This window comes from Emys orbicularis, chromosome 18, assembly GCF_028017835.1.
Source record: "Emys orbicularis isolate rEmyOrb1 chromosome 18, rEmyOrb1.hap1, whole genome shotgun sequence".
NCBI classification, from domain to species: domain Eukaryota; kingdom Metazoa; phylum Chordata; order Testudines; family Emydidae; genus Emys; species Emys orbicularis.
In genome coordinates, this window is record NC_088700.1 from 20,208,877 (window position 1) to 20,273,751 (window position 64,875).

General features: G+C 46.9%; 1 protein-coding gene and 1 pseudogene across 1 annotated transcript; both read left to right on the top strand.

Moving 5' to 3' along the window:
* Positions 1-2,604: 2,604 nt before the first annotated feature.
* On the top strand, positions 2,605-24,983 carry LOC135891153 (ficolin-1-like; annotated as a pseudogene).
* An 8,900-nt stretch (positions 24,984-33,883) lies between these two features.
* Positions 33,884-45,563, top strand: LOC135891186 (ficolin-1-like). The gene is made up of 11 exons (XM_065418673.1): positions 33,884-33,968; positions 34,278-34,334; positions 36,951-37,004; positions 37,695-37,730; positions 38,415-38,495; positions 39,955-39,990; positions 41,329-41,361; positions 41,954-42,081; positions 42,691-42,820; positions 43,608-43,742; positions 45,316-45,563. Exons 1-11 carry the CDS (start codon positions 33,884-33,886, stop codon positions 45,561-45,563), a joined length of 1,023 nt encoding a protein of 340 aa, XP_065274745.1.
* The last annotated feature ends 19,312 nt before the right edge of the window (positions 45,564-64,875 follow it).

A 64,875-nucleotide genomic window follows, 5' to 3' on the forward strand; every position in this document is an offset into this window, starting at 1 on the left:
CACAAACTCCTTTTTATAGGGCCACGACGAAAAGCTTCATTTTTGTTTGTTTATAGTGCGTTTATGGCACTACTAGCTGTAATACCTGAATGTCTTTTCTTGCACTCTGGGTTCACATGCAAATTGCTGGAAGATGACAAGCCTTCTACTGGCTCTGATAAATAAGAAAACAATGAATTGTAGAAACATAGGATTAGAAAGGACCTCAGTAGGTCATCTACTCCAATCCCTTGCACTGAGGCAGTACTAAGTATTATCTAGATCATCCTGACAGGTGTTTGTCTAACCCACTCTTAAAAATCCCCAGTGATGGGGATTCCACAACCTCCCTAGAATATTTGTGCCAGTACTTAATTACCCTTACAGTTAGGAAGTTTTTCCTAATGTCTAAACTAAATATCCCTTGGTGCAATTTAAGACCATTCCTTCTTATTCTGTCCTCACTGGATAAAGAGAACAATTTATCACCCTCCTCTTTATAACAACCTGTTATGTACTTCAAGTCTGTTATCATGTCGCCGCTCTGTCTTCTCTTCTCCAGACCAAACAAATCCATTTTTTTCAATCTTTCCTCATAGGTCAAGTTTTCCACAACTTTAATTATTTTTGTTGCTCTTCTATTGCCTTTCTCCAGTGTGTCCCCATCTATCCTGAACTCTGGTGTCCAGAGCTGGACACAATAGTCCAATAAAAGTAGCTACGTGGACCTGCTCCTCCTTTTAGTGAAGTCAATGGGAGCAGGATTAGACCCACTTCAGCTGTGGCCATAAATTTCTAACGAGATTTTTTTTCTCATTCCTTCCTTCTGTCTGTATTCAGATCATTTAGCAGGTTAATTTGGGTCAGCACATTTTCTACAGTCAGAAAAAGACAATAACTTATGTTCACATGAAACTATGGTAGTGACCCACTGCTAGTTCTCTAAATAAGGAGTGCCACTTCTCTCTTTTTCCTTGTCCTCAATTCACACTTCCATCCCTGCTGCAGAGGGAACTGCAGGAAATGCAACCTTCGCATTCTGTCACAGGTTAAATTTTTACCCTTGGACAAGTTGGAGATTTGTTGCTGTGAGAAAATTGGGGAGTTTACTTTAGGTTTTAAATGAAAGTTGGATCTGTCATTGACATGTCGTTCAATGGAAAGTGAGACTTCTTTTTAATGGTTGCACTTCTTCCCAGGATGGACAGAGTTTGTACTGGGAGGGCTCCTTTCATCTCTACCCAAGTGTAGAACAACTTTAATTATCCCTTTTTCATGAAATTAAAATACTACTTTGGGCTCTAGCTATATAATTTATGATTCGAAGATCCCAAGGCCAGAAGGGACGATTGTGGTTATCTAGTCTGACCTCCTGTACAACACAGGTCATGATCTGGATTTCAACTTCCAAACTTTAGGTGGTGTTTAAATTTAGGATTACAGTTCAGTCCAATATAAAAGTAGGCGCAATTTGCAAAATTCAGAAGGTTAGAATTAGTGTCCTTCTAATTTGAATGGACTGTCATTCTATTACTGTCAAGCCTCACATCCATGTTGTATTTATTGTGCTCTCAGATGGTCTTGCTGCAATTCTCCTTATTCATAAAATATCTCCCAAAAGTTTTGCTGGACACATACTTGACAATTTATGGTTCCATGGCACCTCAAGGGCTGCAAGTGATGAATAGACTTTCTGTAACAGCCCATTCCCATCAAGTTTGCCGCTGTCCTCGCTGCATTACAAATGGACATGTAGCTGATGTGGTAGCTGATTCCAGACAACCAATTTTAACCAAAACACTATGATCCGATTCATCCCTACTGTGATTCTGCTGACTTCCACTGGAGATTCTTAACCTGTCAGTTGTGTGGACTGAACTATCACTGAAGTCAGTGGGAATTGCGTGCATTCAGGTGATGAGGGCTCTGATTATATCATTAATTGTCAATTCTTTGCCTTAGCCACAAGACCACCCTTCAGCCCTCTCTCTGTGATACTGTTACACTGACAAACCTGTTTTGTCAGGGATCTTGTTTCAAAATTTATATATTAATTGGTGTATTTAATTATCTAACATCAGATTAGAGAACATTAAAAATATAGTTTCCTGTGAAGATCTGGCATCCGTTTTTAAAGATTTGCTAAATACCTGGTCATTCAGGTCTGAGGAAATTTGGTCCAAAAGATTCTATCTGCAGCAACTTCCCTCTGAAGTCTGATGCCCTGATGGAAGATGATAATGTATCAAGAGGTTAAGAATAGTTTTACCTTCAAGAGATTTGTATAAAATTTTGATTTTTTTGAATGTCCCGGGCGGTTTTAAATCCCACTTTTTTGGATCTGGGCATTTTGCATCATGCTGAGGGATACTGACCCCACCAATACTCCTCCACCATGAGAGTCTCTGCTTCAAAGAAAAATCATTGAAACGAGCTACAGAAGGAAACCCAGGGCTAATGAACAAGGGAGTGACTAAAAATATTACACCAGGCCCTAAGGAGGAGCTAAAGTAGAGAAACCATAGAACAATCTCAGCAGAAACAGCAGTAAAGTGGAGGATGGGTGGGAGGAGTTGAGAATTTAAGAGGTGGAGTTTGTTTTTGTTTAGCCTATAAAAGGCACCAATGGATCAGATGCTAATTGGAGAAGAGGCTAAGTGGAGCTGCTGTTGCAGAGACCAGCACCAGCCATGGGGAGAGCTGCACAGCAAACCCTCACTGCTTTACTCTGCATAGCAGCAGCAGTTTGCATGGATGAGGACAGCTGTCCAGGTGAGTCGGAAACAAACCCAGTAACAGCTTTTCTTAACAGACTCATTACCAAGCCATACTCTGCAGAACTAGCGGAACTGATCAGATTCATCTGTGGTGAATTGGTCGCTGCCTTCCTTAAAATTATTTGGTTATTACTGACAGTGAGTTGTTGACTTATAGCTTCCATCCTGTCCTACCTGATGTTGAACTCTTCTCTGGTACAGATCCATGGACAACGGGACTGCCAGTTACCAAACGACAATCCTGACACTATCATATTTTAGAGCTGGGACTTCTCTTTTTTTACAAGAATTTTTTGTCTAATTAGTACTCCAATACATTTAGCATATTGCTGCTGTGTGTGTATTACCGGATATCCATTCTCTGGGACCATCACAAAATGACATTCATTCGGTGCCTAAATGCTGTGCTGCTGTTCAGAGCGCTGGCATGAATGTAGAGTTGAGAGTGACACTCTGCAATGTTGATTAAAATTCACACTGACACTTTCACATCTACATTTCTAAATTTTGTTCAAGGTTCATATTTTCCTAATTAGTATGGAAAGAAACTTCATCTTTGACTTACCAGATGGTACCTCAGGCATTGCAGAACCAATGAGATTTTGGATCTCTCCTGGCTTCCTATTCAAAAACAAGAAACCAGCATTAATGAATGCTTGTTTATAAAGCACAAGTATGTGCAGGCCTCTAATTGGACGTCACTAATATAAATAATACCAAATATTTGCAGAAGGCAACATAACTACAATATTGTCCTAAAACATCCAGCACCTTCCTAGCTGCCTCATCTCAAACTTAAAACCAAAAAGTGTAACTTTAAAAAATGCAGGTTCTTTTATTCTCAACTAAATGACAACTTCAAATTTTATTTGCTTAAACTATTGGTTAACTGTCCTTGTACTCCCAGCCAACAGATGAGATCTGTAGGTTCCCATTTGCTGAAGTTTTCCCTCCCACACTGGAATCTGCAGAATATTCCACATCCTGAGACTCTGTCACATGTTACTTATTGTTTCATCTCTTTTCTCAGAGGTCAAGATTGTGGGTCTCAATGGTTCCGACAAACTCGCTGTTCTCCAAGGATGCCCTGGAATGGCTGGAGCCGCAGGTCCCAAGGGAGAACCCGGAGCTGTAGGAATGAAAGGTATGTTCCCAGGGGCTAAGTGAGAATCTGATATGGCTGGTGATGTCTAAAACATCTCTGTCCCAATGCAGATCTTTTAGCCTGTGGTGAGGGACTTAAGCTTCATTATGTCCCTGCTCTGAATGAAATAATATCCTTTTCCTTTTCTCTGTCCGGATGGAACATCAGACACTTGCATGGAGGTGTGTAGGGAAACATCAGTCGTGTATTTACCAGGTTACAGATACTAATAGACTATATGATTATATACAGAGATGATTTAAAATGGAAATGTAGTTGATTATTCAAACAAATCCTTTCAATACCAGCCAAAAAGGTGTTTGGCTGATGTATTGTTTGGGATGTTCACAGGGCTGCCAATTTTCATTGGACATATTCCTGGACATTTCATCACATGACATAATCTTTAATTTCTGGAAACTCCAGGACATTCCTGTTGGGTTGGCAACCCTAGATATCATGTTCATAGAATTTATCCATTAGCATCACTCAGATGAGAAACAGCAGAGTTATAATATGATGCATTAACAGCTGGTATGTTGGACAGTTTACATTATTTCCATTGTACACTAAATATGCTGTTTGATTTAGGGGATTTATTTGTTATTCAGTTTGCATAAAACAATTGGGAGAGTCAGGACAAAAATCTTGTTGTTTTCTAAGCAAACACCAACGTTTGGGTTTCTTGTGGTGTTCTGTTTAATAAGTTGAGGTGTCCAAGGACACAAGAGTTTAGTGTGTTTGCAGCAGGGCTAACACAGAGTCAGACACCAGAACATGGGCTCTGATCCTTAGCTGGTGTAAATGGGCTTTGAAGTAAATGGAGCCGCACGAGAGCTGGTCAGAAAATGGGCTTTTGTCATGGACAGTTTTGAGTTGCAAAAAATCGAAACCCAAAATATTTTCATCTGAAAATGCCACCATGTTGCCTTGTGGGAGTTGCAGTACAGTTGCCTCATGCTCCCATTCTCTGGCGGCTAGGCTCCCTTGTCGGACTACGTCTCCCATGATGCACCATGGTAACTCCTCGGTGCATTAAGGGCATTCACCATGACAAGGTAGTCTGGCTAGGGAGCCCCTCGCTGCTCCAGTCATCACCAGGGTTTGGACTGACAAAGCCTCCCAACTTGATTGGGGTAATACATAGCATCAGCTGCATCTTCTCTGTATTTCCCCTCATGTTTGATTGTTCAGGATCTGCCCTACTTTTACTTACACATATGCACACGCGCACACACACTCTTGGATCTGCTGAAGGCCATCGATTTGCAAGCCAGCTGACAGCTAGGACAAAACCTGAGCCAGTGGCCTTCTGGTTGGCTGGTTGCATGACATCCTCACCAAGCCGCTGGCTTGATCCTGTATGTCTTGTGGAGACAAAGAGCAGTTGAAGCTCAATCTCCTAGAACTGGAAGGGAATCCAGTCCAGCCCCCTGCCTTCACTAGCAGGACCAAGTACTGATTTTGCCCCAGACCCCTAAGTGGTCCCCCTTAAGGATTGAACTCACAACCCTGGATTTAGCAAATCAATGCTCAAACCACTGAGCTATCCCTCCCAACCCTGTGCTATTCCTCCCATCTGTCTGAAGATAGTGATCAACCACATTAGCTGAACCCTTAAAACTTGTGTGTTTTCTGATTTAACCCTCATTTTCCCATTTGAATTGCAGGGGGAAAGGAGGAATTGACTTCCCAGCCCCCTTCCCTCCTAACTTTACCCTTAAAATACATCCCCACGAGCATCTTTAAAATGTTAATTCAGAGCCTTTTATGTTTTGTAGGGGACAGAGGTGCTATGGGGATCCCTGGAAAGACAGGACCAGCTGGGGAGAAAGGTAACGGAATGAAGAGAGTTGTTATTTATGTCCATTCACTGCATGATTTAAATCACAACGAAAGATCTTTAAATGATTTGCATCTCCTCTGCTTGGTGTATGTGCCATAATGGGTATTGACCAAGGAGAAAATCCTCCTTTCAGGTAGGTCTACACTGCAGATGAAGGTGGGTGAATCGGGGCGACTGCTCCAGGCCCCGTGCTTTGGGGGGCCCCGTGCTTCGACATCACGGTGTCAGATGGGGTGAGGACAGCAGCCGTCTGCCTTGAGCAGTAAGCAGAGCAGGAGGCAGCGTGGTGTGTCTGGCCCCGACTCCCCCCAGCGGCTCATACCATTTGGCATAGCTGGGGAGGGGGGCTCGGCAGGCCCGAGTCAGGGGTTTCTCGCTGGTGCGCAGACAGCTGGGCTCCCCTGTAGCACCTGCAAACAGATGGCGTGGCCCTCGCCTCCTCCCTGGGCTCTTGGGCCCCTGCTGGGCCTGGAGCAGTGCTGGCAGGAGAGTGCCACGAACGCAGCTCTCCCACCCTGTGTGCCCTCCCTTGCCCTGCCATTATTTGAATGGGGAGGCCGGGGAGTGTGGGGGGTCCCAGGCTGGGCAGGAGGCAGCACCAGCACCCAGCAGACAGGCACACCCGACCACCAGTGGGTGCACCTTGCTCCAGGTAAGCCTCCTCGGCCCCCTGCCCCATGGGGGGCCCATACACGCTGATTTGTCCCGGGCACCGCACCCCCCAAGGGTCGGCCCTGGCTGGGGAACGGGGGAAGCTTGGCTGCCGGTGGGTGCTGCTGAGCAGCACCTGCACATTTCTCTCTGTGGGTGCTCCTGCCCCGGAGTCGGCGCCTATGGACTAGTGGCCCCAGTACAAACCCACTGGACACTCTGGGTACATACTTGGGTTACTGGCTGTGCCAGGGTCCATGCTGCCATGTCTCCACTGCTGTTATTACCCCCACTAGCTAGATGAAAGCTAATCCAGGTCCACCTACCTGTGCTACAATCACACCTTCATTTGTAATGTGGATGTACCCGCTGCTACACAGGTTTAAAACCTCACTGAACTCAGTAGGGTTAAACTGAAGAAAGGGGAAAGAAGAAAATGTGGCCAAAAATATTGGTCACTAGGGAACCTCATTTCTGTGCATGTACCACCACTGCAAAGAGTATGGGCCTGATTCAGAGGTGAGTCTAAGTGCATCTCAGGTAGTCTGTCTTTACCTTATCATCGTAACGTATACCTTCTTCCAGCTACCTTGGCCTGTCTGTTTCACTATATTACTCTCATTCACACACTCTTCCTGAAGGTGCAATTACTACTCCTGTGGGAATTCTGCAACAGAAAATTAAAAATTCTGGGCACAATGTTTTAAAATTCTGCATATTTTATATGTCAAAATAACACAATATTTCAATTATTTTTGCTCACTTATTTCAAAATACCTGTCAGCAAGTACGTCTGTAACAATACAGACAACAAAAAAGATTCAGGAAACGTTTTTTGACAAATAGTTTCCTTATTAGGCATATTAATACAGAACTCCGAGTAATAATTATTCATTTAAACTACAATATAGAACCGTATTTCCCGCACCCCTCAAAAGCTTGGGGGAGTCAGGGGTAACAGAGGAGCAGAGGGAAGTACATTGCTGGGAAGGAGCCTGGGTGTGAACTTGTAGAGTTGTTGGGTATGGGTGGGAAAAGTATGGAACAGGTTTTTGGGGGGGGGCGGTTATGGATTGTTAGGGCGCTTCCCCCATGCAGACCCTGGCTGACCCCTAGCCTCTCCCAATCAGTCAGGCACATCTGCCCCCTGTCCCCATTTGTTCCTGCACCCCCATGTGTCCCTCCATCCCCTGTCCACGTGTCCCTCTATCCCCATTCTCACACCCATTCCCCCGTCCCTATGTGTCCCTGTACCCCGTGTCCCAGTCCCTATGTGTCTGTTTCCCCACTCAGCCACCCTGTGTCTCTGTGCCCGCAGTCAGCCACCCCTTGCCCCATGTGTCCCTGTACCCCCACCTTCTGTCCCCACATATCTCTGTGCCCCATCCAGGCACTCCCCTGTCCCTATGTAGCTCTGCACCCCCTCCCCCATCACCATATGGCCCTGCACCTCCCTCCCCCCTGTGTCCTCCCCCACTAGCCCTTATGAGCCCCGTCTGACCCCCCAGCACCCCAAGCTGTCTGTCTCTCCATAAACCCTGTCTCCTGACCTGGCCTGACAGGTGCTGCGAGGAAGGCAGGCTCTTTCTCTTCATTAGCTGGCCGGGAGATGATGCTGTGGTCTATCGCCACATCGCCCTCTGGTGGGCAAAAGGCAGAAATGCAGACATTATTTTCTGCTGGGAGCTGCTGCTGTTCTTGAGCCACAGCGCCCTCTGCTGGGCAAAAGGTGGAACTGCAGCAACATTTCAGCAGAAGCTTTTTTCAAAAGCTGCAAAAAATTAAAAATATGCATGGCTCATTAATTATGAATGCACACAGTAGTGCAGAATCACCCCAGGAGTAACTTTCTCTTGGAAAATGTGGACCTGTGAAGCTCCACCAGAGCAGCACCACCAGTGCTAGCAATGGTGTAAGTTCTAGTGTAGACAAGTCTCAGGTGTTTTTTAATGAAAAGTTGCTCATGTGGGGATGCACTAATGCTAGAAACCAGAAAAAAAACCTGTGGTGTAGGCATGGCCAGAGTTTGTCTCCCTTACACCTGCTTATACCCTCTGACTTAGGGTAGTTTACACCACTTCATGTATCACCTCTCAATTTATCTTGTCTTTTACCTCTAACGTCCCTATCACCATAGGTCATGATTGTGCTCAGCCCCTAGGCAGATGGGTAACAGAGCTGGAAGGCAAAAATAATCTCTTTACCCTGGTGCCCTCTTATGGGGAGTGCAAGGAATCTGCCAGGCTGGTGCCGTTATGGGTGCTAACTTCTGACAAGCTTGTGGGTCAGGGCACTGACCTGTTGTCTTACCCACAACAGCCAGCAGAACTGAGCAGCCACTGAGGGGAGCATTTCTGCATCTTCTTCAAGGGTGGCACAGCATCGGCTCTCTCCAGGATCTCTGGGTGATGATGTGCCTCCCTGAGGTGCTATGCATCCTGGAATTCCCACTGGGCACAGCAACTCTGTAGTTCCCCCAGTGCAGGGCAGGGCCTGCAAGGCACAGTTGAGCTCATAGTATCTAAGCACCAAATACTGAGTCTCTGCTAAATCTTTCAAACATTTTTTTTCTTCTTTCCCCAGGAGAGAGAGGTGATGTCGGCCTCCCTGGATCGAAAGGTGAGAGACCTCAGATAGTTCACGCTGGAGGGCAATACAGATGCTTTAAGGTCTGACACTAATAGGTGCACAGCACCACTCAAGGGCCAGATCCTCCCTTGAAAGCAACTGCCCGTGATTTACGGCTGCATGATCGGGCCCAGGTTCTCTGTTTCAGAGAGATTGTGTCAGTAACTCAGAATCACCTGTGATTTCAGGAGAAGCAACTCCTGGGGAGAATCCTGGAATGATGGGACCAAGGGACATAAAGTTGCAAATGAAGAGTTATTTTGATCACTTAAATAATATACAGCAAGAGGAGACTGTAAGCCAATCAAGGCTGAAATTCTAAATATAGGAAGGGGTGATGTCCAGCCAATTTTCAATAGAGGGAAGGCCATTGTGAAGGATTCCCCGCTTTTCAAAAGAGAACATCTCCTGAGGCCCTGTACTGAACCCTTCACTGATACCTGGGGCCAGACTGGGGCTCTTCAGCGACCAGGGTCTTTTCCTCACTAGGAAAAAATCTGTGTTTTTTAATACATATTAACATGTATTAAAATCCTAGGGTAGACAAGGCATGTAGCTTTAACACCTGTTAGCTCATCAAGGCTCCCCCTAGGTTTTAACATGACCAGTTTAACACATGTTAAAGGCAGTGAGCCTCACCTACACTAGAATCTAAAACATGGCAGGATGTCACACCTGGAAATCCCAGTCTATATAAAGCCTTGGTATAGGCATGGTCTTAGAGGCTAGTACAATTCCTCTGGGAGCAAGGAGGGCTTGAGAAACACGTCAGCTGAGCTGTGCTGGTCGTGTGGATGAAAACAAGGCTGTCCTCCCTTCAGAAAACCAGAGGAAATCATAAAATAAGAAGAGGTGAGACATGAACATGCCTTAGATGGATATTTCTAACAATATTGTCAAGTTGGCAAAAAGCTTAAACTGCCAAGTATGGAATAGTGCTTCTGGTCTAACATAAGGGGTGATGGAGGAGAGGAAGGAGGTGGTCCCCCACATAACCTTTAGCTCAATGGTTAAGATGCCCACCTGGGATGTGGGAAACTCCAGTTCAGTTTCTCCATTGGCTGGTTGTGGCAAAGAAGTATGAACTTGGGGTTCATGCCCTTCAGGAGAGTGCACTGGCCACTGGACTGCAGGATTGCCTGATGCGGGGCTCTCTCAATGTTGAAGCTGTTCCACTTTGTATTAAAGGATTAAATCCTCACGGGGCCAGGGAGAGAGTGAATCTATAGTCCAATGTTTAGGGCACTCACCTGAGAGGTGGGAAAACCCATGTTCAAATCCTTTCTTGTCAAGCAGAGGGGGGAGTTGAATGTGGGGCTCCCACATCCCAGGTAAATGCCCTAACCACTGGGCTAAAGGTTAGTCCTTTTAAGTGGAGTTAGGTGTGCACCGCTGTTCTTGCAAGAGACGTCTCAGGCCCCTAACTCCAGGAGATGGTTCTAACTGTGGATCGCAAGCAGAGAGAGGCACCTCCTTCCAGCCTGGATTTAGGCACCTAAGTCCCTGAGAGGGGTGGAGTTTAGGGGACACACCATCCCCTCTGTGTCTGCTATTGGCTAGCTTAGGCTGTTCCCCACTCAGCATGCTGGCTTTAGTAGATCCCATTGTCAGGTGCCCGTCTCTCCCCATGCATTGTATAAGGAGCCTAGACATTACCACAGGGTTTGGGGATTCCACTGGGAGGCTGGGTACTTAACAGTGAAGCGCTGCAGTGGTCAGTCCAGTTGTGGTTTGTGCCTAATTCCAGATCTGGGCAATTTATATTGGGGTTCCTAAATAATGATTTAGGTCAAGACTTTCAAACCGGGATGCCTAAAATTAGGAACCTACCAAGTTGGTCTGAGCTCTCAGTGTTGGGCACCCAGGGAAAATCAGTTCACTTACTGAGGTGCCCAAATGAGGATTTCGTGACAAATTTTAGGCACCTAAGTTGGAATGTTTGGCCCCTTCTTCTCAATGTTAAGGCCGTCGGTCCAGTCAGAGTCCCAGCCGGTCCCTCAAAGTTACGTTGTCTTCATTAATTTCATTGCATCCCCCCTTCCTCACCCCACCTTCTCTTACAGACTCTGTGTTGGGACAGAGTCTGTGTTACAGTCCCAGGAGTTGGGACTTCACTAACATGTAGTGTGTTACCTCATCCTTTGGCTCCAACACCAGTGCATGTTACTGTATTTTTAAGATATATTTGAATAGTTTCATTATCTGTGTTTTCTGGCTACCCAACCTTTTACATTTTTTTAAATCTAATTTTCATGGGTGCACATCAGTACTTTGCATAGGTTGTGTTTTTTGTGTTTTTTGGCCCACCTAAGGAGTAGGGTGACCAAGTGTCTGGTTTTCAACTGGAACACCCAGTCGGAAAGGGACCCTGGCGGCTCCAGTCAGCACCGGGGGTGGTGCCTGCAGGCGAGAGCAGTGTGTGCAGAGCCGCCTGCTGTGCCTCCGCCTAGGAGCCGGACCTGCTGGCTGCTTCCGCAGTGCAGCGCGGTCCGCATTGCCAGGACAGGCAGGGAGCTTGCCTTAGCTCCGCCATTGCGCCGCTGACCGGGAGCTGCTGGAGGTAATCCCACACCCAAACCCTGCGCCTCAGTCCCCCACCCCAGCCCTGAGCTGCCCTGAAACCTGGAGCCCCATCCTACACCCCAAGCCCCACCCCAGAGTCTGCACCCCCAGATGGAGCCCGCACCCCCCCACACACACTCCAACCCCCTGCCTCATCCCGCAGTCCCCTCCCGTACCCTGAACCCCTCATTTCTGGCCCCAGTTAGAGCCCTCATCCCCTCCCGCACTCCAACCCCCTGCCCCAGCCCAGTGAAAGTGAGTGAGGATGGGGGAGAGCAAGCCACTGAGGGAGGGGGAATGTAGTGAGCTGGGGGGCAGGGCCTTGGGGAAGGGGCGGGGCTAGAGTGTTCAGTTTTGTGGGATTAGAAAGTTAGCAACCCTACTAAAAAGATGCTTTTAAAACTTGTCTTTCAATTTCTACGCTAGGAAAACATGTATTATCATGTCAACAAACATGATGTTAAAAATTTTGCTGTTAGTGTGAACAAGGACCATTGTGTTTAAAAACCTGTGCATGAATCCAGTGAAATAGCCCTGAAGATCTGCCTATGTGCTTTGGAGCTTGTTCTGCCCATTTGTGTGTTTGAGCAAACATCCTGCTTTGGAGCAAAACCTCTCAATATGTTAACGAATATCCTACGTGGTGCTCTGTTTTTATTGGCCACTTACAACACGCAGTAACATAGACACTAACATCTATATAACAAATATGACTCATTTGACAAACAAAGCAGCTTCCACCAGATAGATCAAGTTGTTTTTCAGAGTGATCCACCAGAGCCTCAGTTGTGAACCACCCAAAGGGGTTAAAGCTTCTCTGCTAAAACTGTACATGTTCTTACACCACAGTGTAATTGACAGCCCCAAGCCCATCCAGGTGTGGGCTCCAAGTAATGCAAGGATTTGACTGTGTGTTTTTATTTTAGGAATCAAAGGAGACCCAGGAGCATCAGCAAAAATAGGTGAGCACCTCTGAACTCATCAAAACATGTCAGGTTTGATATTCTAGTGCTAGTGCTTTAAATGACACAGGAAACTTACTGATAGTAATTTCTTTGCATACTATGCCATGCTCTGCCTGTGGCCATCCAAATGTTGCCTCATCTTCAAAAATTATGTAAAGATTCAAACTAAATTCCTGGTCCCTGCTCCACCAGAATCCGTGTGTGTGTGTGTGTGTGTGGTGGTGGTGGGGGGGGGGTTAGAAACTCTGGAGAAATGAGAGGGGTTCTTTCTGTGGCCGTTTCAATCGAACCTTTTTTTTTTTTTTAACCTGGACCCTCTTAATGGGCATTTAATCCTTCCTAGAGCTGATCTGTTCTCTTCCTTAATTGGTGCTTTTAACTGGTTGAATGTTTTGATCAGATGTCACTCTTTAACATTTTTTACCCACTGTGCATGGCCCTGGACCTTCATATTACCCATGGGAGGGGAGAGATGTGGTAGCTCACAGCGGTCACTGAACCTTCCTTCCCCTTGCCTCTCTGCAGGAGTGAGTTGAGATTTGGATGTGCAAAGTGGAAGCACATTCTCCCCCCTTGCATTGAGATGTTACTGTTGTGCCACACCGAGGCGTAGATGTGTAACAAGAATAAGGTCTGAGGCAATGAGATTTGTTCTCTCTCTATCTTACTGTACGGGGTGCTTTGGTTTAGTTATGATTCGTCCAGGGTTTCCACAGACGCCACTTTTGTTATCTCTGATTTTTGCAAATCATTTGCTTGGTGCCTTTTAAGTAACAAATCTGCATGCGGCATTCTATCATGTAGGGTACTGCTTGAGTTTTTATGGTAGGTCCAGTACTGAACTGCTGCAACTTCCTGTACATTGCCATGTGCCACACTGTGGACCATATAGTCCAAAGACTCTGGCTTTTCTTCACTGGCAAAAAGGTCTGTGTCATGCAATAGCCATCTCACTGTAAAACCTCAGTGAAGACAAGGCATTTGTAGTGTTTACCATGAGGTAACTGGACAAGGTTAGCTCTAACCCCACCTCACCCATGGTTCACCTCACCTCGCTATCTCACAGCAAAACCACAGTGCCTCATCTCTCTGTGCTGTTAGTGAGAGAGCTCACGTCTATTAGTTACCCCATGGTTTTTTACCTTGGGCACTGAGCTTTGCAAAGGTAAGAACACAGTGGAAACAAGGCACTCCAAAGTCAACTCAGCAGAGTGCTAGGTCCTCTGGTAAGATGCCGTGCTCCTTCGCAATTCCTCCTGAGGTCACCACTCAATGGAGTTGGGCCCTAAGACTGTTTTATAAATAGGAATGGAGTTTAGGACTTTTGGAACCTGTCACCAGGCCACATTCATGGTTTTTATAATATCCTCTAACTTAGGATGTTTGGTACCATTTCTAAAACATTCCACTCTGCCAGTATTGGGAGTTATGGCAGATTCAGACACATGTCCGGAAAAGAGGAGGACTTAACTTGATGAGGTTTGGTTAATTCTTTGAAACGGGGAACTTAATGACCCAGAAGGTGGTACATTCTTTAATTGTGTCTTGTTGAGTCCACTCCCCTGCTGTGACAACTCCATCCTACACTCCTGTTTATAAACATATCAAGCTCCAGCTTAAAACTAGCTAGGTTGTTTGTCCTCCACTACGCCTGTTGGAAAGCTGTTCCAGAACTTCACTCCTCTGATGGTTAGAACCCCCCTTCTAATTTCTAGCCTAAACTTATTCTTGATCAGTTTATGCTTGTGCCAATATTGCCCTTTGACTTCAATAGCTCTTCCCCTGCTGGATTTTTACCCCCCTGATCTATTTCTAGAAAGCAATCCGATCTTTACTCATTAATGAAAATATTAAAATTAATAAAATTATAATGGTCCAAAGACCAATCCTTGAGGAACTCCACTAGTACCCTCCCTCCAGATTGATAGCTATCCTTTCAGCACAATCCATTACCTCTTCTTTAGCAATTCTGATGTAACTCTTCTGCCCATCAGAGTTGGCAGCAACAAGGGCCGGGTTCAGTATCTAGAGGTTCCGTTTCAATAACACAATGCAAAACCGTCTCGAGCCCCCACCCAGTGACCTGGGACAATTACATACCACCCTGCTGGGTGCCTCTAAGAGGCAATACTTCCCTTCTCTCAAGCACAGAGTCTGAGTGTGGCAAAAGCCTTCTAATAAAGGAGGGAAACATCGCGGCATTATGTTGGGGAAACACCACAAACAGGATTCATAACAACAACCATGAGCAAAAGACCCACTCCCAACTAGGTTTGGCAGTGTCCTTTTCCCCTTTTCCTAAGTCCAGCAACCCAACAGTCACCCCACCCATAGTTTCTGACCTTGGTCAGTGCAACCCCCAGAGTTCAGAAGTTCATCTGCAGAGTTTACCTCCCAGCCTGGGTGGAAGTGGAGGGAGGTATGGGGGGCATCTTACATGCTCCACTGCTCGGGTTGACGGCTGAGTACCACACCTCTCCATGGGGTTCTGCTGCAGTGTTCACTGCCAGCTACGCCTCTCTACCAGCTGCCCTGCTAGCCGCTCACCAACTTGTCTTCAGGGCCCCACCACATGTAACACAGCTCTCAGTAAATTTAGCTGGTAGTAGGGGAGCCTCAGTGCTGGTGCACCACTAGCCCAAAGTAGATCTAATACTTAGGCCTAAGCATCAGAGATTTCAGCTCTGCAGCCTGTAACAAGACTCCTAATGGAGTCAAAATTAGCTCTGTTATTTCACGGTGGAGAGAGGAGGGACCAATGTAGTGTTTAGAGACCCACACTACCAGGTACATATATCTACCCCAGCCTCTCTCAATTCACTGGGTTTTGGAACCCATGTCCTTTGCCTGGCGAGTGCTGCTGAGTTGAGGGTGAGTCCCTCCATCATAAAATGCCAAGTACAGTTCTACTGTCCTTGATTCACATAACCAGGATAACCCCACTTTATTACTCCTGCCCCAATAACAAAGAGACTGGGGATCCCACAGCAGCCAAAGTGACCATTTGGGCAGGCAGTCCATCATGTTAGGCAGGGTGGGTGTGCCCATGAAAATGAGATCAGCCCCTGAAGTCCTTTTCCACAGCTCACCACCAGATGTCAGGGTAGAGCTCATTCTGACTCTGCTTACACTTGTATTAATCCCCATCTTCCCCATTTTAACCAATAATTTCTCATGTTATACCATGTTACATGCTTTACTGACATTCAGATAGACTTGATCTACTGCAAAAAGCAACAGAGGGTCCTGTGGCACCTTTAAGACTAACAGAAGTATTGGGAGCATAAGCTTTCGTGGGTAAGAACCTCACTTCTTCAGTGAGGTTCTTACCCACGAAAGCTTATGCTCCCAATACTTCTGTTAGTCTTAAAGGTGCCACAGGACCCTCTGTTGCTTTTTACAGATTCAGACTAACACGGCTACCCCTCTGATACTCGATCTACTGCATTTCTCTTCTCTGAGAAATCGGTTCTCTTATCAAAGAAAGATATCCAGTTAGTCTGGCATGATCTATCTTTGGTAAACTTATTTTGCATTTTATCCCATTTTCCAATTATCTCCATGTCTTTAAATATTCCTTCTTTCTGAATTTGTTCTAACATCTTTCAGCTAATTGAGCTCAAACTAATGGGTATATAGTTGCCAGTATCACTCTTTTCCCCTTCCTTAAGTATAAGTAGTAGATTTGCTGTTTTCCACTCATACAGTACCACCCCATAAGTGATAGATTTAAGGTCCTTCCTACCAGACTTGCAATTTCATATGCCAGTTGGTTCAGTAATCTTAGCTGGAGATTATCTATCCCCCAAAATTGGAGTGCATTGAGATCTCTGAGTTTTGCTCCCACCTCGGATGTGGTGACCACCATTTGTATACACTCATTTCCATCAGCCTTCCTGCCTTTGCCCCTATGTTTCACATCTTCCTCCTTGTAGGAAACTGAGGCAAAATATTCATGTCGTTTTGGGGCCATACCTAGATTATCCTTAATTTCTACCCATTCTCGCTGCATAGCAGCCCCACTTCTTTTCCTGTGGTTTATGTGACTAAAGAACCTTCTACTATTTGCTTTAATTTCCAGTCTAACTCAACTTGACTCTTTTTTCTCATTAGGGCTGGATGCGTAATTGACTCTTTTTTAGTTTGCTGTCAATTCCAAAAAATCAGGGGGGATTGGTTCAAGTCAAACAAAATTTGAAAATTCTGAAAAATGTTGGTGAATTGAAAAAGTCTGTTTGGGGTGGAAGGAAACATTTTGTTTCTGGGCCTTTTTAAAGGATTCACAACATGGCTGGTGGAGGTCCCTTCTGAGCTTTAGCCCAGTGGTTAGGGTGCTCACTGGGAATTTAGGACATCCAGGCTCAATTTTCTCCTCTACCTGATGTGGAGAAGGGATTTGAACTTGATAGGAGAGTGTCTTATTCCCTGAGCTATGGATATTCTGATGTGGGAATCCTGCTGAAGCTGTTTCATTGTGTATGAATAATTGACTAGTCATTGGAGTAGAGATAGAGACTAGGAGAGTCTCCTAACTCCCAGGTGAGTGTCCTAACCATTAGACTATCTAGCCATTCTTACTTTCCCTCTCTGGCCTGACACTGTACATGTATCCAAGTCAGAAGAGCTTCAACAGGAGAATTTGAGAGCATCCCTTATAAGAATATCTGTAGCTGAGTGGCTAGGGCATGTACCTGTCAGGCAGGAGGCCACAGTTCAAATCCTTCTCCCTATCTGGCAGAGGGAAGGATTGAACCAGTATCTACCATGTTCCACTGGTTTAAAGCTTGTAAGGGAGGTATTTTGGGAATGGTGCCTCAGTCCCCGGCTTTTTTTTTTTTTTTTTTGGCCAAATATTCTGCAAATTTGTGTCAAATTCATAAATAGTTTTGGTTTGCCAAAAAGTGCATTTTTTGGGTCCAATTTACTTTTTTTTTTTTTGGAGGGGGGGGGGGAGATTGCCCATCTCTATTTCTGACCTCCAAGATGTAGCTTACTTTGCTGATCAATCCCTTCTTTCATTTCTTGTTGGTTCTCTACTTATGCCTAATATCCTTTTTGAGGTGGCTATTCATCCATTTAGGTCTGGAGCTCTTCCCTTGGCTTGGGCTGCAAAAACAGATCGTTTTTGTGCCTTTGACTCAAAAATTCCAAGTCTCCTCCACATTTATGTTCACAAGCTCTTCAGTCCAGTTGACTACACTAACTAGTGCCCTTCATTTCTCAAAGTCTGCCCTTTTGAACTAAGGTTACTCTGACCTGTTTTGATTACCATTGCCATCAATTTAAACTGAATCAACTTGTGACCACTAGATATTGTTTTCTATGACAGGTTTCAGAGTAGCAGCCATGTTAGTCAGTATCCGCAAAAAGAACAGGAGTACTTGTGGCACCTTAGAGACGAACAAATTTATTTGAGCATAAGCTTTTGTGGGCTACAGCCCACTTCATCGGATGCATAGAATGGAACATATAGTGAGGAGATATATATACATACAGAGAACATGAAAATGTGGGAGTTGCCATACCAACTGTAAGAGGCTAATTAATTAAGATGAGCTATTGTCAGCAGGAGAAAAAAAATTAAGTATTCTCACACCTTCTTGTCAAACTGTCTTAAATGGGCTATCTTGATTATCACTACAAAAGTTTTTTTTTCTCCAGCTGACAATAGCTCATCTTAATTAATTAACCTCTGAGAGTTGGTATGGCAACTCCCACCTTTTCATGTTCTCTGTATGTATATATATATATATATCTCCTCACTATCTGTTCCATTCTATGCATCTGATGAAGTGGGCTGTAGCCCACGAAAGCTTATGCTCAAATAAATTTGTTAGTCTCTAAGGTGCCACAAGTCCTCCTGTTCTGTTTTCTATGAGCAGCTCTTCTGTAATGTCCTCACTACTTACTGAAACCAAGTATAAGGGTACATCTATACTGCAAATTAAATTGCAATTTCAGTGGGCATAGGCATATCCATGCTAGATTTAACATAGCTAGTGTGGGTAGTAATAGCCGTGGGGATGCTGGTGCAGGCCCAGCCTCCTCTCAGTGCCCAGGGTCCCCAGTGTGCCTCTACTGGGGCAGCTATCCTTCACTGAAGCCCACACCACATTTTCATTGCTATTGTAAGCCGTGCTAGGTAGATTAAAGCTAGGGCAGGCATGCCTACCCATGCTACAACTCTGCCTTCATTTGCCGTGTAGCCATGCCCTAAAATAGCATCCCCTCTGGTTGGTTTTGGTTGACTTTGTCCTTTCACCCCAGTTCAGTGCTCCCACCTGTGGTTTATGCATGACCGAGAGAGGAATCAAGTTTAACACTAAATGTGTTTTGTTTAAGTTAACCGTGAAAATGGCCAATTACTTTTAACATGAGTCTTAACAGATAGAGGTGGGCTGCTGAATAGTCAACTTGCTGCATTTATGGAATAAGATAAATCAGATAATTAGATTCAACTTTTATATGTTAGGTCTGAACATCTGTTCGAAACAAACAGTTGCTTCCAGCTTTTAATCCATTTCCATTGTGTTCCTTTTCTTGCATAGCATTGAAGGATCTGGAAGATGCAGCTTGTAAAGAAGGTGAGTTTTTGCTTTAATTACTGGCCTGTTATCTCGTTCCCATTCAAGGCGTGTAGTGACATAGAGCTACTGCTAATGACAATAGGTCAACTCCTGTTTGCCCTACTAACCTGAAAAGTCTTCTTGAAATTCTCACAAGAGTAAGGCAAACAGGATTTGGCCAATAACGAGAGAGTCTGTTACCTTTGGAAGGGGAGTTAATTTCCAAAGATAGTAGGAATCCATTTTATTTTTACCCCTTTCAATTGGAGCAGCTGCAGCTAGTCAAAGTTCAGGGCACTGCAGGTATTTCCAGTTAAGAGGAGAAGTTGACAGTGGAGTCTTGTACCTTTTGAAGCAATCATCTTTATTTATAAAGAACATACAAAGTCCTGCTTCTTCAAACACAGGAGGAATAAAAAAACATGAGAGAGTGTTCTTGCTCACAGCTCCAATTGTTCAGCCAGCTTGTTTAGGCTGTGTGTGGCTAGCTTTCTTTCTGCTTTTCTCTCTCTCTCTCTCTCTCTCTCTCTCACACACACACACACACACACACACACACACACACACACACACACACACACACACACACAGATAATGCCCAGCAGAGCTCTCTGCCTACATAGCTCAAATTCTTGCCTGCCACTGTGGTTTAGAACAGTGGTTCTGAACCTGTTTGTAAACCTTGATGGCCTCTTGCGACTCAGTAAATAGCTAAATAATTGACATTCCCCAACTCCTGTGCCACAGGGCTGGCTGGACATGGCTCCCCGCTCCAGGTGTTGTGACCGGGTACATGGGGTTGCCGTGCCACACAAGCAAATTTGGCCCAGCCAGCCCCTCCATTATCATGACGTGGGGGTAACTGGACCAAACTTGTGTGATGTTGTGTCCCTCCATTAGGATGAGATAGGAGCCACCACTGCAGGCTGAGTGCGGGGCAGGCTTTGCAACCCTCCCCTCCCGAGGGAGAATCCAATCACCCTGCCTCCCCTTCCCAGGCCTCCTGCATCACCCTTTGACACATTTTGGTGACCCAAGTAGGGGCTGCACCCCATGCATTGAGAAACCCTGTTTAAACTGCTATTGTTTCTTATGTTTAACCTAAATGAAGGGCAGGTGCTACACTCATCAACTGAAGGGCCTTTAAGCCAACCTATAACAGTATGAATCATTATATCCTGTTTTCAATTCCATGCTGAGGAATTCACTTCCAAGAAGATCAGTTACGTTTTAGTCTTTTTAAATGGGAGTCAGGGCTTATGTAATAGGCCTGATGACAATGGTGCGGACATAAATGGTGAGATGAGGTAACACTTTTATTTTATGTTACAAATCTCAGTTATAATGTCGGGAAATAAGATGCCCTTGGCTCAGTGAAAGCCATTCTGTTACGGTATATTTCTATTTTGAAATTCCTGCTCTGACCAGGACTGAGGAACTGCAAGGAGCTGTTAGCCAAAGGGAATATTCTGAGCGGCTGGTACAAGATCTATCCCAAAGGCTGCACTGCCATGCGTGTGCTGTGTGACATGGACACAGATGGTGGAGGCTGGATTGTAAGTAAGAATTGAGCATAATGATGCTCGTCAGACAGCTTCATGTCTCAAAGTGGGAGTCAACTCTTTCCAAGAGTGTTTGTTTTATATAGAACAGGAGTACTTGTGGCACCTTAGAGACTAACAAATTTATTTGAGCATAAGCCCATGAAAACTTATGCTCAAATAAATTTGTTAGTCTCTAAGGTGCCACAAGTACTCCTGTTCTTTTTGCGGATACAGACTAACACGGCTGCTACTCTGAAACCTGTTTTATATAGGTAAATAAAAGCGAGTGTAACCATAGAACATAGTGTCAGAGTGAAAATAAAATTTCATTCTTAAATGAAAGCAAGACAGAATTCCCTATTGCAGAGGTTAGCGACATGCATGTGTCCCATTGTTCACTCTGTCCCCTTGCAAGTCACTCTAGTTGTGGGTATTTGGTAGGCCTACCTGATGCTCTGTTCTTGCAGCACCTTCTCTCCGCACTGCCCTCTCAGGGTTCCGCTCATGGAGCCTGTTGTTCACAGGCAAAACTAAATGCAAGCTAATGATCAATGTAGTTGGTGTTGATTTTAATTTTGCTGAAAGCCTTTCAGTTGTTTCCTTTTTATAGAACAACTGATGTAAGATGCTAACATTTATGGGTAAATTCTCAGTTCTGGGCATGATGCATTTAGACGCATTATTCCTATTAACAGCACACATCACTCAGAAATTCTCCAGAGATGCTATGAGACAGAAAACTTCAGGTTCACTTTATCAGTTTCCCACCTGAGTTTTTTATTTCCTCTCAGGTCTTTCAGAGACGGGCAGATGGCTCCGTTGATTTTTTCCGTGACTGGGATTCATACAAGAGGGGTTTTGGAAGCTCGCTGACAGAATTCTGGCTGGGGAACGACAATATTCACCTATTAACATCTCTTGGTATAGACATTATGGATACATTTTCCCCCTACAATTCTGTAACCAAGAAAGAAAGTTTAGCACAAGGTGGAGCACACCAGTAGCACTGAAACTGCTGCCCGAATCCAAACTGGCTATTCCCTATAGAACAGTCCTGCCAGGAAAAGTTATCAAAACTAGTAACACTCTCTAGCTGTGCTGGCTACAAGTAAGCTTGGTTACATTTAGAGATGGTAGAGGTCACTGAACAGTGAATATCCAGCATCTGATCGTATGTTAAATCTAATCCCGCTCCCTCCTTGGGTAACTCGGACCCGCGCAGTGTTATGTCATGTCATGTCATTTACAGAGACAATGGATGAAGTCCCATTGAAGTCAGTTGCAAAAATGTTATTGACTTCAATGGGGCCAGCAAAATAACCAGTCCATCTGTATGACTGCAGACACAGCTATCTACCCAGCATCTGCAGAATAAGTCAGCTTCAAATCTAGCTAAATTCTCTCTGTGTCTTTCTCCATGTTCCTAATGGTTCCTTCTTGTCTCCCATTTGACTCTGAGATCCAGAATTGCGAACTAATTCCAGTGACAGGGATTCTCAGCTAACCAGTGGGGGCAAGACAGGTGCTGAGGTTGCCTTTTGCTGGTTCATTAGTGAACTGACTCTGGGCAGCCCACGGAGTGGTGAATGCTCCCGATTCTGATCTATTAGCTGGAACAGAAGTGTTAGCTGTAGGTGCACTTTGCTAATGTGGAGATGAGATTGGGGGGTGTATCTGGGTTAGCAATGGTTCATAAGTTGATGGCTTGGCCTGTGTAGATGAGGCTCACCCCAAAATAAACCCAAAATTATACAAGATGCTAATGGAATGTATTGAATATTTGCTAATTTTCATGTCTTTAACAGGAGCTAACGAACTGCGCATTGACCTCCGAGATTTTGAAAATAACCATGTGTTTGCCAAGTACAAGTCATTCAAAATTTTAGACGAGACTGAGAAATACAAGCTGATTCTAGGAGACTTTATTAACAGCACTGCAGGTAGGTGGTTGCCCCATTCTGCAGTGATCATACCAGAGGGAGCACATGCAAATAGAGCTAAAATGTACACGATCTTGTGGCTAAACTTGAAATCCCACCATTGGCAAAATCTGAGTTTAGCCTCTTAGAAAATCACAGGCTCATGTTTAATTACAGCATCTGAAAACTCCACCCCCGACATAATCTGGGAAGATGCTGCCTCAAGCATCATTTAGTTAAAGAATAGGCTTCCTGTGATGCTTTCATGCATATGAAGTCAGATTTGGGATTGTTAAGATTACTCCTATGATGCTTTAGTGTCATAGGACTAATGTAAAAAGTTTTCTCCAACAAGTCTGCAGCGAAAATAGTTTGAAATGATTCCGCAAGTGGGAGGGAAATAGGTATGGAAACCATAAAAGGGGCTTCTTCATTAAGAAAAGAGGTTGTATTCATTCTAGTGTTAAAATAGAGGCAGTCTAAGCCACTCTGCCAGCATAGGGGTTGAATAAACTGCTGGCCTGATTTAGAGAAGCTCTCTTTCCACTCTCCTATTTGCTGAGAGTAATCATACACTACTCCTGCCACCTCACACCAACAGCTAGATATCAGGTCATAGGTACCTCGCAGGACTCAATGCTTCCTCATTAGTTAGGTCAGGCTGTTGCTGGCAGCCAGCATTGGTAGAAGCCTTCTGTAAAGAAGGGGATGAGAAATGAAATGAGGTGTTTGGCCACATACACTGATACACAAAAACATTCTGCATACCAAGGCATTTGGACTTGAACTTTAGGAGATGATTCTGGCGAGGAACACAGATATTTTCCTGTGTATGTGCAAGTCATGTAAGTGAAGGGAAGTCACAGCGGTAACCTGAGCCAATGAAAAGTCTTTTGGGGTTAGTTTTCAGGGTTTAGAGATGTGTAAGCATGTCCCCCATGTAAACAAGTCCAGGTACGTTAATGGAAATAATACCTGAAGACATGTATAAAAGCTGTAAACCAACATGTTATGACAGTGACAAATTGACATGGCTCTTGTAAAGGAAAGCTGTGTCTTCCCTATCAGAAGTGTCATTTACTGCTTCTCATAACACAAGAACTAGGGGTCACCAAATGAAATTAATAAGCAGCAGGTTTAAAACAAATAAAAGGAAGTATTTCTTCACACAACGCACAGTCCACCTGTGGAACTCCTTGCCAGAGGATGTTGTGAAGGCCAAGACCCTAACAGGGTTCAAAAAAGAACTAGATAAATTAATGGAGGATAGGTCCATCAATGGCTATTAGCCAGGATGGGTAGGAATGGTGTCCCTTTTCATACGAAATAAGTGTTCGCGCTATTCTATAATAGCTATTCTGGACTTCTGCCTCATGTAGACAAGCCCTAGGACTGTGAGGGTGCCCAAATCCCATTAAAATGTAATGGAAGTTGTGTGTCTGGCTCCCTCTTTAACGCTCAGCATAGAAGCCTGGAGACACTTCCACTGAAAGAGAGAATGAAAAGATTGGGACTGTGTAGTCTGAAGAGGAGGCAAATGAGGGTGAATCTGCTCCTCCCATTTACCCTTCTCTTAATACAAACATAGGGCAACCTCCAATTAAAGTGAACAGCAGTAAATTTAAAACTTATAAAGGAAATATTTTTATATGCAAAACTTAATTAACCCAGGGAACTGATTGCCATAGTATATCAAGACCAGCTATTCAGTAGGATTCAGGAAAGGATGGGACATTTATATGGATAATTCGAATGCTTCCAGCTTTATTAGGCAAGACATTATAAGGCATGTAAAACCTCACCCTTCAGGGCAGAAATCAGTCTCCTAACCGACATGGTTAGGAACAAACATCCTCTGTGAGCAAATTATTGGACATGGTTGGAGACAGGAAAGAATATTTGGTGATGCCCTGTTCTAAACTGATCCAATTCCCTGTATATGTAGGGCTGAATGTGGTCCTCTGAGCCCTGCTTTAAAAACAGCCCCACCCTTCTCTCTCCTCAGAGAAATGTCATGTTACTGCAGCACCCGGCTTGTATTGCAAGGGCTTTGTTTTACCCCATGACATGGGAAATGAACGATCTTACTCTAGAACCAGTAACTAAGAAACAACTGGGGTAAAAAGATCTTTTTTGTTTTTATCACAGGTGATTCATTAGCAAATCACAGGAACAAGTTCTTTACAACAAAAGACCGTGATAATGATCTAGCTTCCTCGAATTGTGCTACACTTTACAAGGGGGGCTGGTGGTACAGTAATTGCCATGACTCAAACCTCAATGGGATGTATTGGCTGGGAGCCCATAGTAGCACCGGAGACGGTATAAACTGGCACGCCAGCAGAGGCAACAAATATTCCTTCAAACTCTCAGAAATGAAATTTCGGCCTGTTCAGCAATGATGAGATGGCAGCACATGTTCCTCCTGCTTTCCCAGGCATCCCTTTGCAGTGAGCACATGTGGAAAAACTGCAGAGAGGAACCAGCCAAAACCACTGGCCACTAGGAGCAGCTGCAGGAGCTGCCAAAGCAGGGACCTTCAGCCATTCACAGAACTTCCTCCTGTTTCTCTGCCCTCTGCTGATTTGTCTTTTGGCCACAACCCTTTCCTCAGTCTCTTAACTTCACCATCACACTTATTCCTCTTACCCTTTTCCATAACCCTGCCCCCTCAGCCTCCTTTCCTGCAATGTCCCCTCTCCCTTCCCCTTTCTTTCCATGTAGCCGATCCCCTCCTAACTAAACACCCCCTCTCCAACCAACAACAATAAAATCATGGCCCTAAAATGACATTTGCTGCCACTGCATTGTTCACTCTGCTTGTGTGTTCTAGCCCTTCCCCCACCCAGTGTCTGTCCTGTCAATGTAGCTTGTGAGCTCTTCTGGGCAGGGACTGTCTGCTCTTCTGGGTTTGTTCAGGGCTGAGCACGCTGAAGCCCCATTCTTGGTTGGTTCCTAGGCATTGCCATAATAAATATGGTTAATAATACCGTATATGTCTGCACAAGCTTCTACATTGCAAATGCTTGCACTGGCATTGTGAAAACACTTTGTGGATTGGGTGCTGCACAAGGAAAAAAGGGGTACTTTGGAAGAGGAGCGGGAGAAACAAAAACCAAGTAAAGACAATGAGGGACAGCAGGCGAGATGGCGTGGGAGTGTGGTTTTGCAACTACCATGAGGAAAGGTGGTTTTACAGCCTGGCCCAATAACCCTTTATAGGGTCACCGGTCTGTTAGAAGTGGGCACAAATGCTGGGCCCCACGTGCTTCCAAGCTGACTGGGTCTCGACAGAGTCTAGCCACTATATCTAGCTCTGGGGTGCTAAGGGACATTTCCAGACTCCACCCTTGTGTCTGATGCCTCTAGTAATAGATTTCCCCTGCCACACACACAAAAGATTAATGGAGGCGATAAGGAGGATGGCACAGGAAATCCCACCCACCTCTCTGCCGCCACAAGTCCTGCCTTAACCAGAGATGACAACTCCCTTTTGGGGAGTGGCCAACCCCCCAGCTTATGGCCCCTGACCCTCAACAAGAAGGCCTGCTTTACCTAGCAAGGGAAGCCAATAGGATTTAGTCAATCCTTAAACCAGACCCTGAAAAGTTACCATCTCTCAGCTGACAACTCACAAATCTACTTCTCTACACCTGACTAGTCTCCTGTCCAAGCTAAAATCTCTACCTGTCTCTCTGACATCTCCATATGGAGGTCTAGCTGTCAGCTCAAACTCAACGTGGCTAAAAGAGAGCGCTTAATCCTGCCCCTCATGACCTCCCCAAAACCTCCTTTCTTGATCACTGTGGGTAATATCACCATCTGGCCTGTGTCTCAGGTCCATAACCTGGGCATCACCTTCAATTTGAACCTCTCTGGAGGTTCTCACATCTAGGCTATGACTAAATCTTCCAGATTCTTTCTGCATACTGTTGCTGTGATATGACTTTTCCTGTCCATCCATGCGGCTAAACTCATGCACTCCTTCAAAAACCTCCTTAAAATGCTCCTTTTCTGCAATGCTGACAAAGAACTTGACAATGGTTAGGCTGCTGGTGTGCTGAGATGACTTCCTAGCCTGCTGACTAATATTGTCTCATTGTTTTCTTGTCCTCTCTCGTCAGTCTAGCTGTCTCCACTTCTTGCCTTTTGTCTTGTACTTGGGTTATATACTCCTTGGGGCAGGGGACGTCTTTTTTTGTTCTGTGTTTGTGCGGCACCTAGCACAATAGGGTCTTGGTCCAGGATGAAGTCTCCCGGAAAATGGGTAATACAAATAATTAATAATAAAAAATAATTCTGGAAAGAACACTAAGGGTGGGATTTTCAAAAGCGCCTGAGAAAGTCAGAAGCAGAATTCCCATTTTCAAAATCCCCTGGAGCAAGAGTTCTTCTAAGGTCAGTTGTTTAGCATGGACAAGGCTCAACAGGCTGTCTCTTTATTCTGTGCTCTTTATCCCAAACACACAATGATCTCTAAAGGTTTCTACCAGGACAATACCAAACGAGCAAAGGGTGAAAGGCCTTTTTTCCAACTGGTTGGAAGTTCAGAGACATTTTCTTCTTCCATTTTCTTTATTTGAAGCCTACAGCTTCCAGTTCAAAAATTTTGGTTTAGGTTCATAATGTTTTTTCGACCAACTCTTTTTAAAGTCCTACCCTCCACCTCACATGGTTTCTCTGGAAAACAGCTGGCAAGCACTGCCAATATCATTGCCACCAGGGTCAGAAAAAAGGACCTTTTTTCTCACTGTCTTTAACGAAAGCACTGATCAAAGCTCTAAACATGGATTTCAAATTATTCCTCTTTTTCATGGCACCTGGAAGCCTTCAAAGTGTCTATAAATGGCCATTTGAACTTCTCTGTGATACCTTTTTCCTCTTTTATCTAAAACAAGGAGACCTCTTCACTGCTGCTTTACTTTACCTGCACTCCTTATTCTTTTTTACAATCCCATCCTTGTCTATAACAGTTGTGTTTTACAAGAAAAGGAAAACATGAACTCAGTCTGAGCAGAGGTTCTCAAATAGGGGTCTGGAGACAACTTGCTGTCATTCTCCAGAGAGCTGGCTAGTTGCATAGTAGTAGGTCTCCTTCCTATATCCACCAGTTAAATTGCATTAAGAGAAAATATAATACTTTCCTAATACCACTTTGCCACCTATGCAAGTGCTGTAGTTGCCACAGGGCTGTTACATGATCACGGATAGCAGTGAGATGGTTAGCACATTTATCATGGGAAGGCCAATGTGCCAATCTCCGTTCTAAAATGTGGTTCTTACTATGAAAAACATGGAGAAGCCCGGCCTGAGGTGACTATTTTAGACTAAGGAAAACAACAAACATAAAATCTCCCCAAGAGAGAAAGCGGAGTCCCCCTCATTCATTGAGATCCTCCTGAGCCTTGCTCCCAGCAGACAGCAGCACACTTCTCACAGCTAAGGGTTCAGTACATACAAAACAGAATCCTAGCTGGAAAGAATCACAGCGTCCTCGTTCAGGCCTCCACTTATCGGGGAATGAAATTGCATCTGAGCTAAGAGGAGATGTGGGCCTCTGACTGTGAAGCACAGCAACATAGAAGATGGAGCGGAAGGGCTGCCTCTTCCAGCGAAGCTCCCATACATCCATGCAGGAAAGACTTTTCCCTTTCTAGCACCTTGGCTCAGCTTGTAAACTGCTGGAAGAGGCCGAGGTTAACACTCGCTCTGCTGACCTAAAGGGCAATCAGAAGGGAATACAAAAGCCCAGTCTTTTGCCCACGGAAGTCAATTACCGATGCCCCAGTGATTTCCATGGGTGAAGGATTAAGCCCGTATCAGCTAAAATCAATGATAATTTCCCTCACGAGACTCGCCTAGCCCTGATTGCTGCCTTTTGTTCTGCTCATTTACTATATTAATAGATTGTCAAATTTAGATAATAAAATATCCCTACCCTTCCTGCTGGAGAAAAGAGAAATATGTTTGGTCAGCAAATGCCGCTTCGCCAGAAATGTGAGCTTGATCATTTTTCTCTGCAGCTGCTTCACTCTTCTCTTCCTGATATTCACACTTCCCTAAACACGACTTTCACTTCCTTTGACCTGATTCACACTCCCCTTTAAGCCAATGGCAGGTGTGTGTGTGCATATCGGAGGACGGTATTTGAGACCAGATTTACAAATTTGGGGTGTCAAAGTAAGTTACTTAAATATGAGATTCATGCACTTTAGTGAGATTTGGGCACCTATGGCCAGATTTTCAAATGATTTCAGCTTAGAGTATGTAGCGAGATGCCCAGTGAGATTTTCAAAATCTATGGGTGTTAGATACCTTGTCACTTTTGAAAATCCCACTACACGTCTATCTGCATTATAGGATGCCTAAATAACCGTGAAATGCTGGCCCCTAGATCCTAATTTAAGTCCCTACCTAGGGACTTCAGGTGCCAAACCTTAGGCACCCAGACTTTAAATTTTGACTCTTGACCACTAGTAATTGTTTTGGAAGGTTCTCGCACAAAATTTCACCATTTGTATTTCAGCAAAGTTTGGAGAGAAAATCTCATTTTTTCTGAAATTTCACAAAACGGGATTGTAGAATTTCCCCCTCTCTAGTGGGTGATGTGTTGGTCTGTGTCCTTGCTCGGAAATTTTAATTACAGTTTACATTGAAGTTCACCAATAATGTAGAATATGTGATGTGAAAAAAATAAAAAGACAGTTAAAATATCCAAAATAGCCTGTTCCCCTTTCCCCAGGCTTTGAGCCAATGTCGTTCTGTCAACGACTTGCTCCCTTCCACAGGAAGAAAGTGATGTTCTTTAGTGACTACGCTTCTACCAAAGTTGGAGAGAGTATTTATAATGCTGTAGCTGGACTCATCTCTTTGAAATATCCTGATGCATTAGATTAAAAAATAATACTTAGAAATGGGCTCAGGGTTCAAAATTCTGATCTAGGTTTCAAACACTCACAAAGTTAGGTGCTGTTTGGACCTGGGGTTTTATTTGGAACCATCATCATCATCTTGGCCAATCACAAAGGGACGTGGCCTCCTTGCACATGGAGCACTACCTGGATCGATTTCTGGCTCTGTCCTTAAGGTTGTCTGGCTCGATATTCAGATTATGTCCATCACCGGCAATCTTATCTCTCCACCAAAACTTTTGGCACCCACCGTGTGGTGGCGTTCCTTGGTACACGCTTTGGGATTTGCTGGTCTTCCAGTCTAATAATACGTCCAGATCAAAAAAGCTGCTAAAACTGAACTAGTGCTGGTGGAGGCAGTTGCTGGATTCAGTTTGAATAGTCTCAGTTTGGATCTTGTCCTGCCACTTGATATGGAGCAGCCGATGGAGATGATGAGGCTCAAAAACATCAATCCGGGGTTCGTCAGCCTTCCTCAGTGCCCACATCTTACTTCCATGCCGTGGAGTTGGTATGCAGCTTCATGGCACGTTTGATGTCACAACATCCCCACAGATACTGCTGAAGGACCTGCAACATGACAGCAATTGCCACGGTACAAGTGTCCAAATTTTTTGAGCATCCTCCAGCACTATCTTTGACACTTCCCAAATATTTAACAGTTGCCATCTGCTTTATGTCCCATCCAGAGACGTTAATACTGATCTGGTTGTAATCTGGAGGTGGAGACTGCATGAGGCTGGTGGCCAGGATTAATTAATTAATTTAACTGGATTAATGACCTGATTTCCACACACTACTTCTTGCCTGAACCAGATTGGGCCATCACCTGCAGCGATTCACCAAACTGGGCCAACAAGGCAATGTCATGTCACTTTCAAAGCAGAATGGTGTTCAGCTCAATGCCACCAACAGCTGCTCCTCAAGTTTATCCATCAACCAATCAGTGCCGATACTGAACTTTGATGGTGACAGAACACAGCCGTACCGAACTCCCATGGAGATAGGAAATCAGGACTTGTATCTGCCATTGACTCAAGTACAACTTTCCATTCCATTATAGAGCTCTTCTATCAATGACTTGACCACGTTCCAAAGTCAAACCCACTCAGCCGTAGCTTTTACACTCCACTAATGTGCCTTTGGAAACTCAACTTGTAGCTTCAATTTGGGCTTATCTAGGAACTTAATTAAAACCACGCTTTGTATTTGGTATTTAGTTTAGGTGCCCTTGGTTAACAGCTTACTATGGGGTCACCAAATTCAAACAGTTTCTGTGACGCATGGCTAGAAAGGGTTAAACATCCTGTAAAATAATCCTCAAAAGACATATAGGGAGATAATGTTTGTGTTTTTCTGTATTTACATATGTATGAGTAGGGTCCACAATGTAATCAACTGTTCCTGTCTATGCTGTATTTTGATATCATTTAAATGAATTGTAAACACGAGATATCTCTGTATTCATCTCTCTTTGAAATATACTGTGAATGGAAGAGGAAAAAGCAAATGCCCTTATGTTAATTCGTATAGCTAAGTACCTGGTCATGGACCTCCTTCAAGGTCATCCTAATTACCTTTTGTTCCTTGAGGGAATCCCAACTTGTCAAAGAGGACATGAAAGTGTATAAAAGATCCTTGGGTCCTGATTCTGTCATCTCAGATCTGCTTAGACTTCATCAGGGGAAGTTTGAGTCGCAAGATTGAGGTCCCAGTTATGCTGGTTCGCCCTGAATATGAGATTTGGACTATGACCTATGAACTGAATTCTAAAGGAACTCTTTGCAACTACAAAGCTCACCATCTCTGCTGTGAATCTGAACCTCAATGAATTGAACTCATGTCTGTATGTACATTGATCTTTTAACCATACTCTCTCTCTTGTTTTTAATAAATTTTAGTTTAGTTAATAAGAATTGGCTGTAGCGTGTATTTGGGTAAGATCTGAAACATTCATTAACCTGGGAGGTAATGTATCCGTCCTTTGGGATTGGTTGAACCTTTTCTTTTATATGATGGAATAAGATCTATAGAAATTGTCATCATATTTGACGTGGGTACCTGGATGGAGGCCTGAGGCTGGATCACTTGAAGAGAACTGTGTTGTTGGGACTTCTGAGTAACCAGTGAGGTAATAAAGAAGCTGTTTGATGCTGGCCTGTTGAATCTAGTTATTGGAACATCCACCAGCTTTTTGGGGCTTGGCTGCCCCATTCTTTGCCGTTCACCCTAATTGGGTGACCACAGCTGGGTCCCCACTAGGACCCCGGTCACAGTTTCTGAACCACTAGCTCAGACCACAGCATTGCTACAGCCTCTTTCTGTTGAGTTCTTGCTCCCTGGTAGAAGATAAGGCGATTCCAGCAGCAAGCCGTTTCTCCTCCAGCCACAGCTTTTCTCTCTCAAGCTGCAGCTTTTCCCACTCCAGTTGCAGCTTCTGCCACTCCAGGTCCTGTTGATTCGAGAAACCTGGTCTGGATGGGGCCTAGTCTCAGCTTTGGTCACTGCATACACCCCTGTTGTCATCCTCCTTGCCTCCCTCTGGGAATTTGTCCTCTGTAGAGCCCACTGTAGAGCCCACTCTGCAGAGCCCACACTGCTGGTCTATCCTGGCCTCTGTCTCCTGGTTCACCCATTTACCCTGCAAGAGAACCAAGACCCTCTTCTAGATCCTGGTTTGGGGACGATTCCCCATTCTACTACTTGTCATCTTCATACCACAGAGACGCCAGCTGCCTTTGTATGATCAGCCAGCGACAGACCCCTCCGTAAGCACAAACCCACAAGCTGATCTTTCTGAAGCACTGAGTAATTCATGTTGCTATCTGTCTTTCCTGAACAAACTAGAAGATGAACACTCTGCATTCAGTTTAAGACTGTGGTTTAGTTCTTTGCAAGCTTTATCCTCTGCCACACTCATCTTTCTCAAGCTACCATCAATGTGTTTATGTTGTCCCTTGACCCAAGCAGTTAGCCAATATTTGGGTTCTTGCCAGGTTGTTTCCATTAAGAGGAGAAATTGAAGCTAGAATCAGCTATATTCTTTGGTGATATCCTGTTTATTTACAAAGAATGTACAAAGTCCTATTTCCCTGAACACAATAGGAATAAACAGGGAGAAGTTTCCTTCTTCAGAAATCCACATCAGCCTTTCCATGAGTCCTGTGTCCCAAGGAGCTTTGTCTCTGCTCCCTTTCAGGGCAATCAATCATCAGGGAAACCATTTGGCCACATGATTTAGCTTCTGCTCAGTCCCAGGAATGAGGACTTGCAGCTGCACACAATAAACACCCCTGCCCTTTCTGCAGCAGGACAGAAGTCATAAATTTAGGATTATAAATAAATAATGTGCAGGGTCAGCTAATGCCAATATTTTAGAAATAGGAGTCAGCTCATTTTTTCTCTCCAGATGCTTCATTCTTCCCTTCATGTTATTCATACTTCCCTAAACACAACTTTCACTTCTCTTTACACAATTCCCAGCTCCCTTTAATCTGATCCACACTTTCCTTTAAGCCAGTTGTAGATATGTATGCACATCACAGGGCAGTATTTGAGACCAAATTTGCAAATTGGCAGTTTAATGTTAGTCATCTAAATCTCTGTTTTAACCAGTTTAGTAGGATTTAGGCCCCTATAACCTTATTTAAGTGGCTACATAGAGATTTCAGGTTCTGAGGTTTAGACACCCAAGTTTGACTGGTGGCCCCTAATTGTTATCTTCTTTGGGAAGGGCCCTGCCCCAAAAGTCACCATTTTTACTTCTGCAAAATTTGGGGAAAATCTTTCTAAATTGCCAATAATGGGATTGTAGAATTTCCTCCTCTCTCGTGGGTGAATCAATGGTGTGTTGTGATGTGTCCATACTGGGATATTTTTCTTTACAGCCGATACTGAAAATTGAAGTTTACCAACAGCGTAGATGATGTGATGTGGGGAAAAAAAACCTAATACAAAGGCAGTTGAAAAAACTCCAAAATGTAGCCTCTTCCTCAGGTTTCAAACCAATGTCATTCTGTCAATGGTCCCATCCAAAGGAAGAAAGGACCATTCTTTATGGCTAATCCTCAACACAGGTTGGATGGAGATTTTATAATATGGTCCCTGAATTCATCTCTTTGAAATACCCGAATGCATTTGATTAATACTAAGAAATGGGCTCAAGGTACAAAATTCTGTTCTACATTTCAAACAACTGCAATCTAAATTAATACAACAGTCACTTCCACAGAAACCAGTGGAAGGTGCAGATTGGTGGAAGGAGCTGAGAGTTGAGGGGAGAGAGTTCATGAATATGTATTTATTTGCTCTCTAAAAGGCTGCAAGTGGTGAACGGCTAACGCAGAGAAGAGGAGAAGTCTAGTGGAGCTGCCGTTGCAGAGACCAGCGTCATGGGGAGAGCTGCCCAGCAAACCCTCCTCGCTTTATTCTGTCTAGCCACAGCGGTTTGTAAGGCTGAGGATGAGCCACAAACAGGTGAACAAATTGTGGTGTTTGTTTTTCAGCCTGATCTAATTTAGAGCCAGTGAGAGCGATCTGTAGGTTGTGAGGACCTGTTTTCAAGAGGGAAATTCTCACCAGTGTAAATACCTCAGTGTGGTAACAACAGTATAAGCCACTAATGCAGAAGTCTTGCACCAGTGCAACATGGAGTTTGCACCAGGGTCAACAGCTTAGTGTTAGCTGGCCTCGATTTGCTGAGCTTATTTACCACTGGAATTTTCAAAATATATGGGATCCTCTGACTTCAAGAAATGTCACTTATCGATTCATTTCTTTCCTCAGAAGTGAATTCAAAGTGCTGTGGAATTGCTGGACCCCGAGGACCTCCTGGACTTCCAGGTATGTTCCCCAGAGCCGAGTGAGACTCCGCTTTGGATGGTGATGCCTGAAACACACTGGTCACCCTACAGATCTCTTCCCCTGTGGTGAGAAGTTGGGCTTCATCATATTTCTCTTCTGAGATCATGTCCATTTCCTTTTCTCTGCCCTGATAGTGATGTGGGCGTGGCGGGGGGGGGAGGGGATAGGGAATGTCAGTGAAGTACGGAGCAGGTCTCACAAGCTAGTGCACTCTTGGATACGGGGACAGGGATGATGGGAAATGGAATGTTGGCGGTTAGATTGTTTGGGGGGTTGATGGGAATTAGTCCCTTGGGGTCACTAGAATGGCCAGTGGGGGGGGGTCACTGCTGTCACAACCACATTTCACCTCCAATTCCTGCCGTGCTGCTGTCTCTGGAGACATCTGCCCCAGCCCTGCTCCTGCCTCAATCCCGATCCTCTCCTCTGGCACCTTTCCTGCCACCCCCTCAGACTCCCCCTCCCTCTTTCACCTCAGACCTGTTCCTGGCCTCCGTTCTGCTGCCTTGGGAATGCTCAATCCATCCTAGAACATCACAGCCAACTGTGAGTGCCTCATCTTCCACTCTTCCCGTCTCCTGGTTCTCACAGAGACCTGGATATATGGCTCCCATTCTGCCTCTACGGACACCTTGTGGTGGCCTTTTCCTCTTCCATCCCCCTCATCCTGAATCCTCCTGCAAACACAGGGGTGGGACATTAGTCTGTGCCAGTCCCAACTCTACCACCTCTCACCCTCTGTCCTCCCTCTCGTTCTTTCTCCTCCTTGGAACAATGCTCCACTTGACCACCTCCCCTCCTGCTCCATATTGCTGCGGTCTGTCACCCACCTTCCTTCCTCACTTTACCTCCTTGCTCTTCCACATGTCATCTTCGGTGACGTCATCTTCCACGTCGTTGTGTCTGGCCCCCTGACTTCCTTGTCTGACCTGCAGCCCTGGATCAGCTCCCCTGTCACCAATATGGCCGCTCACTCTGGTCTTCTCCACATACTGCATCCTCTCTGGTCTCTGCATTACTTGATCACCATCTCAGCATCTCCCGCCTGACCTTTCTGGGACTTCCAATCCATCGGTATCCACAAATTCTCTTCTGCTCTCAGCCCCCTTCCCTGGCCTTTTCTTCCCACCCCTCCAGTGACTTGTGCAGTGATTCCTTCCACCCACTTAGGGTTGCCTGGAAGCGGCCAGCATGTGCAGCCCCTCATCTCCTTGACTCCCCTCTCCCATGTCAAGGCTCACCCTGCCAACTCCCAGCCCTGGGTTACCCCCCAACACCTCCTCCTCCACCCCAGTTCTCATGCCGTTGAGCATCTCTGGCAGAAGCTCTGTGACCAGGCTGAATTCCTCCACTACAAATTCACTCATTATTCCTTCAGTTTTATCTTCTTTCCAGCCAAATAGTTTGACTTCCCTCCTCTTATCCAACCCCACACCAGCAGCCCCTGCCACCTTTCCACCGTCTTTGCCACCCTCCTTTAACTTCCCCCCTCCTGCCACCCTCCTCCCTCTCCACACAGGACCGTGGCACTTTCCTCAACCAGTAAGATTCCATGTGACCTTTTCCACTAGGCTCCCTGGACTCTCCCCCTTCTCCCCCATCACCAGCACTGAGACATCCTGCTGGCTCTGCTCCTCCACACATCTGGGGGTGGCAGAAGGACTCCAGCAATTGCCCTCTGGAGGAGGGGTCAGGACCCGAAATTAGGGGGCCATATTTTCCCAAAGGGAAAATGGGACACCCCCGGCCTGGTTTGGTCTGGCCCGAGCCCTCCCTGCCTTATGCCCGCATGGGGCCTGGCTGAGGTCCCCCTTTCCTCCCAGCACCTGGGGCTGGCCCCAGACCCCCACCCTGCAGGCCACTATATGTCCCATTTTGTCAGGGACCGTCCTTTTTTAGGCCCTGTCCTGGCCGTCACAACTTTTTTGGGGCGGGGAGGAACTCGGGCAGGGGGTAGAGGGCCGGCCGCAGGCACCCATCTGAGCCGCTCTCCCTAGGTCTTCCTCCAGCACAGGGCAGCATTGCCACCCGCACCCCCGCACGTTCCTCTGCGCCCTGCTAGGGCTCCCACCCCACTTTTTTGGCAAAGCCGTTCATTTCTCCGGTTTGCTCTTGCCAGCTGATGGTCAGTTGACAAGAGCAAATGGGATAAATGCCCAGTTTTGTCAAAGTTGGGATGGCCAGGACAGGGCCTAAAAAAGGACTAAAATGGGACATAGGGTCACCTTACCTGAAATGGCTCCTTTCCTGTGATGGGGACACTGGCAGTGGATGCTCAGGGGCCGGTTCAAGGCTTTCTGTTTGCAAACCGACCACCAGACAGCACTGAAAACATTTGTCATTGGCCTTCCGTTTGGCCAGTTTTGCAAGAGCTGAGAGAAGGGGCTTGACCCTGCATTCCTGGCTCCGGGGAAATCCCCATTAAGGTCAGTGGGGGATCTGAGGACCAGGGCAGAGAAGAAATGTAATTCTAATTTTGAAATCTGACTTTGGGAGAGGCATGTAGGAACTGGCCCATCCCCCCATTTTAACCTTAACAAATAATTCCCTATTGTCATATGCAGGATAATAACTTGGAGTCTTTTGTGTCTGTAGGATTAAGGGGTCCTCCAGGGTTCCCTGGGGCACAAGGACCACCAGGGGAAAAAGGTAAAATAATAAAATATTAATTCAGAATCTTTTGTGCTTTTAGGCTCCACTGTAATGGCAGGAGATCCTGGGCCAAGAGGGAAAGTACTAAAGAGCAGAGGGGAACGTTGTGAGTTAACTATCCAGGGGAGGTTTTTAGACTGCGTGGATCTTCCCAAAAGTGCATGCACAAAGGGGTGGGTTCTCTTCTCGCTTACACTGGTGAACATCCCAGCTGGAACCAGTCGGGTACTGGTGTCACTGAGAGCGTGTCCCTCTCTGCCGCTACCCAACTCCACTCACTGCCGTGGAGCAGTGGTGAAGGCACGGCTTTGCCTCACCCCCAACGCACAGCCCTAGACAGCTTCATGTCTGAGCACCTCCAGTGAGTGGATTGGGCCAGTCTCAGAGAAGGGTAATTCCTGGGTCCTCTTCAAGGGTAGCTCTGTGCTGTGCCCCCCGGGGTCTCTAGCTGGGACCGTGCCTCCTGGAGCTCCCGCTAAGGTGGTGTGTCTGCGCTGTCCCCTGTGCCGGACTGTGCCCAGGAGGAGCAGCTGCACCCCTGGGGCCTGGATTCTGTCTCACACCCAAATGAACTCATTGAAGCTGCTTCTGATTGACCCCAGGGTCAGAGCTCAGAATCAGGTCCATGGTGTCTAAGCCACAAATAAGTCATTGCTGCTCATTCTTTTAAATTTTTTTTTCAAACAGGACAACCAGGATTTCCTGGCTTCCCTGGACGGAAGGGTGAGAGCCTGGGGATAGTTCTCCTCCCTGTCGAGCTGTGCACCTCCTTTGCTGTTGCTATTGATCTGCCCTGGAATTTGCTCAGATACTGTGCTGATGGGTGGCAGTATAAAGCCCTTATAGAGAGAGAGACAGATGTCCCCTTACACACCCCTTTATGAGAAGTTAGCATTAGAAGAAAAAACAAAATACATAGGTTTGAAAACCAGGAATTAACCAGGAGCTAAGGTGATACTTCCTGCATAACATAGCCACTCAACCCTAACTCTGCCTCCTTTGATCCCTGTCCTGAGGAGTCCCTCATACAGATCCCACCACAGTACCGTATCCTCAGCCTTTTCATCCAGTGATCTCTGCCAACCAGCTGCAAATGCTCCCTGGGTCATGGTACTGCCCAGAGCAACGTGAGGAACTGCAGGAACAGGAGGGCTGATTTGCAAATGTGGTAGACCCAGAGGAAATGGCAGATTTTGCTAGGGCCAGGCAAGGTACTGGTCTATTCCCACTTCCTATTGCCATCGCCAAAGGGGCAGAGTGAAAAATCGAACCCTACTTTTGAAATCTGGACTAGGGAGTGACCTGTAGAAACTGCCCTTCCCCTCTCCCTCTCCCTTGTTCAACCCTAAAATATTATCCCCTACTTACAGCTGTCAAATATTAATTCTGAGACTCCTGTGTTTGTAGGAATGCCTGGTCCTCCAGGGATTCCTGGAGCACCAGGAGAACCAGGGATGCCTGGAGCACGAGGACCACCAGGGGCAAGAGGTAAAGTACCAAAGAGCAGAGAACAACTTTGTTCATTCAGCCTGTGATTAAATAGCAGGAGAGATTCTTAATCCATTTGCATCTTCCCTCCATGGTACATTTCCCCAATGCATACCCCAGAGGGGTAGGGTCTCCTCTCAGTTACAATGGTGTATAATCGTCGTGAAATCAACACGGTTGTATTGGGGTAACCAAGAGGAAAACTGATCACTAGGGAATCTCGATGCTGAGCACTTCCTGCATCCTTGAGATTACCAGCCTAATTCAGCTGGAGGAGGTGCTAGCTCTGATTGCGTTAGCATGCTAATAATAGAGAGCAGCTGCTGCTGCTACTGCACATGCGATGGGAGAGGCTAGCCTCCCTGAATACATGCCCATGGTCTGAGATGGGCACATACTCAGGGCAGCTGGTCACTCCTGCCGCTCGCGCCGCTGTAGCTACGTTCTATTTTAGTGCATGAGCTTGATCAGAGTTAGTGGGTCTGTCTCCTTGACCTGGGAATCACACCCCTAGATCGAAGTATAGACCTACCCTAAGGCTAATAAGGGAGTCTAAATTGGTGTAACTCACAACTCCCAGCTCCCTTTACACCAATTTAGATTCACACTCATTTACCTTCCCCGAGAGTGTGGCCCAACGTAGTAAAAACCCAGACCTGAGATTCTCCATTAGGGCACCTCCATGTGGGCCAGCAACAGGGGCTGGGCTCAGCTGTTTTTAGCACAGTGTCATGAAAAGCCTGGGCCGTGTCTACACTAGCAGCAGCACCATTGCTAGAAACAGGTACCATAGTTATATTGTAGCAAATCCCCGAGTGTGTCACACTCAATATAGCTTACCCGCCTCTACATATTCCTCAATTTGGCCCTACCTTACCTCTTATTTCCAAAGTGCCCATCACCATAGGGCCAGATGTGCCCAGCCTCTGGGCAGTTGTGCAAGTGCAAGGGATGGAGGTACGTGTGCAACCTGCTTTTCCTGCTCTCAGGCTTCCATGCAAGAGGGACAAGGACCCTGCAGGGCTTGGGCGACTCTGGGCTGCTAACGTTGTACAAAGGTGGTGGGCTCAGGAGTGCCGCCAGCTTTTCTGCCGCCCTAGGCGGCGGAAGGTCCCGCCGCTGAAATACTGCCGCGGTCGCCACCCCCCAAATTGTAGCGCCCTAGGCGACCGCGTAGGTCGCCTAATGGGTTGCGCCGGCCCTGGGTGGGCTGGACTATGTCCTCCCCTCCCCTCCACACTGGCCAGAGGATATGCATATGCAGTGTCACCTTCATGGGTGGAAGAGCAAGTGGACTCTTAAAGTCTCTGGGGCACTGCACTTCCCTGACGTACATGGAGTTCCACCAGGGCAGGGCTCCACGCTGCGCCCAGATCAGGGCAGTGCCTGTACAGGAGAACTGAGCTCACAGAATCGAAACAACAAATCCCGTATCTCTGATTATTTTTTCTGTGATCAGGAACAAAAGATGATCCTGGGAGCTCTGGACTGAAAGGTGAGAGACCTTGGATAAGTGTGTGAATAACTGGGGGCCACAATCTCCCCCCCACCCCCCACGCTCACCTAAATGTTTAAAGGGAAAGTGCTTGAAGCTGCATTTTTTGTGCACTGGGCTCTGTTGCTTATCCAGGTTTCATACTTTCTATTTTCCATGGTTCTTCCAGCGTTTTAAAAACCTGTGTGTCTCTCTGTTTTTATACTATTCATTTGCCTGGCACTTTTTTAAAGTAGCAAATTGGCCCGAGGCATCATAACCTGTAGGGGAGCTTGGCTGTTCACTGCTTGAGCTTTTGGAGGGGGACTATTAGTAACTTATGATTTCTTGTACTTCCTACATGCATCTGCCTGGGAACACATGGCCCCAGTTCAATCACTTCAGCTCATGCACCCAGCACCACGGTGCTCTCAGGCGGAAAAGGAAGCAGTGAGAATTTTCAGGGGTTAAGTCACAGGGAGTGGGACCCAGATTCTCTCCGGAATATTAGCCAGACATGACGCTGGTTTCTGTTATCCCGATTGCACAGCGTGGCAGGGCCTGTTCAGCCACCACTGATGTGTGAATGAACCTCCCCTCAATAGCAGTTACAAGCGTGCACTGAAGAGGGAATATTTCTTTTACTTGATAATTAGTTGATTTGTACGAATCTTCCCATCCTGGGCTCGGTCCTGCTCCCATTGCCGTCAATCAGAGTTTTGCCTTTGAGATCAGTGGGAGCAAGGTTTGACCTCCTCTGGCTCAGCCAGTTTGCTCAGGGTGTTTGCATGTGGACTGACAGTTGGGTTGACTGTTTTGTCTGTTAATTGTAAGGGCACAACACGTGAGGTGCTCTGTGTCTCCCGTCACATGCTGAACCCATCCCCTATTCCACAGAAGCCAATGGGAGGTGAAGGAGCTTATTGCCCGGAAGAACCGGGCCCCAAGACCGGATCAGGGCAGGTCTAAGCTAGTCAGCTGGTTTGCAATGGACACAGGTTAAACAGGACACAGTTAAGGCAAACTTGGTCCTTTCTCTCTATTTCATTGCTCCTGTGTGTTGTCTTACAAATCAAGGCGAGGGAAACAGAGTGGAAACCCTAACTGTGTCTTCCTTAACTATTGAAATGATTGGCTTCATTTTTTTAAACATCTCCTTTCGTAATTTCCACTTCCTTCTATAGCTAAGCTGCTGGTCTCTTTCTAACTTGGCTTTTTTCTTTCTTTGCCTCTGAAACATTTTGTCTGAAATAAATAGTCAGAACTATTAAACTGCGGGAGTGAACAGCTGTTTAGAAACAACACACTGCTTTGTTTGTGCTCCCATTTCACTGCCGTTGTGTTCCTTTTCCTGCACAGAGGAGGAGCTGGCGGACCTGCTGTGTAAAAAGGGTGAGTGTTTGCTCTAATGGCAGGGGACATGGCCCTTACCTCACAGGGCAGCCCACAAGGCAAGGGGTATGGAAACTTCCTTCACTTCGGTAGAAGAAGTTCTATCCTTGCTAGCAGGACAGGATGACACGGGGGGGTAGTTACACACACCTGCTGCTAATGACAAGGGGCCGACTCCTGCTTGCCTTACCCAAAGAAATACTCCCAGCAGCAAAGTCACTCACCGGAGTCAGGCAGGCAGGATTTGGCCCAACAGCAGAGAACAGATGATCCAGCTTCAAAGACCGTGGGAGCCCATTTGAGGAAAGGTGGAGTTCGCATTTCCAGTGTGATGCTGAAAAATTAATTCCCACAAAGACACTTACATTGTAGCGACGTTGTTTTTCAATGGTAGCCAGGGTTTCTGTAGCAAACCCATGAAAATGCTGTGTATGTAAAACAGTTACGCTTTGTCTGGGGTGGACATATACAAAAATAATCAGTGTAGGGCCCGAGCCTGAGAACAGTTCATTGTCATAAGAAGTTGCCTTTGCCTCAGTAAAACCATTCAGACGCAGTATAATTTACTGCTTTAAATGCCCCTTTTGCCCAGGCCCGAGGAGCTGCAAGGAGCTGTTGGCCAGAGGGAACACCCTGAGCGGCTGGTACACCGTTTACTCTTCGGACTGCACTGCCATGACTGTGCTGTGTGACATGGCCACAGACGGAGGAGGATGGACTGTAAGTGAGACTAGAGCGTAGGGAGCCTCCCCAGGAGCCCTTGCGTAGAACAAGTGTGTGTGTTTCAGGATGGCAATGAGCTCTTGCCTAGTTTTTCACCTGCACATGTATAGTCTGAGCCAATGAGATGACGCGCATGCTTGAAGTTCAGCATGTGCTTAAGAGCTCTGCTGGGTCAGGGCCCATTTCTTCGGTGCAATTATATTAAGAAGGATCTTGATGATGGTGACTTTAATTACATTGGACCAAATCTTAAGGGCCTTATTGAGCTTCCACTAGGTAAACTCCAATTTTCTTCCATGGGATTTTCCCCTTATTAAGGAATGACTAAAAACTCAGTAAGGACCTCAAGATTTGGTCACGGGAAAGGCTTTCAGCTTCACCCTTTTCACCAGCTGTTCCTTTCTCAAACAGCTGATGAAAAGAATGTCCAAATTATGGGGTACATTTTAAACTCTTACATAGATGTTCACACATATTCTGATTAACCATAGTGCGTACTACGCTGACAACTTGTCCTTGAAGAACTGAAGAACTGAGCAGCTATTCACATACAGCTAAAATGAATGCGACCATCTTTTCACCTAAGGTTCTCTAATTTCTTGGCAGGTTTTCCAGAGACGGGTGGATGGTTCAGAGGATTTTTTCTGTGACTGGGACTCATACAAGAGAGGTTTTGGCAACCAGCAGATAGAATTCTGGCTAGGGAACGACAACATTCACCTGCTAACATCTCAAGGTAAGAAATCACAGATGCAATTTAATATATATATATCTATATAATCACCATGCCCTCCGTTTCCTTGGTAACATGGCCCAGAGTGATGATAATATGGTAGCTTTATGTAGTGCTTTTCATCTGTAGATCTCAAAGTGCTTTGCAAAGGAGGGTAAGTATCATTAACCCCACTTGGTGAATGGGGATTTGAGGGAAGCAGAGATGAGGTCGTAGAAGAGCCATGATGAGGACCATATCTAAGTCCAAGTTGTACATCCTGTTCACTGGAGTATGCTGGTACACACCAGCTGTAGTGAAACTGCTCCCAGACTCACCACTGGCTGCTCCTGACACACAGAAACCTGCAAGGAAAAGCTTCTGAGACAGATTACACGGGAGCTCTTTGGGCTCCGGTCAAGGCTAGCTCACCTTAAAGAGCATTAAGTGAACAGATCTGGAGATGTACCGTTCTGTCCTACTCACTGTAACAAAGACTATCTGTTGAACCATCAGAGCTAAGACAGGAGCTGAAATTGTCCCTTGCTGCTTTGTCAGTGGATTGGTACTGGCAGAGGCCATAGAGAGATGGATGCTATAGATTCTGATCACTTAGCTGGAGCGCAGATGTTAGCTGTGAGCGCTGTTTGCTAATGGACAGGAGAGAGAGGGGCATGAAACTAGGTTATTAAAAGCATCCCAGACTGAGCATATGGGGATAGGCTGGTGGATGAATGATGTAACAAACCCAGATGCTGAAAAATATTAGTGGAACACACGGAATTGCTGATATTCTTCCCATTTTTAACAGGAAATAATGAGCTGCACATCGACCTCATGGATTTTGAAACTGAGAAGTATTTTGCCAAGTACAAATCATTCCAAATTTTAGGAGAATCTGAGAACTATAAGCTGATTCTGGGAGACTTTCTCAATGGCACAGCAGGTAGGTGCTGGCTGGGTTTTACTGTGATCACAGCTAAGACGGAATAGCAAATTCAGCTGAGATGTGCTGAAGTCTGGGGCAGCAGCAAAGTAAATTCTGCCCTGTCTGCACAATCTGAAATTAGCCACTTAGAGAAGCACATGCTCAGGTTCCGAGACAACACCTGAAAGCTCTGTCCCAGGCCCCTGTTGGGAAGATGCCACCTTATGTGCTACTGGGTTAACGAACAGGATTCCTGGGCATCCCTCACACACATTGAGAACATGCTCTGAAATCTCCGACAGCTGGGTTCATTTGGGGGCAGTGAAATGCATTGGAGAGGATTTGCCAAAAGGAAGAGGAAGAGCATCATCGCCTCTTCTCCCAGAGGGATGGAGCAGCTTCTCAGCTCTATCCCTCTGATTATCCTGTGGGGTAATGAGCACCTCCCCTCTCTCTCCTTCCCAGCAGTTCTCCCATGAAGGCAGAGAGGGAACATCATCCCCTTGGAACATGGCTCCCAATTTCACTCACCACTGAGGACCCATGACACTGGCACCAATCACAGAAGTGCTCTTAGATCAACCCACAGAGCAGGAAGTACATCCTATGCTCATTGCTGTGCCAGCTTTGCCGGGGCCTAGGGTCAAACCTGAACCTGTAGTGGTGGGTTTTGGTTCTGCCAAGAGCCATGGACCCAGACTGGCTTCAGGTTTCTATACTTTCCATCTAGCACCTCCTGTCACCAGCCAAAAGTTCAAATCCTGAGGCCCTTACCCAGCCCAAAGTGTCAGGTCACACTGAGATCAATGGGATTTGGGGCGAATGAGGTCTGAGTAGAGAGATCAGGAACAAGGCCTCTGTTTAGAGGGGTTTGAAAGTTTTAGCCCAGTTTTGGCTTGAAATGTGGCCAAAAAATATCCCTTGGATCTGAACAACCAGAACTTTGGGGGTAGTTGGGAACTGGACTTTGTAGCTGGACTCATCTCTAGAAAGGGATGAACCAAAATCCCTGATCCAAGCTGCCGGAACTTGGGGAACATTTGGATTTGAAGCCAAAGTTTGTGATTTGTGCCATCCTGATTCTGACCCTAGCGGTAAAGCTTAGGGGTAGTTTTCAGGGTCCAGATAGTTGAGCATAAAACCCCAGTGTAAGCAAGACTGAATGTGTCATTCTCGGCGCACTGTTGTAAAAAGTTTCCTCTTCCTCCCCATTCCTGAGAGGCCTCCAGAGTGAAACAGCAGCCTCCCCCCTGTACTGTGAGGGGTTGGGAGTGCCCACAGGGGGAGTGAGCAATCCCCATACTGGAAGGCCAGGCCCTGCATTTGGGAGACTGAACTACAGGGAGGGAGGCAGTGTGGACTAGTGCATTGCGCACTCTGTTGGGACTTGGGACAATGGAGTTCTATTCCTGGCTCTGCCTCTGGTCTCCTGGGTGACCTTGACAAGTCACTTCCCCTCCCTGTGCTTCAGTTTTCCCATCCATAAAATCAGGATAATGTAACTCTCTTTGAGGTTTGCTGATGAAAAACACAATATGAGAGCTAGTTATTGTATTACAACTTGGGAGAAAGCTACATCTCTTTGTTACAGGTGATGCCTTAACCTACCATAGGGACATGATGTTTTCAACCAAAGACCGCAACAATGGTCTGAATTCAGTTAACTGTGCTGTGTCCCACGAGGGGGCCTGGTGGTTCAAGGACTGCCTGCAGTCCAACCTGAACGGAAGATATTTGCCGGGAGAACACAAAACCCCTCATCACGGTGTGTTCTGGAGCACAGGGAAAGGGGACCAATATTCCCTTAAACACTCGGAAATGAAATTCAGGCCTGTTTAGCAGGGTGAGGGGACAGCTGCATGTCCTTGTCTCACAGGAATCATTCCGCAGCTGCGTCTGGACGTTCCTGCTGGAAATAAAGCTATTCCCCAACAGTAAACTTTGTGTGAGTGGGATTTGTTCTTTGTAGTGGAGAAGACAAAGATCTTGTGTGGTCCCTCAGCCTCCTGTTCTCTGGTCCCTGAACAAAGAAGCATCTGGGAATATTCACGGGAATGAATGTCGCAGATCTGTTTTAATCATCCACACGCTCCCTTTTAGTCCCTTTCCCAAAACACACACACACGCCAGTCGAGGTCTGTTTGTGGGAAGCAAAGGTGTGGTGACTCCTCAAGTCTGTATTTGCTCTAGGGTTTAGTATTTCGAAGGGTCGTGCTCACACAGCCATTAAGGGAGTTCTGCTGGGGATTGGGCGCTGCGAGGAGGAAGATTTTTTGACAGAGGAGCAAGAGATTCTCACTATTACAGTGCAGAGTCTTTGCTAAAGACCCTGCGGCATGTGGCTCAGAATTTATGAAGGGAGTTACACCGGAGGTGTGTGGCTTCTGGCAGCGAAGCAGAACACCTTAGGAGGTAGGACAGCAGGGCTGCCTCTTCCAGCCACACCACCATGTAGGAGGCATATGTCAGAAATTATTCTCTTTCTGGCTCCCTGGCTCCACCTGTAAACTGCTGGAGGAGACCACAGTCAATACTCTGCTGAATCAGGGAGCAATGGGAAGGAGATTTAAAAGGGCCAGTTTTACTCTCCCTGTAACTAATAGCAAATACCCCAAGGATGTCCATGGAGCGGTGGTGCGTGTCCTCAGCAGGAGCATTGTGGGGCACTGAGAGCCAGAGCCCTGCCACCCCGGGGCTGACAGCCAGAACACTCAATGCAGTGTCTACACTGAGGCTGCATCAATCTAACTACACCGGCCTAAGCACTATGCCTCTCGCGGAGGTGGCATTATTAAATCGGTATAGCGGGCAACTTACATCAGTGGGAGCAACATTTTAGTGTAGACGCTTACAGAGTTAGGGCGATGTAAGCTGCCTTACGTCTCCATAACTCTGTAGTGTAGACCAAAGGCCATGGCTACCACACTTAAACTCACCAATAATTCAAACTCACATAAGTAAACAAAAAGCTATAAACTTTATGTAAGGGTTTGATTAAAGAGAAAATATTAAATGATTTGAGGTATTAATAATTTTTAATTACTAAAGGCGATGCTGGCAAGCACACTATGTCACATGACCACAGAGTCCCCAATGTTCCTAACCAAAAGTGTCTCCCCCCCTCAGTTCTGACTGTTCCCCACGTCTCAGGACCGAGGTGGTGCATTTGGGGACCCGTTACAGGCCTGTAAGGAGATGCTGTTACAAACATACTTTATTATACTGGGAATTGACAGTGCAGGTTGCAATGATCCCAGTAGATGAAAGTCGTTTTGCAGCTACAGTATGCTCTAATGGTGCAAGACTGAACCCTAACTGCCTAGCTAACTATAACACAGGCACTCACTCAGGTTCCTTGTCTGGCTGAGTGATCAAGAGATTGGTGCAGGCCAGCAGGTCTTAGGCATAAATCACAGGTAGCGAATGATTCCTGGGGATCGCTGGAGAAGGACTAACCACCAACTCCTTCCTGAAATGGTGCTGCCAGTCTTTAAAGCTTGGAGCCCACGGGTTCAGCTGCAGGCAGGTTGGGTCTCTGGATCCGAAATCCCAGCTCTGGTGTGGACTGCTGCAGGGCCAGCAGGCTGCAGGCCGTGGCAGGAGAGAGGAGCTGTCTCCAGTTGCTGGCAGGAGGAGCAGCTTGTCCCCTCCTGGGGCTTTTCTGCAGGTTGAGGTCACAGACAGGCCAGTAGTTGGGCCTGGAAGTTCTGCACTGGCTGGCTGCAGGGACACCTCCTTTCCTCGCCTCTCCCTGGCTGGGCTCTTCATGTGAGGGAAACTGGGCTATTCACAGCCTCCATCCTGCTTTCCTGGGCATGAGGGACTCTGCCCTGTGCAGCGTTGGCTGCCTGGCTGTCTTCTTCCCTCGAACGGGATGCTGAGGATTGCTGTTGTGTCCCTTCCTCCCTTCGGTTGAGGGAGGAGGGTTGCCAGAGTGACTGGTGAAGTCGCTTCCCCTTCCCTCCTGCTGCTGGGGGAAGTCAACAGTGCAGTGTCTCTTCCCTTGGTCATCAAGGCCAGATTAATGCATTGGCAAACTAGGCATCTGCCTAGGGCCTCCTGCCGCGTTTGGGCCTAATATGTTGTTTTGTTTTTACCATGAGAGGCAGCCGGCCAGGCCAAATTAGAGTGAGTGGTGGTGTGACCTAGTCAGAGCACTGCTCAGGTTTGGGCCAACCACCCCCTCCATGATGACAATAGTTTAAACCCCTGCTTCTGGACTAAGTACCGGGGCGGGGGACCTCCTGCTGTCAGCGTTACCTCTTTGGAGAGGAAAGAGGTCCCTTCTGAGGAAGAAAAGGATGCCCCATGCTATTGTCTCTGACTCCCTGGAAGGGGAGGAGGGCCCTGCCACCAGGATTCCAAGTTGGTGGGGGCCATGTCGGGGTAGTCTAGGGCCACGGGTTGCTTTAATCCAGCATCAGTGGGAGAGACTATGGCCTGTTATGCCTCCCGAGGCCTGGGCTGGGCAGTGGGAGTTTCTAGTAGCCTGAGATCTTTGCAGAACTCTTCTATTTGCACCATCCCTCTTCTCTGACATGCCCCCTCTGGGGAACAGTGCTCCTGGCAGAGGTAGCTACCCTCTCTTGTACTCCCCAGTGTACCCAGACAAATTGTGTCTCCTTCTAGCATGGTTACACTTTGCCTTCCCACCTCTCTAATTCACCTAGTGCAAGGCCAGGCATTTTTTTAGCTCTGATGAAATTGAACTGTCTTGTATGTTTAAAAAAAAAAAAAGTCTGCGAAATGCACATCATTGAGCCAGTGTTTGCTTTACTAACAGAGGGGAAGGTTCACCACTGGCAGATGCGGCTTCCAAGGGAAATGATTCACTAGCAGCAGAGGGAAAAAAATTGCATGACAGTGGTAGGAGCTGTGGTGAGGCCTCTGGTAATGGAAGCAGCAGAAGACCGAGCATGCCCTTAGGGGCATGTTTACACTGCAATAAAAGCCTTGTGGCATGACCGCAGCTAGCCTGGGTCAGCCAACCCAGGCTCTCGGGGCTCGAGCTGCGAAGCTATAACATTGCAGCAGAGATGTTTGGACTCAGGCTGGATCCCAGGCTGTGACACACATACAGGGGAGAGTCTCAGAGCCCAGGCTCCAGCCCAAGCCTGAATGTCGACACTGCAATTTTATAGCCCTGCAGCTTAAACCCTGTGAGCCTGAGGGTATGTCTACACTAGGAAATTAGGTTGAATTTATAGAAGTCGATCCTTAGAAAGCGATTTTATACAGTTGATCGTGTATGTCCCCACTAAGCGCAGTAGGTCAGCGGAGTGCGTCCTCACTACCGTGGCTAGCATCGACTCACAGAGTGGTGCACTGTGGGTAGCTATCCCGCAGTCTCCGCTGCCCATTGGAATTCTGGGTTAAGCTCCCAATGCCTGATAGGGCAAAAACATTGTCACGGATGGTTTTGGGTACATGTCGTCAGTCGCGCCTCCCTCCGTGAAACCAATGGCAGACAATCGTTTCGCGCCTTTTTTCCATGCAGATGCCATACTACGGCAAGCGTGCAGCCCACTCAGCTCAGCTCATCGACACCGCCGCTATTGCGTCCTGGGTGCTGCTGGCAGCAGACGGTGCAGTAGGTCTGCAAACCATCGTCATCCACCGCTTCCTCTGCAACTCTGCTTTCCTGCAGATGCCATACCACGGCAAGCATGGAGCCCACTCACCTCACCGCTGCTATTGTGAGCATTGTAAACACCTCACACATTATCTTGCAGTATGTGCAGAACCTGCAAAAGCAGGTGAGGAGGCGCAATCACGATAGTGATGAGGACATGGACACAGACTTCTCTCAATGCCCTGGCAATTTGGACATCATGGTGGTAATGGGGGAGGTTCATGCTGTGGAACGCTGATTCTGGGCCCGGGAAACAAGCACAGACTGGTGGGACCACCTAGTGTTGCAGGTCTGGGATGATTTCCAGTGGCTGAGAAACTTTCGCATGCGTAAGGGCACTTTCATGGAACTTTGTGACTTGCTTTCCCCTGCCCTGAAGCGCAAGAATACCAAGATGAGAGCAGCCCTCGCAGTTCACAAGCGAGTAGCGATAGCCCTGTGGAAGCTTGCAACGCCAGACAGCTACCGGTCAGTCGGGAATCAATTTGGAGTGGGTAAATCTACTGTGGGGGCTGCTGTGATCCAAGTAGCCAATGCAATCACTGAGCTGCTGCTATCAAGGGTAGTGACTCTGGGAAATGTGCAGGTCATAGTGGATGGCTTTGCTGCAATGGGATTCCCTGACTGTGGTGGGGCGATAGACGGAACCCATATCCCTATCTTGTCACCGGAGCACCAAGGCAGCCAGTACGTGAACTGCAAGGGGTACTTCTCAATGGTGCTGCAAGCCCTGGTGGATCACAAGGGACATTTCACTGACATCAAACGTGGGATGGCGGGGAAAGGTACATGACGCTCGCATCATCAGGAACTCTGGTCTGTTTGATCAGCTGCAGGAAGGGACTTACTTCCCAGACCAGAAAATAACTGTTGGGGATGTTGAAATGCCGATCCTTGGGGACCCAGCCTACCCCTTAATGCCATGGCTCATGAAGCCATACAGAGGCACCCTGGACAGTAGTAAGGAGCTGTTCAACTATAGGCTGAGCAAGTGCAGAATGGTGGTAGAATGTGCATTTGGACATTTAAAAGCGCGCTGGCGCAGTTTACTGACTCAGTTAGACGTCAGCGAAACCAATATTCCAATTGTTATTGCTGCTTGCTGTGTGCGCCATAATATCTGTGAGACTAATGGGGAGATGTTTATGGCGGGGTGGGAGGTTGAGGCAAATCGCCTGGCCACTGATTACGCGCAGTCAGACACCAGGGCAATTAGAAGAGCACAGCAGGGTTCACTGCATATCAGAGAAGCTTTGAAAACCAGTTTCATGACTGGCCAGGCTACGGTGTGACAGTTCTGTTTGTTTCTCCTTGATGAAAACCCACCCCCTTGGTTCACTCTATTTCCCTGTAAGCCAACCACCCTCCCCCCTTTGATCACCGCTTGCAGAGGCAATAAAGTCATTATTGTTTCAAAATCATGCATTCTTTATTAATTCATCACACAAATAGGGGGATCACTGCCAGGGTAGCCCGGGAGGGGTGGGGGAGGAGGGGAGGAGGGAAGGACAAGGCCACACTGCACTTCAAAACTTATTGAATGCCAGCCTTCTGTTGCTTGGGCAGTCCTCTGGGGTAGAGTGGTTGGGTGCCCGGAGCCCCCCCTGTCCTTAGATGTCTGGGTGAGGAGGCTATGGAACTTGGGGAGGAGGGCGGGCGGTTACACAGGGGCTGAAGCGGCAGTCTGTGCTCCTGCTGCCTTTCCTGCAGCTCCACCAGATGCCGGAGCATATCAGTTTGATCCTCCAATAGCCTCAGCATTGCCTCCTGCCTCCTCTCATCACACTGCCGCTATCTCTCATCATGCTCCCACCACCTCCCATCTCGTTCATCCCTCCTGTCCCTGCATTCATTTTCTGCTTTCCTGGACTCTGACTTTGTTTGCCTCCATGCATTCTGCTGAGCTCTTTCAGTGCGGGAGGATTGCATGAGCTCAGAGAACATTTCATCGCGAGTGCGTTTTTTTTTGCCTTCTTATCTGTGCCAGCCTCTGGGACGGAGATGATAGGGGGAGCGTTGAAACATTTGCAGCTGCGGGAGGAAAAAAAGGGAGAGTAGTATTTAAAAAAACACATTTTAGAGAACAATGTGTAGACTCTTTCACGGTGAACCAAGCTGTTAACATTACATAGCACATGTGCTTTCAGTACAAGGTCGCATTTTGCCTCTTATATTGAGGGCCTGCCGGTGAGAGATCACACACGCAGGGCCGGGCAACAGAATTCGGCTTGCAGGCAGCCATGGTAAGCCACAGTCTTTTGGCTTCTTCAATCTTCATAACATGTGGGAATGGTTTTAAACAGAGCGCCCTCCTTTCCCATACCAAGCACCCGTTGGGTTGGCCATTTAACAGGAGGGGCTGTACTGACCGCGAATGCATCCCATGTCTTCAGGGCAAATTAATCATTAAACACACTTGCTTTTAAACCATGCATTATATTTACAAAGGTACACTCACCAGAGGTGCCTTCTCCGGCTTCATGGTCCGTGAGCCCGCCTTGGGAGGGTATTGGCTCCAGGGTGATAAACAGTTCCTGGCTGTTGGGGAGAATGGTTTCTCCACTTGCATGCTGTGTGCTATCCTCATCCTCCTCCACGTCCTCATTTTCCTCGTCCCCAAAATCCACATCCCTGTTGCATGAGACTCCCCCCTTGCAGATGTCCACGGACAGGGGTGGGGTAGTGGTAGGGTCCCCCCCCCTCAGAATTCCATGCAGTTCATCATAGAAGCGGCATGTCTGGGGCTCTCACCCGGAGCGGCCATTTGCCTCTTTGGTTTTTTGGTAGGCTTGCCTGAGCTCCTTAAGTTTCACACGGCACTGCTGCGGGTCCCTGTTGTAGCCTCTGTCCATCATGCCCTTGGAGATTTTTTCAAATATTTTGGCATTTCGTCTTTTGGAACGGTGTTCTGATAGCACAGATTCATCTCCCCAAACAGCGATCAGATCCAGTACCTCCCGTTCGGTCCATGCTGGAGCTCTTTTGTGATTCTGGGATGAGCTCGCCATGCTGGCCAAACAGGAAATGAAATTCAGAAGTTCCCAGGGCTTTTGCTGTGTACCTGGCTAGTGCATCTGAGTTGAAAGTGCTGTCCAGAGCGGTCACAAAGGAGCACTCTGGGATAGCTCCTGGAGGCCAATACCGTCGAATTGCGTCCACACTACCCCAAATTCGACTCGGCGATGTTGATTTCAGCGCTAATCTCCTCGTCGGGGAGGAGTACAGAAATCAATTTTAAGCGCCCTTTAAGTCGACAAAAATGGCTTCGTCGTGTGGACAGGTGAAGGGTTAAATCGATCTAACGCTGCTAAATTCGACCAAAACTCGTAGTGTAGACCAGGGCTGAGAATGCCAGGATTTTGGTAAATGAGAACTTGATGGGAATAGGCTGTTACTGAAAGTCTATTAATCACTTGCAGCCCTTGAGGTGCCATGGAACCATAAATTGCCAAGTATGTGTCCAGAAAAACTTTTGGGAGACATTTTATGAATAAGGAGAATTGCAGCAAGACCATCTGAGAGCACAATAAATAAAACATGGATGTGAGGCTTGACAATAATAGAATGACAGTCAATACAAATTAGAAGAACACTAATTCTAACCTTCTGAATTTTGCAAATTGCACCTACTTTTATATTGGACTGAACTGTAATCCTAAATTTAAACACCACCTAAAGTTGGACGTTGAAATCCAGATCAGGACCTGTGTTGTACAGGAGGTCAGACTAGATAACCACAATGGTCCCTTCTGGCCTTGGGATCTTTGAATCATAAATTATATAGCTAGAATCCAAAGTAGTATTTTAATTTCATGAAAAACGGATAATTAAAGTTGTTCTACACTTGAGTAGTGATGAGAGGATCCCTCCCACTACAAACTCTGTCCATCCTGGGAAGAAGTGCAACCATTAAAAAAAAGTCTCACCTTCCATTGAACGACATGTCAATGACAGAATCAACTTCCATTTAAACCTAAAGTAAATTCCCCAATTTTCTCATGGCAACAAATCTCCAACTTGTCCAAGGGTAAAAATTTAACCTGTGATAGAAGGCAAATGTTGCATTTCCCTCTGCAGCAGGGATGGAAGTGTGAATTGAGGACAAGGAAAAAGAGAGAAGTGGCACTCCTTATTTAGAGAACTAGCAGTGGGTCACCACCATAGTTTCATGTGAACATAAGTTATTGTCTTTTTCTGACTGAAAATGTGCTGACCCAAATTAACCTGCTAAATGATCTGAATACAGACAGAAGGAAGGAATGGGAAAGAAATTCTCATTAGCAATTTATGGTCACAGCTGAAGTGGGTCCAGTCTTGCTCCCATTGACTTCACTAAAAGGAGGAGCAGGTCCACGTAGCTACTCTTGTTGGAGTATTGTGTCCAGCTCTGGGCACCAGAGTTCAGGTTAGATGGGGACACACTGGAGAAAGCCCAGAGAAGAGCAACAAAAATGATTAAAGGTGTAGAAAACATGACCTATGAGGAAAGATTGAAAAAAATGGGTTTGTTTGGTCTGGAGAAGAGAAGACAGAGGGGGGACATGATAACAGACTTGAAGTACATAACAGGTTGTTATAAAGAGGAGGGTAATAAATTGTTCTTTTTATCCAGTGAGGACGGGACAAGAAGGAATGGTCTTAAGTTGCACCAAGGGATATTTAGTTTAGACATTAGGGAAAACTTCCTAACTGTCAGGGTAATTAAGTACTGGCACAAATATTCTAGGGAGGTTGTAGAATCCCCATCACTGGGAATTTTAAGAGCAGGTTAGACAAACACCTGTCAGGGATGATCTAGATAATACTTAGTACTGAAAGGGGTTGGACTAGATGACCTACCGAGGTCCTTTCTAATCCTGTGTTTCTACAATTCATTGTTTTCTTATTTATCAGAGCAAGTAGAAGGCTTGTCACCTTCCAGCAATTTGCAAGTGAAGCCAGAGTGCAAGAAAAGACATTCAGGTATTACAGCTAGTAGTGCCATAAAAGCACTATAAACAAACAAAAATGAAGCTTTTCGTCGTGGCCCTGTAAAAAGGAGTTTGTGATGTTTACCATAGGTGAAATCTGAAAATATAAGGAAGGCATCAGTCAGGACAATAGTTAACATTGAGTTCCACTTTGCATTTAGAGAAGGGAATCAACCTTTTTGTCATGTATGAAAAATACAGCATATCCTCTGCAAACATTCAGCAATTACTCTAAGTGCAGAATGAATTTTCTGAGCATTTACAAGTAAATCTGCTAATTTATGAGTTAAAATTCATTAAAACCTGCTCCTTTAAGAAGAGGAAGTTACTTACCTTGTGCAGTAACGATGGTTCTTCGAGATGTGTCCCCCTATGGGTGCTCCACTGAAGGTGTATGTGCGCCCCTGCACCTCTAATCGGAGATTTTTGGTAGCAGTGTCCATTGAGCCTGCGCATGTGCCCTCCCTCCCTCGTGGTCTGCCTTGAGGTTATTTAGCACTGCACGGGCGAACCCCCCTCACTTTTTTCTCCACTGCAGAGCCCTATAGAGAACTCCAAAGTAGAAGGGAGGAGGATGGGTTGTGGATTACCCATAGGGACACACATCTCGAAGAACTATCATTACTGCACAAGGTGAGTACCCTCCTCTTCTTCTTTGAGTAGTGTCCCTATGGGTGCTCCACTGTAGGTGACTCATGAGCAGTACCCACCACTGGAGGCTGGGACTTCAGAGTGGAGTCTTTTACTACAGAGAGAGTACTGTGGAGTCGAAGATGGTGTCAGCGGCCAAATCTTCAGTGATCACATAATGTTCTGCTAAAGTATGGGCAGAGGCCCAAGTCGTTGCTCTATAGATTGCTGAGATTGGGGTATCCCTACAGAATGTGATTGAGGTAGAAACTGACCTCGTGGAGTGCGTATGGACTCTGGACAGAAGCAAGATGCGCTCTCGATAAGTGATTAATGCAACTAGAGACCCATTTGGATAGTCTTTGGGCCGATATCACAGAGCTTTTGGATCTTTCTGTGGATGAAAGGAAGAGTTTAGGGGATTTCCTGAAGTCCTTCGTCCTGTCCAAGTAGAATGCTAATGTCCTTCTAATATCTAGCATATGCACAATTGTCTCCCAGTTGTCACAATGTGGTTTTGGGAAAAAACAGGGAAATGGATCTGTTGATTCATATGGAAAGTGCAGAGAAAGTAGGGAGAAATTTGGGATATGGCCTTAGAGTTACTTTTTGTCTTTAAAAAAAAGGCCATGAATGGTGGGTGTACCATCAGGGCTGCTATTTCTTCTATGTGCCTAGCTGAGGTGATGGCAATTAGAAATGCTGTCTTCATGGACAGGTATAAGAGAGAACAAGTTGCCCTGGACTCGGAGGGAGGTCTAGTCAAAGCCCTGAGAACTAGGTTAAAGTCCCAGGCTGGAGCGGGTGGTGTCACATGCAGGAAGAGATTCCCAATGCCCTTAAAGAATCTATGCATTAGTGGGTGAGCTCTCCCTGTTTTCGCCGTGAGATGTATCTTAAGGGAGCTGAGTGAGAGTTTAAAATGTAATGCAAAATCAGAAGGAGGAAAGATGGGTTTGGGTCCGTATGTTTGGAATGACACAAACTTGGAGTCATTTCCATTTTGTAGATAAGTATGTCAAGTGGTCAACTTTTGGTTGTGTTGCAACACGTCTTTCAGCTTGTCAGAGCATTCTTGGAACTAAGAAGGAGCCAAGCCTGGAGGCGGAGGACCCGCGGGTTGGGGTGAAGGGTCAGCCCATTGTTTTGAGAGAGCGGGTGAGGAATGGGCTGAAGAGAAACAGGAGGGCATATTGCCATTTGTGTCAGGTAAGGGAGCCAGACTTGTCATGGTCAAGAGAGGCAATCAGAATAACTCTTGCTTTGTCTCATTGAATTTTCAAAAGAATCTGGAAATAGTAGGAAACTGGGAAAAGACATACAAGTGGGCCCTGTCCCATGGGAAGATGAGGGCAATTGCCAGTGAATGTTTCCCCAGGCCGGCCCTGGAGTAGTAACAAGGACCTTTCTTGTTCCGTTAAGTAGCGAAGAGATCCATAGTCAGGGTTCCACAAAGGGCGGATATATCTTGAAGCACCTCTGAATTCAGTACACACTCATTGTCGTGAGAAAATTCCAACTGAGACTGTCGGTTGTCACGTTCTGTATCCCTGGTAGATAGACAGCTGAGATGAGCACATTGTGATGGGTGCATCAATTCCAAAGTTTGAGTGCTGTCTTGTAGAGGGAGGGAGATCTGGCAGCCCCTTGGCGGTTTATACAAAACAAACAAGTCATATTAAGTCCATGATGATCTTTGTGTGTTGTTTTTGATGAAAGGCAGAAAGTGTGCACAAGTATTCCTGACAGCTCTTAGCCCCAAAAGAGTGATATGGAAGGTCATTTCTGTGGAAGGCCATTTCTCCCGAACCTTGTGGTTGTGTAGGTGAGCTCCCCAGAGTATTAGGGAGACGTGTTCCAGGGTGGTGAATGTGGGTAGCAAGAGGAATGCTCTCACTTGTACTGCATCAAGGTTGGTGCTGATAAAGTCCAGTCACTGTACCGGGGTTAGTATGCTGCTACAATGAAGAGAACCTTGGAGAATACCGTGTGTGGGGCAGTCTGTACTGATAATGATCCTGCCCCAAAGGTAAGCAGTAGGAAATCTCCTGTACGATGGTTGTACTGAGATATGGAAGTAGGCACCCTTTAGGTTCAGGGCTAGAAATCAATCTCCTTCCTCTAGAGCTGGTCCTAACTGCTGTGAAGTAGGGCAAGGTGACTTCTGAGTGGCGTGACCGGTGTATAGATGGCAGCTGATGTTGTATGGTATCATTGTTCAGGCCCTCGACCTGCTCATCAAAAGTGCTTATAAGAGGCAGTTTGAGAGTTCACGGACTGGGGTGAAGACTGTTCCCACTTTTGAGCCCTGTTCCTCTTACACTGTGGCTCATCACAGCACTGGGATGGTGGGTATTGAGAAGATTGTGACCTGTGGTGTGGTTGAGAGGTATATCTTCTCTTCTGTTCCACAGTGTAGATTCCTAAGAAGTGTAATGTGGTCTGAGAATCCTTCAGGATGTGGAGAGATGTTGTATGGTATCATACATATGGTATCAGGATGTTGTATGGTATCATTGTTCAGGCCCTCGACCTGCTCATCAAAAGTGCTTATAAGAGGCAGTTTGAGAGTTCACGGACTGGGGTGAAGACTGTTCCCACTTTTGAGCCCTGTTCCTCTTACACTGTGGCTCATCACAGCACTGGGATGGTGGGTATTGAGAAGATTGTGACCTGTGGTGTGGTTGAGAGGTATATCTTCTCTTCTGTTCCACAGTGTAGATTCCTAAGAAGTGTAACATGGTCTGAGAATCCTTCAGGATGTGGAGAGAAAATCTGTCTTCTCCACAAAGAGTTTGGCCCTTCAAACTGGAAGTCTGTAGATCTTTGGGCAATCTAGAGAGGTAGAGCCAAAAAAAAAAAAAAACCCACAACCCGCCTCAGTACCACTGTCATGGAGACTGGGCAGACAGCTGTAACAGCTGCATCCAGTGCTGTCTCTAGGACCAGTCTGACTATTAACTGACCATCTCTAAGAATGGTCTGAATCTGTTCTTTTTGTGTTTCCGGTAATGTTCCAGAAACACACTGGGTTTCCCATAATTAATAAAATTGTATTTGGCCATGACAGTTTGGTAATTCATGACTCTAAACAGTAATGTTGTTGATGAATACGCCATCTTGCCAAGCCTGATCATATGGAGTTGACTTGGCATTATGTTGCCTACTTCATGCATTAACCACATCCACTATGATGGAGTTGAGTTGCAGATGTTGAAAACAAAGTCTGCCTCTTTGGGTAGAGATGTAGGGTTGTTGTTTTTTACACTTTGTTGCTGGTTGGTGCGATGGAGGCTGGTGTCGCCCAGATGACTTTGGTAGGATCTAGAATCGCCACATTAATTGGGAGAGCAATTCTAGATGAGAAGGCAGTGTGCAGAATTTCCACCAACTTGTGATTTGTATCTGCCACCTCCTGTAGGGGAATCTGCAGCTCGTCTGCCACCCTCTTGGTAAGATCCAGAAAGTTTTTAAAATCTTCCCCTAGTGATGAGGGGTGGGCAGCACAGCCTCATCTGGGAGAGATGAGAAGTGTGCTGGAGGGGTAGCTTCCTCTTCGGGTTCTTTTTGACAGTGGGCCACGATGAGGGGCCAGGGAAATGATCTCTTCCTGACCAGTGTCAGACTCGTCAGTGGGTAAAGGTGGCGCTGATTGGGGTATTGGCAGCATACAGCCCGGTGCCAAGAGCGATTCTGGGCATTGGGATGTGCTCTATACCGGGGTCCTGGTACCAAGTAATGGGGATTGCGGATCTTCCCCAACCATCAGGTCTCCAGGGTACCAGAGCTCATGCAGTACCATGGGTTCATTTGGTACCGCAGAGGAGTGTCCGTGGTACGTTGTCAGTACTGATAGTTGGGCAGAGCACTCCCTACATGAGAGTTTTGTTGTGCCCAGTACAGAAAGTTTGTTGGTGCCACTATTTTAGAGATGGTCCGGTAATTGTCTTTCCCTGGGTACTGAGGCCACAGGTCTCCAGAGCACCAGAGCAGGTGTGTTACCATGGGCTCACGTGGCACCACAGGGGAGTGTCTATAGTATGTTGTCAGTATCGATGGTTGGGAAGGTGCAGAACACTTCCTAGGTGGGAGTTTTGTTGCACCTGGTACCAAAGGTGCTGCTCTTTTAGAGGTGGTACGGTAATGGTCCCCTCTCCTTAGGGAGTGGGACGGGTGCCTCAGAGCCTGACTGTGGAAGCCCCCCCCCCCCCCCGGCATCTCCATGGGGACGGGGCCGCAGCAGAGCTCACAGCAGGGCCCCTTCTGGGTGCTGCTGCAGAGCTGCTGGTGTCCTGCCGAGGTGCCGCTCTGGGGAGCCCCACTGCCTGGCCAGCCGCTCGGAGTAGCCGTTCCGGGGGGAGGCCGCTGTCTCCTCCCCTCCCCTCCTCTCCTCATGGCTCCACCCCTCTGAAGTGACAGCTCCAGGATGACCCGGGCTCAGCCCCCCCCGAGCCCCCCACAGACTGACACGTTCTCGCCAGAGGGAGGCGGCTGATGGTTTAGCTGTGGTGGGGGAAGCACTTCGTGCGGCGCTCCCAGGCCCAGGCAACGTGTCTGGCCACCACAGGGACTGACGCCTGGCAGGAGCGGCACCGCTCGGCGCAGAGAGAGCCAGGCCTGCCCCGGGCAGGGGGGCAGCCTCGAGCAGGGAGAATGCAGGACAACGGCTTCCTTACTTTTTTTTTTTAACTGAAAAACAAAATTATGAGTCTACTTGGGGTGACCAGACAGCAAATGTGAAAAATCGAGACGGGGGTGAGGGGTAATAGGAGCCTATATAAGAAAAAGACCCAAAAATCGGGACTGTGCCTATAAAATTGGGACATCTGGTCACCCTAAGTCTACTAGATGCCTGGGGAGGGGGGATGCCCCCAGACAGGACAGGAAACTGAAGTTCTTTTCCTCTCTCTCTCTCTTTTTAAACACAAAGGAATAAAATAAAATAAAGCAACACCAGTCGAACTACTTGTAAGGAGAACAAAGGTAACAAAACAAACACTGCTAATGACACAGCTGGGGAATGGAAGAAGGCAGTGGAGAAGGAAGTGAGGGGGGGTTCGCCCCCTGCAGTGCTAAATAGCCTCCAGGCAGACCAGGAAGGAGGGAGGGCACATGCGGGGACTCAACGGGACACTGCTACCAAAAATCTCCCATTAGAGGCACAGGGGCGCACATACACCTACAGTGGAGCACCCCTAGGGACACTACTCGAAGAAGAAATATGGGCTCATTAGTCAGAGTCATGGAATGGGTAAATCTCTGCAAAGCTACTAAATAAATGGTTAAATACACATGGACCCAAAGTCATAAGTAAGGCTAGAGCCCATCACCTTCAGCGCAATAACTGCAAGCCCCTAATACCTGAGCTAAGTAAGGCCTGGTCTACACTATGACTTTAATTCGGATTTAGCAGCGTTAAATCGAATTAACCCTGCACCCGTCCACACAGCGGAGCCATTTATTTCGAAATAAAGGGCTCTTAAAATCGATTTCTGTACTCCACCCTGACGAGCGGAGTAGCGCCAAAATCGATTTTGTCAATTCGAATTAGGGTTAGTGTGGCCACAATTCGATGGTATTGGCCTCCGGGAGCTGTCCCAGAGTGCACCATTGTGACCGCTCTAGACAGCAATCTGAACTCACATGCACTGGCCAGGTAGACAGGAAAATCCCAAGGAAAATTTGAATTTCATTTCCTGTTTGCCCAGCGTGGAGAGCACAGGTGACCACAGATACCACAGATACCTCAGCTCATCAGCACAGGTAACCATGCAGGCTGATAATCGAAAAAGAGCACCAGCATGGACCGCACGGGAGGTACTGGATCTGATCGCTATATGGGGAGAGGATTCAGTGCTAGCAGAACTTAGTTCGAAAAGACGAAATGCCAAAACTTTTGAAAAAATCTCCAAGGGCATGATGGAGAGAGGCCACAATAGGGACTCAGATCAGTGCCGCGTGAAAGTCAAGGAGCTCAGACAAGCCTATCAAAAAACAAAGGAGGCAAACGGTCGCTCCGGGTCAGAGCCGCGGACATGCCGCTTCTACGCCGAGCTGCATGCAATTCTAGGGGGGGCCGCCACCACTACCCCACCTGTGACCGTGGATTCCGGGTCGGGGATAGTCTCATCAGCTACACCTGAGGTTTCTGCGGATGGGGAAGAGGAGGAGGAGGACGAGCTTGCAGAGAGCACCCAGCACTCCGTTCTCCCCAACAACCAGGATCTTTTTCTCAGCCTGACTGAAGTACCCTCCCAAGCCTCCCAAGCCAGTAGCCAAGACCATGACCCCATGGAAGGGACCTCAGGTGAGTTTACCTTTTAAAATATAAAACATGGTTTAAAAGCAAGCGTTTTTTAATGATTAATTTGCCCTGAGGACTTGGGATGCATTCGCGGCCAGTACAGCTACTGGAAAAGTCTGTTAACGTGTCTGGGGATGGAGCGGAAATCCTCCAGGGACTTCTCCATGAAGCTCTCCTGGAGGTACTCCAAAAGCCTTTGCAGAAGGTTTCTGGGCAGTGCAGCCTTATTCTGTCCTCCATGGTAGGACACTTGACCACGCCATGCTAGTAGCAAGTAATCTGGTATCATTGCCTGACAAAGCCTGGCAGCGTATGGTCCCGGTGTTTGCTGGCATTCAAGCAACATCCGTTCTTTATCTTGCTGTGTAATCCTCAGGAGAGTGATATCGCTCATGGTAACCTGGTTGAAATACGGGAACTTAATTAAGGGGACAGAGGTGGCCGTTCCTACTGGGCTGTTTGCCTGTGGCTGAAAAGAAATCCTTCCCTGCAGTTAGCCAAGCACGGGGGGGGGGGGGGGGGGGGAATTGGCCCTGAGCTTTTCGCGTTTGGCTAGCAGGGATCTTCCCTGTTACCAGCCATGCGGTCGGGGGAGGGTTACATTGATCATCCCAGGGAATTCATGGCGGGAGGGGGGGAGCGGGGGGGTTAGTTTGGTTTCTGCAGGGATCTTCCCTGATACCTGCCACGCGGTGGGGGGAGGGATAAAGCGATCATCCCAGAGAATTGGATGGTGGGGGGGTTAGTTTGTTTTCTGCTGCTGAAGGTTAACAGGAAAACCGCAGCAGTCAACAGGCTTTGCTTGGTATGTGGGAAAGGAGGGCGCAGAAGCCGAAAGACAATGGCTTACCATGGCTGCCTGCAAGCTGAATTCTGTTGCCCGGACCTGTGTCTGTGATCTCTAACACCAAAGCCACAGGCACTCAATATTAAGATGGAAAATGCGACCTTGTACTGAAATCACATGTGCTATGTAATGTGAATAGTGTTTTTCACCATGAAAGAGTATAAGCATTGTTCTGTAAAATGTATCAGTTTAAAAACTTCTCTCCTTTCTTTCAACCCTCCCTCCAGCAGCTGCAAATTTTTCAAGCCTCCCTCCTCCGTCCCGAAGGCTATCTCAGATAAGGCGGCGTAGAAAGAGGACGCGAGACGACATATTCACAGAAATAATGGAATCCACCCGCAATGAAAGAGCTCATTTGAATGAGTGGAAGGACACTGTATCTAAATTTAGGAAAGATGCCAGTGAACGTGAGGTCTTGAGGGACGCTCGAGATGAGAGGTGGCAGGCTGCAACGCTGGGGCTGCTGCGTGAGCAAACGGACATGCTCCGGCGTCTGGTGGAGCTTCAGGAACGGCAGCAGGATGACAGAGTGCCGCTGCAGCCGCTGTATAACCTCCCTCCCCCCTCACCATGTTCCATATCCCCCTCACCCAGACGTGTAAGAACGCGGGGGGGAGGGGGAAGGCTCCGTGCGGGGGGGGGGGGAGGCTCCGTGCACCCTCCCACTCCACTCCAGTGGACAGCCCAACCAAAAGGCTGTCATTATATTGAATTTGTTCAGTGGCCTTTTACTTCCCTCCTATCCTCCTCCCAAACCTCACCCAGATTACCTTCTTGGTTCTCTCCCTATGTTTATAATCACTTAATAAAGAATACATGATTTTTAAACGATAGTGACTTTATTTCCTTTGAAAGAAAGCTGGGGGAAGGGGGAGGGTGGGTTGCTTACAGAGAATGAATGAGTCAATAAAGGGGGCTGGTTTTCATGAAGGGAGAAACAAACAGAAATTTCACACTGTAGCCTGGCCAGTCATGAAACTGGTTTTCAAAGCTTCTCTGATGCACAGCACTTCCTGGTGTGTTCTTCTAATCGCCCTGGTGTCTGGCTGCGCGTAATCAGCAGCCAGGCGATTTGCCTCAGCCTCCCACCCTGCCATAAAGGTCTCCCCCTTACTTTCACAGAGATTGTGGAGCACACAGCAAGCAGAAATAACAATGGGGAGATTTCTTTGGCTGAGGTCAGAGCGAGTTAGTAGCGATCGCCAGCGACCTTTTAAACGGCCAAATGCACATTCTACCACCATTCTGCACTTGCTCAGCCTGTAGTTAAACAGCTCCTGACTCCTGTCCAGGCTGCCTGTGTATGGCTTCATGAGCCATGGCATTAAGGGGTAGGCTGGGTCTCCAAGAATAACTATTGGCATTTCAACATCCCCAACGGTCATTTTCTGGTCCGGGAAGTAAGTCCCTTGCTGCAGCCCTTTAAACAGAGTAGTGTTCCTGAAGACGCGAGCATCATGAACCCTTCCCGGCCAGCCCGCGTTGATGTTGGTGAAACGTCCCTTGTGATCCACAAGTGCTTGCAGCACCATTGAAAAGTACCCCTTGCGGTTTATGTACTGGGTACCCTGGTGCTCCGGTGCCAAGATAGGGATGTGGGTTCCATCTATCGCCCCACCACAGTTAGGGAATCCCATTGCAGCAAAGCCATCCACTATGACCTGCACATCTCCCAGAGTCACTAGCTTGTGTAGCAGCACCTCAGTGATTGCTTTGGCTACTTGCATCACAGCAGCCCCCACAGTAGATTTGCCCACTCCAAATTGATTCCCGACTGACCGGTAGCTGTCTGGCGTTGCAAGCTTCCACAGGGCTATTGCCACTCGCTTCTCAACTGTGAGGGCTGCTCTCATCCTGGTATTCTGGCGCTTCAGGGCAGGGGAAAGCAAGTCACAAAGTTCCATGAAAGTGCCCTTACGCATGCGAAAGTTCCGCAGCCACTGGGAATCGTCCCACACCTGCAACACGATGCGGTCCCACCAGTCTGTGCTTGTTTCCCGGGCCCAGAATCGGCGTTCCATGCCTATAACCTGCCCCATTAACAGCATGATCTCCAAAGCACCGGGTCCCGCGGTTCGATAGAATTCCATTTCTATATCCTCATCACTCTCGTCGCCGCGCTGCTGTAGCCTGCTCCTCGCCGCCTGGTTTTCCAGGTTCTTGTTCAGCATAAACTGCACGATAAGGCGCGAGGTATTTACAATGTTCATGACTGCTGTCTTGAGCTGAGCGGGCTCCATGCTTGCCGTGGTATGGCGTCTGCACTGTTCACCCAGGAAAAAGGCGCGAAACGGTTGTCTGCCGTTGCTTCCTGGAGAGGGGGGAGGATATACCCAGAACCACCCGCGACAATGTTTTTGGCCCCATCATGCATTGGGATCTCAACCCAGAATTCCGATGGGCGGAGGAGACTGCGGGAACTATGGGATAGCTATGGGATAGCTACCCACAATGCAACGCTCCAGAAATCGACGCTAGCCCCGGTACATGGACGCACACCGCCGAATTAATGTGCTTAGTGTGGCCGCATACAATCGAATTTATACAATCTGTTTCCCAAATTCGAATTATATAAATTCGGATTAATCCCGTAGTGTAGACATACCCTAAGTCTCTTTAGCTGGGTGTAATGGGCCATTGTCTTTGTATACACGTTCACTAAGGGAAGACATCAAATTACACACTCAGCCCCTGCAGTGCACTAGGACTAGAGCTGGTAACAATAAGGCAAAAATAGTTTTGTGGGGAAAAAATGAAACTTCTAAGTT

What these genes read in the sequence shown, in the direction of transcription:
- LOC135891186 (XM_065418673.1), top strand. Translation starts at nt 33,884, where the DNA reads ATGGGGAGAGCTGCCCAGCAAACCCTCCTCGCTTTATTCTGTCTAGCC. An exon ending in TGGGAGCTCTGGACTGAAAG is followed by an intron (nt 39,991 to 41,328) that starts GTGAGAGACCTT and finishes TTTCCTGCACAG; the next exon opens with AGGAGGAGCTGGCGGACCTG. An exon ending in GGACCTGCTGTGTAAAAAGG is followed by an intron (nt 41,362 to 41,953) that starts GTGAGTGTTTGC and finishes CCTTTTGCCCAG; the next exon opens with GCCCGAGGAGCTGCAAGGAG.